Source organism: Quercus robur, chromosome 9 (genome assembly GCF_932294415.1).
Source record: "Quercus robur chromosome 9, dhQueRobu3.1, whole genome shotgun sequence".
Taxonomy (NCBI): Eukaryota; Viridiplantae; Streptophyta; class Magnoliopsida; order Fagales; family Fagaceae; genus Quercus; species Quercus robur.
Window position 1 is genome coordinate 9,668,470 of NC_065542.1, and position 52,702 is coordinate 9,721,171.

General features: G+C 31.3%; 2 protein-coding genes across 10 annotated transcripts; both read left to right on the forward strand.

Moving 5' to 3' along the window:
- The first annotated feature begins 20,404 nt into the window (after positions 1-20,404).
- LOC126698408 (calcineurin B-like protein 4) lies at positions 20,405-26,953 on the forward strand. 5 transcript variants are annotated; one of them, XM_050395611.1, is made up of 10 exons: positions 20,405-20,610; positions 20,815-20,993; positions 23,141-23,250; positions 23,655-23,807; positions 24,993-25,052; positions 25,390-25,498; positions 25,675-25,727; positions 26,080-26,160; positions 26,244-26,356; positions 26,531-26,953. In XM_050395611.1, exons 4-10 carry the CDS (start codon positions 23,772-23,774, stop codon positions 26,592-26,594), a joined length of 516 nt encoding a protein of 171 aa, XP_050251568.1. In that variant the 5' UTR covers positions 20,405-20,610; positions 20,815-20,993; positions 23,141-23,250; positions 23,655-23,771; the 3' UTR covers positions 26,595-26,953. The 5 variants fall into 5 exon arrangements, with proteins under 5 accessions (XP_050251568.1, XP_050251567.1, XP_050251566.1 ...); XM_050395610.1 differs by lacking the exon at positions 20,815-20,993 and adding an exon at positions 24,753-24,835 and having other exon boundaries at positions 20,406-20,610; positions 23,655-23,829; XM_050395607.1 differs by lacking the exon at positions 20,815-20,993 and adding an exon at positions 24,753-24,835 and having other exon boundaries at positions 20,410-20,610.
- A 15,223-nt stretch (positions 26,954-42,176) lies between these two features.
- LOC126698411 (calcineurin B-like protein 4) lies at positions 42,177-48,726 on the forward strand. Of its 5 annotated transcripts, none has more exons than XM_050395612.1 (9): positions 42,178-42,345; positions 45,402-45,559; positions 46,550-46,632; positions 46,782-46,841; positions 47,164-47,272; positions 47,449-47,501; positions 47,843-47,923; positions 48,007-48,119; positions 48,326-48,726. In XM_050395612.1, the coding sequence occupies exons 2-9, from the start codon at positions 45,484-45,486 to the stop codon at positions 48,387-48,389; spliced, it is 639 nt and encodes a 212-aa protein (XP_050251569.1). In that variant the 5' UTR covers positions 42,178-42,345; positions 45,402-45,483; the 3' UTR covers positions 48,390-48,726. The 5 variants fall into 5 exon arrangements, with proteins under 5 accessions (XP_050251572.1, XP_050251569.1, XP_050251570.1 ...); XM_050395613.1 differs by lacking the exon at positions 42,178-42,345 and adding an exon at positions 43,903-44,935; XM_050395615.1 differs by lacking the exon at positions 48,326-48,726 and having other exon boundaries at positions 42,177-42,345; positions 48,007-48,123.
- Positions 48,727-52,702: the final 3,976 nt, after the last annotated feature.

The window sequence follows — 52,702 nt, forward strand, 5'->3', positions numbered from 1 at the left end:
GGCAGAATGAGTCTAGGTAAAGCTTTTGTCTGACCCAAACTTGGAAAAAGTTGTATAACTATATACAGTCTATACTTATTCTTTGATTTTTTTTTTTTTTTTTGGTGATCTATTCTTTGTTTATTAGAAATAGAAGGAAGAATTCAAATTAACATGTTTTGGACAACGTAAATTCGCAACATCTGTACCATTAGAATATGTGTATTACAATTAATAATTTAATATCAATGTAGGGTATATACGTTGCTTAATCCTTTTACCAAACCTGGGGTTGTAGCATGGGGCAACAAAATTTTAAAATTTTCTTTTATTTTATGTATAATTATTAAAAACTTAAAAAGATTTAGCTATTAGAATAGGAGTTGGACCTCAAATATTTGAGTTAGTCCAATGATACACTTTAAAAAGGTAGAATTTGTTAATTGGTTGAACAATTATAGTCTTATAGATACAAGGTAACTTTTGTTTTCTCAATTTCATTTTGTTGTACATTTCTAATATCAAATTAGACAACTTTTATATACTCATTGGAATTTAAAATATGATAAATTTTCCTAAATATTTCTCTCTTAAATTAATATACATGTCAAAGTTAATAATTTTGTATACAATATATCTATAAATTATAACTTCCTCTAATATTAAAATATTAAGTTTATATATGTGTAAGTGTTTTTACATGTGTCATAATTTGTTTTGACTAATATATTAGTACAGAAATTTTTGACTCCTCCCCTGAGTAATTGTATTATAAGCAAGATTATGATCACTTAACTTACTCAACAAGTACATAGACATCTTTATAATTAAAGAAGAAAATAAGAACCCTTCCTATCGATAACAAACACAATGCAAATTTGACCTATTAAAGTCTGTCAATAACCACACCAAAAAAAAAAAAAGAAAGCCCAAATCAGCACACTGGCTTTTCTATTAGCTACTACGCTTATGAAAATAAACCATGCATTTGTCAATCATGGTCCAATTCCAAGCTGGTTTTTGTCAAAAATGGCTAAAATAGTAGTTTTTGAGAAAAAAATGGCCCATTGACGGTTCAAACACACTTACTAACTGGTATGGTTCGAGTTTTGAAGCCTAGGGTAGAATATATGATTAATATATAAATTTGTAGTATACCCTCAAATCAAATTAATTTTGACACTGATTAGTCTTATATAGTTCCATACATATTGGTGATTATTGTAAATTACAAACGTTACAGAAGGAGATACAGGTCGAGATAGAGAAATGGGAGATAATTTAGGTTTTAACTTTTAAGAGAGCAATATACTTCAGGTAAATGGACCAGCTTATTGTAGGGAAGCTTGGATTTTTGGAGATCTAACCGGTCTCAAGAAAAGGCCGACCTTGTGTTGTTCGTTGTTGTTTTTCCTTTTCTTTTTCTGTTAGACAAAATCAAAGCTTTAATTACTCAACGAAAACAAAATTCCATTGGTGCATAAGGATAAAACCCATTTCCCAAGCTAATGGACTGGACCACCATTTGCAGATCTTCCAACCCAAAGTCTAGCGCTACATCTCTACAGAATCGAGAGTCCTTATACATATATAATCAAACACGCTGGTCTCTGGACACCTCTAGGCTCTAGCTTGTTAGAGATATATTGCACACAAACACAAGAATACGAGAGTTACGTAATTCAGTCTGACATATATTGCACACAAACACAAGGATTAGAAGGTTTTGATAGCCTCATCCACAGAAAAAACTCCTAATAGCTATATCTTTATTATATGAGAGTGTAGTACAAATCTTCCATTAAAATTAACTATAACATGGATATATATAATAGACTAAGCCCTAAACTAATGGACTAAACTAATAGACTTTTAGTATAAGTAAAAGACTTAGCTTGCACACAAAATAGTGTTGGGCTTGAGCTTATTACATTGGGCTAATATATCTCTAATACCTCCTCATAGAGATTTTATGCAAATGTTAGAGACTTAGAGTATGTGATTTATTATTGGTCCGTACATTTTTTTTTTCCTTTTGTTAGTTTTGTAAGATTGATTGCGCACATATGCATAACATCATATCTCTCTTAAATTGTCTATGATATTTGTTTGGCTAACATTATTTTTGCATACAAAGTAGGATTGTACTTGAGCTTATTATATTGGGCTAATATATCTCTAACACCTCACGATCAGAGATTTTATGCAAATGTTAGAGATTTAGAGTACGTGATTTGTTATTAGTCCACACATTTTTTTTTTCTTTTGTTAGTTTTGTAAGATTGATTGCACACATATGCATAATACATCATATCTCTCTTAAATTGTTTATGATATTTGTTCGTGCTAACGTCCTTTTTGCATATTTTTCATAAATAGGAGGAAATATCTAAAACAAAAACAGTTGACGTACACGCCAAAATTTACAATCAATTTTACAAGTGAAGTTTAATTTACAATTACAAGCAAAACAAATTTTCCTAGACTCCAAAGCAAAACCATTTCCCAAAAGCTCATCTCTGTATATGGTGTTGGGTGCAAGCACCGTGTGGGTCTAGCTCACTTGCTTGCCACTCTTGTCAAAGCTCATTTATGAGCTTGTCTTCTCAAGCGCCACAAAGTCAGTTTTTTCACTTTTTTGGTTTAATGCAAAGCTGAGCATGCATGGAAGGTCTGACTTCTCTTACTGAGAAGTGATGCAAAGCTGAGCAGGCGTGTCTAACACGCTGAAGGAAGAAAAAGAAAAGAAACAAGCAAAGGCCATATGGCCTTGAACAGAGAGCTGACACAGATAGCTGAAAGAGAGAGCCATATTCGGCCATTTGTGGTGAGTTCCAGAGAGAGCAAGACACACAGGAAGAGAGAGCTTAAGCTTAGTCCGTGTGAAGAGATAGAGAGAAACAATTTGAGAGTGTAAGAGAGTGAAAAAGAAAAAGAGACATTTTTCTTTGTTCAAGATATACATAAAGAAGATAAATCGATGAAGTTTTCATGGATTTTTTGAATGCTACAACTATGGAGGGTTGGAGTATTCAGAGAAAGATTTTGGTATTGAATTTGTGGTGAGATTGTATTTACTCCTTAAGATTTATTTGTTGTATATCCAATTTATTATGGACTCAAGTTTATGCTAAACTTGATAGTTGCAATCTCTATTTTATAGTAGATATTTTTTGGAATTACCCTCAACACTATAGGGTTTTTCATGTAAGATTTGGTGTTTTTGTATAATTGTGTTTATGTAGTGCTTACTATAATTTTTTTGTTTCCATAATATTGCTATTGCTTGGTAGTTATATATTGCTTGGTAGTTATATATTTTAATTCACACGTAAACATTGAGTTTCCCCAACATATAGTCCTTATGTCATCGAATAGAGATTCCATGCAGCTTCGGAGTATGTGGGTTTATTATTGTAATGTAACATTAATAGTGTTAAATATTAGCATTGATACACCATGTTAAATATACTAGTATGGATACAGAAGCGAGTATAGAACACAGTAACACATGACAGTTACGTGGTTCAGCCTAACGGCCTACATCTACGGAGGAAACCCTAAAGGGCTACATCAATAATATATTAGAGTGTAGTACAAATCCTGTGTTACAATGAATCATAATATGTGTATATATAGTAGACTAAACCCTAGACTAATAGACTTCTAGTACAAGTAGGAGACTTGACTTGCACACAAGGTAGAATTAGACTTGGGCCTATGCTAATGGGCTAATATATCTCTGACACCCCCTCTCAAACTCAAGATGGAAGTTTGATGAAATCTTGAGATTTGATAAGGTTGAGAAGATCCCTTAAATGAAGTTTGGCTCTGTGACGGTAGTTTGAGGAAGGCAATGGTCTTGCAGTGTTGATGCGACTTCTAACGGTGGCTTGACTATACCGGAGAGTTTTGACGGCAATAGTAGGAAGCCAAAGAAGATGAACGCAGCGAAGAAAAACAACGAGAAAGACAAAGATTGCTCTTAAATATATCGTAAGGACAGAAAACCATGGCCACAAGAAGGTGGCTCTGATACCATGTTAAATATTAGCATTGATACACCATATTGAATATACTAGTATGGATGCGGAAGCGAGTATAGAACACAATAACACATGATAATTACGTGGTTCAGCCTAACGGCCTACATCCACGGAGGAAACCCTAAAGGGCTACATCAATAATATATTAGAGTGTAGTACAAATCCTGTGTTACAATGAATCATAACATGTGCATATATAGTAGACTAAACCTTAGACTAATAGACTTCTAGTACAAGTAGGAGACTTGACTTGCACACAAAGTAGAATTAGACTTGGGCCTATGCTAATGGGCTAATATATCTCTAACAAATAGATTGCCCAAGTACGCATGTAATGTATCACATATTTACATAGACGATGAGTATGAGATCTCACACAAGAGCGAATAGAGTAGTATTATGGTCACACTCAGATAAGAAACACTAATAGCTCTCTTCTACCAATTTTTTTCTAAATAAATAAATGTATCACATATTCACATCTCTTGTAATTGTCTATATCATCACTCATCACTATATTGCTAATGTTTGCACATATTTTTCTGAAACAGAAGGAAAAAAAAAAAAAAAAATTCACTTTCCAAAACGATCTGAAGAAAAAAAGTTGTGAACTTTTTCCTTTTCTGTTCTTTTCTTTTTTTAACGTCAGTGCGTTTTTGTCGAAAAGTGCTGGCTTCAATTTTCTTCCTTTTTATGTTGAAAAGCTATACATAGTACATACCACTGCTACTATAACGGTAGAATGAGCTTGTCATTGCATGCGTAGCCTAAAGAAATCAAAGCATAAGCTGCGTGGATCCCGGCCTAACTAAGCAGAAATACTATTTTTAATTTTCTGGGGGTCCAAAGAGTCTAGTATAGTCTAAATTGATATAATTTTTAAGAGTTCATGATTTATTTTAAACTTAACAAAATTATATGATTTAATTTGTCACCCATAAAATAATTTAAAATGTAATCTATTCTTTTTACAAGTAGTATATTAATCCTGAAAATTATAATATTGACTTTTGCTATATATAGTATACACTACTGTAAGGACTCAATTTGTAACGATTCCAAACTGGTATTGGGTCTGTACGTTAAAGGCCCAAACAATAAAATTTGTAGAGAGTGGGCTGAAAGGCTAGGCCTTGGTCACCAGATAGTGATTAGTCATGGTATATATGGTGAACGCACAGAGGTAAACCATGTTTACCCAAAAAGTCTTTCTCTTCGGCACGACCTGGGAGGCTCTGGTTCTTGGCCTTTTTTCTCAGCCCCCTTTCTGGATTGCTTACTTCTCTTTTTATACTAGCCTTTACCCTCCCTCCAACGTCCACGTGTAGGTTCAGTCTTCTAGGGCTTATACTTGTTCTATCAGCCCATACCCAAAGTGGTTGGGGGTGGTTGTAAAAGCTGAAATGTATTGCTCTGTCAGGTGCAAAGTATTTAATTGCAGTAATGGCAGCCTTTCTCTTGTCCTTTGTCACCATACTGTTCAAGGGTCCTTTCTCCATCAATGCGGAGGTGTTCAACTTTTCCTCAAACTGTTCTTATACCGTACTTGCCCTTTCTTTCAGGAGCGCTTTAGGATGTCGAGGACAACATCGTCCTCGGCTTTATCTCTAGGCCATTTGGACTTTCGTTGCATATCCTCTGCAATGTCTTTCCTCTGTTCGGGCCTTGAACCCTAATGTAAAGCAAGCCGGGGTCACAAATTCTCTGGCCCCACAACTACTTTTTATATAACTTTTTTTTTTTTTTAGAATAAGTTCCTCATGGTATTATTATGGTACTGATAAATCAGAAACAACACATTATTTAAGTTAAGTAGAACGGACTTCATCCAGACTGAAAGTGGAAAAGAAAGTTTTGCTCTCTGAGGTAAGGAATGAGCAACAGCATTACCTTACCTAATAAAATGAGAGAGAAAATAACCCCCAAGAGAGCTAGCAAAAGACAAAATGTCTCTTAGTTAATTGCCAAAAGAAGATGAGAACATATTTCCATCCTTTAAAGCCTTAACAACAATCTCAAAATCTCATTCAAAACATGAGAGAGAGAGAGAGAGAGGTCTGTTGGGCTTATTTAGTTAAAATTGAAAACTTTTTGCTAAAAGTGTAAAAATAAAAAAGTTAAAAATTAGCTGAATAATACAATGAGACCTACGAATAATACCAAAAAGTGCAATGAAACTCATGAATAGTACCAAAAATAAATTAAAAACTAAATAAGTTGAAACAAATAAGCTCTTCCTAATATTCATGATCTCGAGAAAAATTTATTGGTCTCTCTATCAATTGTCATAAAAGAAATTATATAGGTTATATATATATATATATATATGATATTTCCCACATCAAGTCACATTATGTTGAATTCTATCTATCTATGTTTAAATACTTTTTTTTTTTTTTAAAGAGTCACGTTATTTTCTATAATTTTTATAGGACGGTAGATTTTGTATATTAATATTGCGGGAAAGTGACACATATGTCCCATTTTTATGCTTAAGTCAATTTCTGTCCCATTATTAGTCTATTATCCTTCGTCACTAGTTAGGACCAGCAAAATAGCCATTATGGGAGTTTGACTTGTCATGAAGATAACGTTTGCTAGTCTGCTAGAGATGGCAAATTTTGTCATCAGGTTTGACTTGTCATAAGTAAATAAGATTCAATTGGGAATTTCAACGGACTGTTTGAGAAACTAGGCAGTATAGAGTTTTCTATTGCCGAAATGTACAGTACAGGTTCAATTAATTCGAAGGTTAACATTTTATTTTGTGAATCAAAATAGTGTACAAACTACAAAGTGTCATGTCATTCCAATATTTAATTCTCCTACTTTGATGTATAACAGGCATCTCTGTATATACTTACCTAACGCAATTATATTTTGAAATGTCACATTTATATACATTAAATATAATTTTCCATTAAAAAATTAAATATAATTTTGGCGTCCACAATTTTATATATATCGGAGAAACAAATACACGCATACAAGAGAGAAGAAATAGGGTTTTAACACAAAAACATATCACAAACTCCACTCAAAATGCATGGTATTTTTTATATATAGATGTCACATTTCATGTTTTTCATTTTCATTAATTATTATTATTTGAATTTAACATTTCATAAAAGGGTAGAGGCTTTTGTCTAGTGCACTAAAACACACAAGGCCAGCTCTAGCCCTAGCCCAAGGCCCCCTCCCCCAAAAGTTTGAAAATGATCCCAAAGCCATGACTCTCCATTAAAAAACAAAATACTTTGTACAAAAAAAACTCAAAAAATTGTAACATATTTTACATTCTCCGAATCTCCCCCACCCCCTCTTTTTCCTTTTCAAGAAGGCCCTAAAATATTGAGCCAATAATCCCAATTGAAGCCTTAAATTGTTTCAAAAAAAAATTGTTATGAGTGTGTTGAATAAGATTGATTGTGTCACAAGGAGGTTAAGTTGATTAAATATTATTATCAATTGTAAGAGATATGTTAATAATACCTTAAAAAAATAGTAATTGATTAGTAATTTCGAATCTTCAAAAACAAGAACAATCTTTATATAAAGATAATAATAACATAAAAAGTTAAAAAAACAATATTTAATTGATATTTAAATATTTAAAAAAGCACATTAAAATTTATTGCCTTTTACCTCAAAATGTATTGAATTAGTAGAGAGAGAGAGTAAACAAATGGATAGTTTTTAAAGTTGAAACTTTAAATTGATGGGAAGGTGTTTGTCACTTAATGTTAATCTATAAGACAAGGTAAAGTAATGTCCTGCCCATCAATTCCGAAACAAATTGAAGAAAACAATGTATGACATATATGCAAGTCCCTTGTAGGGTCACGTTTTTTCAGGTCAAGCCCAAGATGCATGGGACCTTAGACCAGTGAGCCCGATACAATGAATTTGTAGAGAGTGGGCCAAAGAGCTGGGTTTTAGTGTATGGACAACGATCATCACAGTGTTCCTCATGGGCTGTGTTTATCAAAGGAAATTGATCCTCGGCATGATCCGAGGAGCTTTTCCTCGCCTCCCTAGTACGTTGGGAGGGGAGGATCCCCTTTCTGTTTCTCTTTATCCCTTTTTTATAGTCGTTTCCTTTCTCCTGAATGGGGTCCCCAGGGTGGGTACTTGTCCCATCAACCTCTCCCTTCAGTTGTTGGGAATGGTTGTAAGGTCAGAGAAGTATGGCTCTGTCAGGCACAAGGCACTGAATGCAATAGTGGCAGCCTTTCCCTTAGATGTTTCTGTTTTCTCTATTATCTTTTTTGCTTTAGTGCTTTTCCTGCCTTGTGAGACGATCTGGAGTGTCACTACTGGTGGTCTGTTGCCTCTTTTACCCTAGGTTATATTCTAGCCGAGGAGGATTCTCCCATGGCCGAGGAGGGGTCTTCCTTGGGCCGGGCCCCTGGCCCAATGTAGACATCTACGTGGACCTATTAGTCTTTTATACCCCCCCCCCCCACATCCCTAAAATAAAAAAAATAAAAACAAAAGGGAAGTCAATTTCTACTCTATTCTACAGACATACTTATCAAAACTAGTTTTTCACTTCGTTGTACTTTTTATTTTTATTTTCTTTTAAAAAATTGTTGGATTTCTTTTTTATTTTCTTTAAAAAAAAAAAATGAAGTATGTAATGCTTTCTCAAAAAAATTGAAGTATGCAATGCAAGTGGAAAGAAAGACTTTCATAATTAATTGCAGCATGATGCCTAAGGCCTGCGTGTTAGAGCATTCACAGCTGGCCTTGTATATCCTATATATTGATATATTTTACCATGAAATCCTTAAATGATGCTCCAGTAGGACTGTCAAATTGTGCCAATTGTAAAAAATTTTACAATGTTATTACAATACCATCCTATTTCTAGAATGTTACTATAGCAAGATTGTATGATTAAAAATTATTATTTTATTATCTGACTGATTCTTCTCTCTCTTCCTTTCTCATTATTTCATTTCCCTCTCTTATCTTCTTCCCTCTTGTTTGCTTTCTCCTCTTCAGACCCAAAACCATGGTAGACATGAACGCCATCACCAAGCCACCATGGCCGAACCCACTATCACAGGCCCCACTGCAAGCCACCGTCACAGGCCACCATAAGCCACCTAACCAAGCCTAGTTGTTCTTCTCGTCTTCTCTGTGGATCATGGCTCCGTCACGATTCATGGGTGCATTAAGTCTGGCGTGGGTCGTGGCTCTCTCAAGTTCGGTGTGGGACGTGGGTTGTGGGTCTTTCAAGTCCGGCATGGGTTTGATGAGTTTGTGGGTCTCTCAAGTCCATTGTGGCTCTCTCTAGTCCAATGGCGTTGGTTGGGTTTTGAATCGGTGTGGATCATGGTGGGTTGTGGTGGCTCTGGGGCTAAGGATCGTGGTGGATCGGCGTGCAAACCGCTGTAGTGGATGCGTGGAGATTGGTTTTTTGTGTGTGTGTGTGTGTGTGTGTGTGTGATTATGTGGTGGCTATTTCTTGTGGATGTAGCTATTGTTGTGGTTGTGGTTGGTGGTGGATTTGGTGATCTGAGTTGTGGGTTTTCTTGTGGATCTGGTTTGCTCGGTTTGATTTGAGTTGTGGGTTTGGTGTTTTTTTTGCAGGTTTTTTCCGTGGGTGCAGCAGTGGTGGGGTGGTGGGGTTTGGATGGTGGCTGTGTGGGGTATTGGGTTTGTTCATGGTGGTGAGAGAGAGGGGAGGAGACAGAAATTAGAGAAAGGAAATATATTTTATTGTATAGATATATTATTTTAATGAGTAGAATAGGAAAATAAAAGTTGGGATGTTAGGTGTGTTGTAAAATAGTATGGTATAATTAATAAAATAACTTTTTGAGATGGTAAAATAGAATAGAATTGCATTTCCAATTGTGAATGCTCTTATGAAACATGCATGTGCTACAACATCATGCATAATTATCTAGAATTAATTATATATACTTGCAAAAAAATATATACACACACTAAATTAACCTATTTGGACCACCCTAATAAAAATATTGACTACCCTAACTTGAAAATTATAAGAATTTTGGTTCAATAAAAATAAGAGTGGTGTTACATTCACAACCTTTTAGCAATAATTTCACAATAAATCTTATATAATAAGTGGAAAGCGATTACTAATTCTAATTTTGGCTCAATATTGACACCAGTTTTTAACCCACTAATCAAAAATTATTGCATAAGATTTGTTTTAAAAATGTTGTAGATGTAGCATTACTCCGAAAATAATTATGTCCCCACAAACATAATCCTTAACCCCTTAAACCGCGCCCCCCCCCCCCCCCCCCAAAAAAACCCTTAAATAAAAAAATAAAATAAAAAAACACAAATAACAACAAAAATAACCCAAAAAAAAAAAAAAAGACTAGACCAAACAAAAATGAGTTAACAAATCATTCAACAAAAAACCTATTAAAAAAGAAAAAGAAAAATAATTATTCAAATTTGTAACTTTTTCAACCTATTACATAAAAATAATCTCTAATTTCATTTTTCCTTGAAAAATGGACTCAAAAATAATATTGTAGTTTATGAGTTTTCCTTGATAGTACTGGTTATTATGCTCTTTTTGACTTCATAGTTGCAAAAATTATCTTTCTTTAATGCCTTAGCTCGTAGTTCAACTCATAGTTACAGTAAATATCATTAATTTTTCTTTATCTTTTCTATTATCATTTCAATTCTCTTACTTTATTATTCTCATCTCAGTATTCTCAATTCTCACTTTATCTCTTATCAGTCCATTTTTTTTCTTTTTCTCTTTGTTAGTAGAAAAAACTTGTAATACTTCATTTTTTTTTACGTCAATATATTCAAGTTATCTTTATTAAATTTTATATAATTTAAGTTTCTTAGTGACCAACCTAAAAAATATTTCTAGAGCCACCACTGATATTCTTGAGTTTGTTCTTTGATGTTTTACCATTTTTCTATAATTAAGGTGAATAAATTATAATTTAAATATATTATTTTGAAGCACATATATTATATGTACATATAATATGTATTTTAAATATGTACTTTATTTAATTAAAATGAAAACTAAGCTATTGTAAGATAATATAATATAATATATATAGTTTCCCTTTTAGTCCCAAATTTCTTATTTTAATCGAGAGTATAATGTACCAATGTTTTTTTCACCTTCTATTTATGCCGAATATTTAATGATTTTCATAATTTTGGACTATTTTATGCCGAATCTTTTTTTCCCCTACGATATATGCCGAATGCTTCATCACATACATCCATGTATCCGAATGGGTTACAAATTGGATGAGAGACTTTGCCAAAAGTATTCATGATTCTGGTATATATACAAGAAAACATGAAGTTGTGTTGCGAAAATATTCAATAAAATCATGTCTTTTTTCTTCTTAATTTCTTCTTATAATTTGTCAATTTCTCATGCCAATCAATCTAAAGTCAATTTACAATTTAATAATGTTATGGATACGTTGAGGCAGGTTTGGCTTTATTCAATGCTTTTGTATACTAATTACTAAAGGTGACACAACACATTTTTTTAAATGGTTACACGTCTAACTCAAGTCCCATGCCCCGTTCATGATTCTAGTATACAAGAAACCCAAAAATATATATTTAATAACATCATATCTTTTTTATTTTATTTTTTTATTACTTTTTATAATTTGTCAAATTTTCACACCAATCAATCTAATGTCAATGCACAATGTAATAAGTTATATATGAATACATTGAAGCAAGGTTTGAATTTATTCAATACTTTTGTATACTGAAGGCGACACAAAACTAACACATTTTTTAAAATGATTACACGTTAATCAGATATCTCGTTTGTGTCATGTACACATCATTTTCATTTTTATTTTTTCCATTTCTTATTCAATTGGAATCCAACGGAGAATGCACAATACATAGTCAATAGTAAACGTGTCGCAACCAAATACGGAATATCTTCATTACTTATGTGCTAAAAAGCACATTTTAATCCCCTTATATTAATTATTGGAGTGATATTTGGCTTATTTTGGTGCAGGAAGCTTTAGGAGTTCTTTTTTTTTTTTTTTTTTTTGGAAAGCGAAGCTTTAGGAGGTTTAGGCCAAAACAGTTTCGACATGAGGTAGCTCTATTCTAGTTTGTCTACTATAGCAAGTTCCACTTGGTGACAGAAATCTATTCATTATGTAATTAAAAAAATAAATGCTCAAATCATTTATGTCAAAACCCTAAATAGTACTACAGTCAAGAACTAATTAAGTTTGTCCTATATTTAAGACAATTTCTTAGTAGGTGAATAACAATGACACTGGCTTTTTGAAAAGTTATTGGTGGGTGAGTTACCTTGTTGGGCTAAATCTTTGACTTCCTCTTTCGTTTTCCTTTTCTTTTGTTGTTTTGAGGAAAATAAATCATCTACTTGACAATCACTCACTTAAGTCCTTTTTAGTTTTTACTCAGACAATAACGTAGCATTACTTAATTCTTAGTTTTTACAGTTTTATCAAAGTCAATGATCTTATCTTAAGAAGACTTTTTTTTAATCCGTCTTACATTTCATGATGGATTTTGAACCCACCTGCAGGTCACAATTCAATCCTTCATATTTTGCTCATCATACTAGAAGAAGATGTGTCATTTAAAGTTCAGCCCATTAATAAATAAAATGATTATTGATTACTCTTTAACAAATATCTTATACACCACATGATATTAGATCCTGTTAAAAAAAGTAGATTATGTAGCTAAGTTTATGTTTGAGAAAAAAAAATAGTATATCCTATGTTTAAAGGATTTCATTAGTTGTTAAATGCATCACATTTCAATTAGATTTAGTAATATTAACTAGCATTCCAATATATGACATTGCAACTTGCAGTTGTAAAGAGGGATTGAAAAGAAGTGGAGAAAATAATTTAATCCAATTCTTTTCACAAATACTTTCTTTTCCAAGAAAATAGTGTACAAAATAAGTGCACACTCATGCAATGAAATTTAGGTCTTCTTTGCAAGATTGAAATTCAAAATTTAAACTGTAATCTACTGCTTTATTATTATTATTATTATTATTCATACATGCTACGTACATAAAAATGTGGACTTAGAGCATCTGCATTAGTAGATACAAAATTTCTGTCTATTTTGCAAAAAAAAAAAAAAAAAACATGTTTTTTCTATTTTACACACTTACTTTTACAAAACACCCACATCAGCTTGTCTATTCTATACATTTATTCAATAAAATATTCATTCTTGACTCAATTCCCAACCATCATCGATCAAACAAAGAAAAAAGATAGCAACAATGATCATCAACCCAACCTCCATCATCAATCCACTCAACCACCATCATCAAGCCAGCCTCCATCATCAACCCACTCATCAAAATCCCAAAACCACTAATCAAAATCATCAAAACCCACTAATCAAAATCATTAAAACCACTGATCAAAACCATCAAAACCCACTGATCAAAATCATCAAAACCATCAAATAAAGAAAAAAGATAGCAACGGTGATCAACAAGAGTTTCAACAAGTGAGGTGATTGGCAGTGGCATAGCTGTGGAGAGAGAGCAACGGATATCAGTGGAGGAAAAGAGAGAGTGAGGTAAGAGTTAGACCATAGAAAAAAAGAGAGAGTGAAGTCAAGGAGAGAGAAAAAAATAGTAAAATATTAAATGCAAATACACAATTACTGTAGCATTTTTACATTTACACAAATTTATGCAAGCACTAATATAAGTAATTTTTTAGTTAAAACGGGTGAAATTAAGCACTTTATATATTTTGCAAACTATCAGCTGTTGCTCTTAAGAGGATAAATAAAGAGAATATTTATACATACAACATGTGGAAAAGGAAGACCCATGTCCAATCACTAGCCTACATAGCCAGCTCAACTACGTACGAATGACATATAAGGTCAGATTTTCATCACAAAAGATTGTATTTATTTTATTAAATACGTTTTAAAATAAAAATATACTCCATAAATATTATAAAGGGCATACGTAATTACCTTGCGTTTGTGAGCACCTACAAATTCGTCGTTTGACAAATTTTCGAAACACGTGTATCGTGATTCACAATTAAAGCCTAGAAAGATATGGCTAAGGATAATAGAGAAAAGAAAATCAAAGTGATAAGGAGGAAACCCAAGCAGCCAATGACTCTTTTTGTTTCATTGTTTGTGATGTACTAAAAAATAAAATATAAGTGTGAAGTATAAACCCGAACCCCAACATTCACAACCAAAAGAGTCCAAAAAAAAAATAAATAAATAAAGCAAAAAGGACCTTTTCCATTCCCATCACATGGGATGAGCTTGCTATGTGTATGATTACTTTCCATTCAAAACTTTAGTTATTCTATAAATAAAGTAAAATGAAAACATGGTAAATAATAATTTGTAGAACATAAAGTGATATATAAAAAGTAGTATAGAGGATTTAGATAATAAAAAAAAAAAAAAAAAAAAAAAAAACAAAAAGGATCTTATCCATTCCCATCACATGAGATGAGATGGTCTTCTTGTGTTTTAAATGTCATTGAAACCATGCATGTGTGATACAGATGGTGTTCGGTAAAAAACTGAAAATATTTTTATTAAAAATATTTTACTGCAAAATAACTGGAGCATTAATTTTAAAATATTTTAATAAATACTTACATAAAAGAGTTATTATGAAACTGACATAAATAATTTTTCTCCAAGATTGTTGTTTATTCTATGTTTTTTCTTTCTAAGTGTAAACTTTGTGTTCAAAAAATTTCTCAAGGTACCATTAAAACCCTGAGTTCTCAATCACAATTATTCTAAAAGAGTTTTACTAACATATACTTTTAGTAAAGTCGTTTTAAGAAAAACTGTTATGAAAAAAAAAAAAAAAAATGATAGACTTTTTTGACAGGTTTTCATAAATTTTTTTTTAAAATAATTAATTAATATATACCTTAAGAACAAACATTAACTGGACCCATCATAGAATGATCAATGACAATCTATCTCCTCTCCAAAAAAAAAAAAAAAAATGACAATCTATCTAAAATTCTTATCATAGTGATCAAAAAAATTATGTTAGTGTCACAAGTTGTGGTATAATTTGCTTATGTGGTGAGCTGTGAATGGTGGAGGGGTGTAATAACATAACTCTGATCAAAATAGTAATACTTTGGACACATAAAAATGCATAACTTTATTTCATAACTCATTACGTGATGAGTTGTGATTGGTGTATGTATAATTGTGGATCATGTGAAATCACACTTTCACCATTCACAACTTAACATATAACAAATTGTGGCATAAAATTGTACATTTTTACGTGTGCATGACTCGGATCAAAAACATTACCGATGCCAATCCATGATTGATGCAATTTGGTGTTAACTTTTTTTAAATTTTCAGAACCTTGCAGACACGTCGAGGGAAATGACGTGATCAGAATAAGGGCCTATGGGACTAAATCATAGCCATTGAAAACAATTTCAACGGTGATGATGTATCTCCTTTTCATACCTTACGTCATGAGTGACATATTAAAAAACAGCACCTGTTGGCGGCGTACACATGTCAGATTCAACAACGTAAACTCAGAAAGATCCTGTCTCCACGACAGACTACATAAACACCATCTCCACGTAGGGAACAATACTGTTATCTTTTCTTTCTTTAATTACTTGGACTTTTTAAAAAATAAATAAATAAAGATTTCTTTTTCAATTTTTCTTTTTAGGTAAATGAACTAAGTGGTTCATTAAACTTGATAAAAGATTTTATTTTTACATATTTATTTCTTTATAAATAAACGGAACTTTTTTTTTTGGAGAATAAAAAATAAACGGAACTTAAGTCTTAATTTTAGATTAATTTAATAAACAAACTGAGTCTAAGCAGAAATAAAATTAAGAATAAAACGATTTCACGAACAAACTCGTGAACATTAAGATTTGAAACAAAACAACTTGAGTCTAGCCAGCTCACTTATAGGTTTGATAATAAACTTGATATGAACTTAACAAATTAATTCATATTTTACTATAACTTTAATTGATTGGGAGTTGAGACTACTCGTTTCAACCAAATTAGCTTAATAATAAACTTAATATGTACTTGATAATATACTTATATTAAATTCCAAACTCAAAAGCATGATATTGGGCTTGATCCGAGTCATGTTGAGCTCATAACTTTTAGAATTTTTGACGAGCTGGAGTCGAGCTTAAACATTTTAGAGTTAAGCTTAAATATTCATTATTTGACAAAATTCGGTTCGTTTACAATCGTACTCAATTAAGATACCCCTTTTTTATAAATTCAACTTTCACATCATTAAAACATGGACGGCTCTAGGTACAGTCCAAGGGGTTCAAATGAACCCCCTGAACTGGGCCAAAAAAAATATTATATATAATTTTTTTATTTTTTTATTTAGCCCTCCTAAAATAAATTTTGAACCCCCTAGACCAAAATTTTTTTTAAGTCTAGCTGAAATGAATTTGAATATAATCATCTTGACAATATCTTGGTCTTTTTAAACACACACACCAAAACAAAAAAAAAAAAAAAAAAAAAAAAAAAAAAAAAAAACCAATTTGATCTAAAATATGGGGGAAGAAACAGTAAAGCCTAACAACAAAAGTATAATTAAATCTAAAAAAAATAATTTAGATCTTAACAAATTTGAAATAAAATAATAAATAAAAGTTTATTGTATTTAGATGTCACTTAGAGTTCACTTAACAACAATAATTCATATGTTGATTGTATTTAAAAACAATAGATGATTTCGAAAATTTAATTTTAGCAACAATAATTATTATCTTCATTGTATTAACAAACAATATGCAATGAACTTATAGTTTATCTTATATGAGAAACGTTATGTTCACAATACACTTATAATAAAGCCTAAGTGACAGATTATTACTAGCTGTTATTGATGAGAAAAAAAGTATTTCAGTAGTGAGTTTAAATTATAACTAATAATAACTTATAACCTAAAATTTGTTGGAAAAATATTATGAAAATGTTGTAAATGTAGCACTTCTCATCTTTTATTCTCTTACTAATACGTACTATAAAAAAAATTGTAATAAAGAAATCACGTAGCTAAACAACAAGATTCACATTTTTTTTATACCCAAAATGCATCTTTTTACTGACCTCCTTAGCCACCGTATTAAAAGAAAAACAAAATAGATATAGAGTCTCTATTCCCTAATTCCCAAATAACTAGGACACGATTTAAATCAGAAGAACATTTTGCCAAACTATGGGCCATACCATAGAATTCAAATACCTTTTAACTCAAGTAAATGAGTAGACAAAGAAACACTTCCTCAATCAGAAGAATATTCATCAGAAAACTTATTTCTAAACATATAAACGATTGTATTTAAAAAAAAAAAAAAAGAATACATAAGTATAAAAAATAAATTCATCCGTACCAATCCTCTCTCTTTTGCTTAAATAATCTATTAATCATCCGTTATGGCAGCTCATATGATTTCACCACAACAGCTTCAAAACTCTAAACTTCTTCTGTATGGATCCCTTCCCAAATGGCATGTTTGCTTCACTAGCTAACTAGAACATCTAGTACACTTTAAGGAACCTCCTTTAACATTTAAGAGAGTTTTATAGTCAACTAGTTTAAGAGTGGTGCTATTGAATTAGACAAATCGAGTGTGTAAAGTGTACACACTTTGTTAGTTCTCTTTATTATGGTCAATTCATCCTCTATTGCTCGTAGATGTCGTAGGCTTTTATTAAACCACATAAATACGGGGTACTCTTTTACTATTTTTTTTTTTTTTTTTGATAACCTTTTACTATTTCTTAGTGAAATATTTCAAAAGGCCCCTAATAATGTGTTCACAATTAATCTTGTGTAGGAATGCTATGCAACTATAATAGCGTCTTTGAATTGAGAGGAAGGAGGGAGAAATAGAGGAGAGTATAATAAAGTTAACTGGAATGTGCTTTATTCTACGTCTTAAACTATGTTTATTTTATCTATTTTTTTTTAACTTTTATTTTTTATTTTTATACAAGATAAAAATTCTATTATAGCCTAATCTAAGTGTATATATGTATGAAACTCCCTCCTGAAAACTTGAATCTCAGCCCTTACCTCTCACACCCTACAAACACTTATATTTGTAAAGTAACCATCACACCAAAAATGTGCAATAGTAAGATTTTTATTTTGTTAACTAAATCGGGTTGGGTTCTCTATTTATTGTCTTTTTTATAAGTTTTGTTTAATTTTGGGTTTTTTTTTTTTTTTTTTTTTTTAATTATTAAAGCAAGTAATAGTGTAATACGACAAGGGAGAGTTTGGTATATCCGATGTTTGATACAAGAAAGAAAATCTTGCCTTAGGAATTAGGATTGGCAATATCTATTGACATTGTATTCGTCAAAAGGGTTTGTAACACTTGTGTATGTGTAAAGAAAAAGACAGGTCTTTAGTATTCTACTTCGTTAACAAATCTCTTTATTCCTTCCTTTTTATTTCTTTATTATTACTGTGATAAATTTGGTATCAGTAATTAGTTTTTCTATTTGTTACTTAAACCTTCAAATAAAATTGGTGAAATTATGTTGTTTATTCAATTTGGGGTCCAAAGAGTCTCAATTGGTATCTAATCAATTAGAACACACAGGGGTCAAAATCAAGTATTTACATCTTGAATCCTACTACTAGAAAATATCTAATACTTAGAGCATTGTAATTTTATTGCGGAAAGATAGATTTTCGGGTTTGAAGATTGTTTAAGAAGTCAAACTATTTGCCAACATTAGATCAATTGACACCTCCTTAACATTAACAACAATGTCTAGGGTTTAACCACTCCCCCACCCCTATATAGCAAAAAAGGAGTAAAAAACATTTAATATTTCATTTTTAAAATGAGAAATTTAAGTTCGGGGATTTAAGTACACCTATAAAGTCATCACTCAACCTTGCAAGAAAATAATGGGCTCTCAAAGTTTAGTTCTAGGGCTTCTAGCGTACTATACTCATTGTGATGATTACACATGGCTAAAATTGGTCACTTGTTATTATCATGACGAGTCTAGTACATTAGAGAACTGGACCCAAACCAAATTTGAGAATAAAACAGAGAAAGCTTAAATTTGAAAATTTAAACTAAAATTAGACTCCTCATGTAAATTATTTTTTCCTAATCATATATCATATAGCACAAATAAAATACAAATTCAATTAAATTAGCTTCTAATTGTAGTCTAATTTTATACCAATTATCTATTTTATTTTATTTATTATTATTATTATTATTATTATTATTATTTTTTACATTTGGTGCATTCAACTCAAAAGCCAGAGATTACAATAATAACAGTGATAGGCTTACTTAACTAAGTAAGTTTCAATACAACATTTATTATCTATAATTATTTAGATCATTACAAATGCCTATTTTTTACATCTCACTTTTTTCCTTACTCTTTGATCATGAAAATTATAATATATTGTCAGATAAAAAAAATTTGTCATTTAAAAATTTAAGTGCTTTTTTTCATTCATCACATACAATGGAGATTTTCTTTTTCTTTTGGTAAAAAAGGATTATGAAGTTCAAGCAAATTTATATATATATATATATATATATATAAAAGGTATGCCCTTGATCATTTTTTAAAATAATTTATAAATAAAAAAATTGTCAAAGAAGTTAGTCACATTATCATTTTCCCATAATTTTTTTAAATAGTTTATTAATGAATGCTCATATACACCCGTAAACCTATATATATATATAAATATGTATATAGGGTTCAATTAATTATTTTTTATGGAGAATGAAAAAAGTTATCAAAATGGTTAATTATTTTTTCATTTTTTTATAAATTCTTTTTAAAATAATTTACTAATATATATCCTAAATGAAACTTATATAGAAAAATGTTAACAACCACCGTTTCGTTTTTGTCCAAAAAATACTGCCAAAAAAATATTAAAAAAAATTGTTATTAATGGTCACCTTACCTGTTAACACAACCCACACATATATATATATATATATATATATATATAATTTTATGTGCATCACACGAGTGACAGGCTAATTTTCCCTCTTTATAACAAAACATCATAAAAGTGGAATCCTCGTAAAATCTTTCTTTCCCATGGGATGATTGGACTTGTCTCCCCGCTTTGGATGATTGGACTTGCAGCAAGTTGCGGTCCAGAGTGACAATGTCTTTTAATCTTTATGCAGTGCACCGACTCTCAGGTCAATTATACACCACACACGCCATGGTCCTGTAACAACAGTGCCCACTGCCCTATGTCTCATAGCTTAAAGTGGGGTCACCTGAGGCTGAAAGGAACTGAATCAAAATTAAATACTTCTACTTCAAACTTCAAACCCCTTCTCTTTTTCTTCTTCTTTTTCTCTTTCTATTTATAACATGCAATATGCATTGCATTTTTCATGTTATGGGAGTTATATGAGAGAGAGGAGAGAAAGTGAACTTTGACAAACACTCTCAATAAACAAAACACATAAATTAAGAGAAAAGTAACCAAACCAATCTCAACCTTCTCCTACTTAATCCATACTCCCAGGTAAAGACTCTCTCTCTCTCTCTCTCTCATACACGTGCACACCTTTGTCAGTGATCTTTTTATAGTGTCTCTATTCTTCTTCTTATATAAATTATCTTCCTTTTTTTCTTTTTTTTAAGGCGTTTGTTTGTTTGACTGAGAATTGGGTTGTGTTGGGTTCTCTTTTTTATTGTCTTTTCTTCTGGGTTTTCTTGCTGAAAACAGGTCTGTTCTTGAGTCCCAGCATTGGAAAATCTCTAAGGTTTCAAAAAAATTGCTAATTTCATTCTGGGCATATAGATTTCTGGGTTTCGAGATTGTTTCAGAAGTCAAGCTACTTATTCTTTCACCTTCATTCTTTTTTTGTTGATGATTGATCAATTTTCTTGTTCGGCTACTGGATGGTAATTCTGAATATTATGATCATAAGCAAAGTTCTTATTTTTTTCAACAACATCAAAAACAACTTAGTTCCACAATTTTGGATTGGCTATGGATCTTCAACAGAATCACGTGTCAGTAGTGGATTTATTCATGATAAAGTAATTAAATTTTACCCAGACCATCAACCGACCATAATGTCTTTTTCTTTTATAAAATATGACATTTATGATTTCCTTATAAGAGCTATATTACTCTAAAATTTCTGACTATCTCAAAAACAAAAGGTAGGTAGCAATGTAGCATTACAAAATAGAGATTTGCTGTTTATGCGGTTCTACATCTAGCATGAACTATTGTGATAATTTTGGAGACATCGCTTAACCGAAAAACTTAAGCCTATGGCTTAGGAAGTTCTTTATTTTTTCTTAATAGAGGACTTCGTCTTAACCATGTATAATCACATGTGAGTCTTTAATTTAGCATATAAGGACACACTTAACCTAAAGTTTAAGTTTATGAGTTTGTATCCAATTATATTATATTAATTCTTCAATTTCTATATTTCGCGTCCATGTCAGACTTCCACTTTTGTATATTTCTATTTGTTATATGTGGGCGTGTGTGTATCTTGAGGGTGGTGGTGGGGTTAGAAGGGGCTGTTCAATTAAGTTTCTTTATTTGTTAAATTGGTAGTTGTGTGGTAGACAGCTTGTTGAATTTGACTGCCTTGAATATTTCTTATGTACGTTGGGATTGTTATGGGGAGGTCAGCTTTGCTTACACTGGCTTTGCTGATTCCAAGGAATCAATTACTTGAGAAAAAAAATATTTGTGTTCATTCATTTTAATATCTAATGCAAGTGGTTTGATGCATGGTTGTTGCTCAGTCCCACATGGATGTATGGCTGTCAACATTACATGAGGCCATAAAAACTGTCTCCTTTCTTTGTTGACTAGGCCATTGAGTTCTATGAATTTTCTTTCTTTGCCACTTGATATCATTATAAAATTTGTGGTTATTCTCGCCCAATACATAGTCATATATATAATTGTTTAACAACAAGAGATCATATTTTACATCTCCAAGTTATGGGGATTTGATGAATAAGCTTTCAAAACTGATCAGGAAGCCAATTTGTCTCTATCTCTGCATGTTTTGGGTGTTTGATGAATATGCTTTCAAATCTGATTAGGAAGCTAATTTATCTTTATCTCTGCATTTGAAACAATATGAACTCCTCCTGCACTTTATGGACTGAATCATAAATCTATTCAATTCAAACTGGATATTTCTGAAGCAAGACTGATCGTATATGTGCGCTATATAATGCAACATTTACAATGTCAAGTGCTACTTAATGCAGTGACAAATAGCTTCTATGTAGAGTTAACTTCTTGTGTGATAGAGCTGGTTTATGGGATGTGTCATATATAAAGGGACAATTTTGTCTTCCTTTTAACTCAACATTCCGTTCTCTGAATCATCTGAATAGTTTGTTTCTTTCTAGTTAATTATTAGTTATTATTGTTGTTGTTGTTGCTGTTATATTTATATTATTATTCTTACTATAATAATTATTATTGTTTAGGGACTAACGTTTTTTTGTTGTCGAATAATTATTATTATGTTCTCATCATCTCATAATCTAAACCGCCCACCATTACCAAATAGTCTTTAATATGGTCTTGCTGCCCAAATTGCAAACAATGCATGACCGACCCTGATGCAAGAAGCACAATAGAATTTCAGAATTTATTATTTTTCCAGATTTCATTTTTGAATTTTGAACTTTTACTTATTGAATTTTAATTTTAATTTGTTATTTAATGTTGTTGAGGATTTTATGGGATGTAAATGTAATCCTTGAAGCCAATTAAAAAGAGGCTCTAGAAGTAGCTTGGGATATTCTAATAAGGGAAAAGAAAATGAAACAAGACAAATCCTAAGCTTCACAACCTATAATTTTCCTGAAAACCTTAGGTTTCACCACCTAAGGGTGCTTGGAATCACCACCTAAGGTTTTTGGGTAGATACTAGGGGGTGAAGCTTAGAATTTGTCATGTTTTATCTTCTTTTCCCTTACTTCTATTTTGCTAATTATTTTTTCTTGCATTAGACTCTGACCTATATTACTCATCCAATTTCATTTCCCTCTCTCTCAAACAGTAACCTGCAAGCTGTTGACTCGTGACACAGTTGTTCATCTTAGGCATGGCTCACTGGGACCAAGTTAATTAGCTTGTGCACTGATCATCAATGGATTGACTGTTCTGAAAGTAATTGAACATTCATTGTATACACTGGTTTAGTGTGCAGTTTACATATGTTGCTCTGTGAAGTCATTTCACCAAATCTAGGACACGTAGCACACTATCACCAGAATTGTGCACTGCTTTAAGCATTGAGTAGATGCATTCTTCTTGGTCAAAAGAAGATATGTCTCATCCACTTCTCTTCCTTATTACTGATGGTTTGGGTTCAATTGTTATACTGTTTGTCATTATGCCAATGGCAATGGCAACCCTGGCCCATTATGGTTTGGTGATCAGAGGACACAAATTATATTATCTAGCACTTCTCAGCATAGAAATCAGCAACATGTTTCATAGAATTTTGGTTCACTTTTTTTTAAGTGGTGGTTCATGATTGGCTTGTTCTTTATTCTTTTGTATGTTGGCAGGTGGGGCTTTTCCCAGTGGTATCACTGGCATGAAACTGTGGATTTTCAACATATTTGATAGTGTACTAGTTTGTTTAATGGGCTGCTTTTGCTCAAAGAAAGCTCAGCCACAAGGGTATGAGGATCCTATCGTTCTTGCTGCTGAAACACCTTGTGAGTATGCTTCTTGACCCTGGTATACTCTTGCAACTTGCTGTTTGCATCTGCTTGATTTCAGTAATGAACCATTTTAATAAGTAAATAAATTCATTAAAAACAGAGAAAAAGTTGGTGGAACCCAGTGCACGGGCAGTATAAAAAGGATGGGACAGAAAAAAGAAAAAAAAAAAATCTAAAATCAACTTATCCATAAATTCTAAGAAATCTGTTGAAGTAGATGAACTGGCAGCCTGCTCCCACTTGAGTAAACATCATAAGAACAAGAAATTCAAGTTCACCATTGAGAGCTCATTTCCTTCAAAAGTGTGTGCATTCCTTTCTTCCAAATACTCCACATCAATAATTGGAACCAATCCTGGTCATTTTTCAGATAATTTTGCTTAAGAACCTGTATCTGGCCTCAACACCTTTTTCTAGGCATTCGTCACTGTGTTTCAAAACTATTATCAGATTGTAAGCTCTAGCCATTTAATGTTTTGTGTTACTAGTTAAAGGTCAATACATAGATACAAGGTTTGGCATACCTCATGTGCCGGAAATCTCATGTACTGAAAATTGACTTAGATAATTGATACAATGAAAAGGCACTACACTGTAGTTTCACTCAAATTCAGAGGGAAATGTCAGGTTAAACAATCAAAATGCCCAAATCAGATCCAATATAATTATAAGGAGTTACGCATTACATGGTGAAAAAAGGAGCATTTGAGTCATTTATGGTATGATTAGGAGCATTGGGTTAGAAAGACAAGGGAGTTCCAGGTCTGGTTTCAGCTATATGAAGTTGTTTCAGTTTCAATCCATCATGCATGCTGCTAAGGATATGACCATACCTGCTGACCCCTCACCGTCATGAGTTGCATATCACCCAAAATTAATAGTTAGATTTCTGGATTTTTTTTTTTTTTTATAATGATTTTATAATTTTTATCTTTGCAGTTACTGTCAATGAAGTAGAGGCTTTATATGAACTTTTTAAGAAATTGAGCAGTTCAATAATTGATGATGGGCTCATTCACAAGGTGGGTTTGCTAGGTTTGCAAAGGAAACTTGTAACAATCCAATTTGTGTTAGGAATAGAATGTTATAGCTCCAACAAATTTAATATCTAGTTACTCTGATGGTTCTTAGTTGTTAAGTTTCTTCAAAATAATAATTTCTAAGTTATCTTGTCTGCAGGAAGAATTCCAGCTTGCACTCTTCAAGAACAGAAATAAAAAAAATCTCTTCGCGGACAGGGTATGTGATCCTCATTCCTCATCTCTAGTTTCGTGATCTTTGATTTCATCCCTGTGCTGCTGATATGACGAGCTATTACTAGTGCTGAGAAAATAATATTATGTACTGAATTATTTGTAACTAACATATCGCTGCTTGGTAGATGTTGACATTATAAGGAAGTAGCAAAGGCTGATATAATTGTGATTTTAAATTGTTATTGGTGCTACAACATTGTAGCATCCTCACCCTTTTTGTCACCCATATATGAAAATTCAACTTTATTTTGGACAAATGTAATAGTCTGCACTTGTTATTGTCTTCTTTCTAAATATATCAACCTGGTGTTTTCTTGTAGGTTTTCGATTTATTTGACATAAAGCGCAATGGGGTTATTGAGTTTGGAGAATTTGTTAGATCATTGGGTGTCTTTCATCCAAATGCACCTGTAGAAGACAAAATTGCATGTAAGATTAGTTTTTCAATAAAATATATACAATCACGTTTTTTCAATTCTCAGATTTCTGCTGTAAGTTAAACTGGAATAGTTATACCAAGTTATTTATCTCTTTTCACCACAATATTGTTCAGACATTCTACAAAGCACATTAGCATCTACTAAAAAGGTGGAATCTTTTTGCAGTTGCTTTTAAATTATATGACCTGAGGCAAACCGGATATATTGAGAGAGAGGAGGTGAGTATTGCCAATTGATTTCCTTCTCATCACATATCAATCCTGCAAATTCCAGTTTCTATAAATTTACTTCATTTTTTACAGATTACTGAAATTTCTTCTACACTGTGAGGCTTATACAAGTTATACATATTTCTATTAATTTGAGCTAACAAACCTACTTAAAAGGACTTGTATCACAAACTGCCATTATTTAGATTTAGTCTTTGGCCATTGTTTCATTGACGGTTACCTTTTGAATGTCATTGATAAAGGAATATGGCAGTGAAAATTTCAAGGTTGATGGTGGTAAAGATGTGTTTCTAAATCTACCTTGAGCAACCTAAGCTTACAATACTAAATTATTTGACAGTTGAAGGAAATGGTCTTGGCCCTTATGCATGAATCAGAATTGGTACTTTCAGATGATGTTATTGAAGTAATTGTGGATAAGGTGCAGATTTCTCTTACCTTTTCATCTCCACTTTTTCATGCTCATTCAAAGTATATATTCTAAACTCTCTTCTATTCCTATAGACTTATAATGAAGCAGATGCAAAAGGTGATGGAAGAATTGATCAAGAAGAGTGGAAGGAATTTGTTTTGAAAAATCCTTCTCTGTTAAAGAACATGACTCTACCGTATTTAAAGTGAGTAATAAGTTCATAATATTTCTCAATATCCAGATCACCCCAGAACTTGCATGTTCTTTTTATGACTACCAAGTTAACTTTGCTTGCCTCAGCCATTTGTTTGGATTTATATACAGTTTGCTTACTGGTGTTAAATCCTTGACACGCCAATATTTTTTTCCTACTTTCCAGGGATATAACACTAGCATTTCCCAGCTTTGTTGTAACTTCTGAAGTTGAAGAATCAGAAATATGACTTGGAATTCCATAAAGAGGTATATATCAACTATTTCATGTCCCATGATGGTGAAATATTTTGAACTACCTTTTATATGATGGAATGTGGACTTTGGAGGATATAATATCTAACTACAGTCAAAGAACTGAAGAGTTTGCAACTCCATGAAGCATAGCCAACAAACTAAGACTCGCTCCCCAGGCTGCACATTATCTTTGCTATCTTCAAATACATGTTCACGGAATGCGGCTGGTACCAATAATTTGTATATAGGTTTCATTTCTAATTCTATACCGAAGTTTTTAAATAAACTGTAAACTGAATAGAGATAAATGTATTTCATATTGTATATATTCCATGCTGCAAATTACTGGCTATGACTAATGAGAGGTTAATGCAAGGAGTTAAATCAAGTTTCTTAAAGGGACATAAATAATTCATTAACTTCATTCAAAATTATTTAGAATGGTATACAAAACATAGCAGCACAAAACTACCACTCATTTCATCCATATAATAAGAACTCACATATTTACCATGCATAACTCTATTCCTTTTCACAGAGAGAGAGAGAGAGAGAGAGAGAGAGAGAGATCCCTCATTGTGTTATTTCAGCTGGTTTGGCTGGACATAGAGAGTGTAAGATTTGTAATGCTCTTAATCTAAAATAGGTTTTGCTGTCTGTACGCAGAAGGGAGATCTAAAAGTGATTCAAAGCTAAACCATATAAGAATAAAAGTAGGAACTAAGAAGTTAGAGAGCTCCATGTTCTTTAACTTTGTCTGTGATTAAGTGTTGGAAATTGACTTGCGATTAAGGAGCCAACAATTTCATCAAACTTTGAGAGTATAATTAAAATTATATTTTTATAACAAAGTGTGAAAACATAATTTCAATTAAAAATAGAATCCTAAAACATGCTCTTTAATAAAAAGTATGTGAGTCCACAAACACAATTTCCATTAGACTATAAAATTTGTAAATAGTTTTGAGATTATAGTATTTGCTAAATGGAAAAGTTAACGATTTTCCTAAGGATGTTGGTTTAATAAATATTTTTATGGAAAAAGAAAAAAATTGCAAATTTTTATATTTCCCATGAAAATTGTGCTAAAATTTTTTTAAAATAATTTATTAATAATTTCCTTATACCATTTGGAAAAAAAGTTAAAAGATAAATTTTTGAGGAAAAATATCTCGAATAATGTAAGAGGTAATAGAAAAAGAGATAATGAAAAATAAAATAAAATAAAGTGAGACTTACACCGACCTTTTATACTTATCCAACTATCAGCTAAATAAAAGAAGGGTCATATTAACGTGTGTCTTTAGGGTAATAGTTAACAATCAATTTTAGGAAAATTTTAACACCACTTTAATAGGAAATGAAAAAAACTATCAAAATATTAATTACTTTTTTTTTTCTTTTCTCATAAAAATTTTCTTTAAATAAATTATTAATCATTATTCTAAGGTATTCATTAACTTTTTCATAAATAAAAGAAAAAATTGCCTTAAAAAAAAAAAAAAAAGTAAAGTGAACCATTCAAATGCGAGTGAGTCAAATTCTTGCACATTGATCAATAAACTTGGCAGCTCTTTATTGGCCATTGGATGAACAATCTCGATCAATGGACCATGTGAAGGGACAAAAAGTCATGTAGCTTTTATAGTAAACACGTGGCGTACGGACAGTGAAACAGCTTAGGAACCTTGGTCGCTTGTGAGGATTCTGCTCCTTTGTCTTCTATTGTACTTTATTTATTTTATTTTTCTGATTCCTCTGTGGGATTTTTTCTGTTCAAAAAAACAAAAGTTACTGAATAGTCACAGCTCACACGAGTAAATCATACAATTTTACTAAAGGTGCATCCTTCAACGAAAACAGGCTAAACAGCAATCATACAAAGCAAAGCACACAATTTGACAAGGATTTTCATAACTAGTCGAGGTGGCGGATTCGGACTGTTTGAGTTCTATTGCCGAAATGTACAGTACAGGTTCAATTTCGAAGGGTTAACATTTTATTTTATGAATCAAAATAGTGTACAAACTACAAAGTGTTAATTATGTCATTCCAATCTTTAATTCTTCTACTTTGATGTATAATAGACATCTCTATATATACTTACCTAATGCAATTATATTTTGAAATGTCACATCTATATTAATCTATATATATATATATAAAATCGAAACTTTTGCAACTCCCACAATTTTTCACGTTACCACTATTTTTTTATTTTTTAGATTCTTTTTATTTTAGGTTGTTATTATAATAGTTTAGTTTAAGTAAAACTCTATTAAATATATGTTTCAACCCAAACCCAACTAGAAATTTCATCTATGAATTCATAAACTATAAACCCTATAGACGCATAGCCATCCAAAACTGCAGACTCTCTTTCACCGGAGTAGTCTCCTTGCTTGCCTAAGATTCTTCTAATCAGAGCAACTGTTAATGTTAGGGGTGTTCGCGGTGCAGTGCGATTTTAGGTCATTTTTAGCACCGTACTTTGCGGTGCGGTTTAGCTAAAATCATAACTGCACTGCACCATATTTTTGCGGTTACATGTGCGGTGCGGTGCAGTGTGGTGCGATTCAAAGTTTAGTCAAAATCATAACCGCACCGCACCTTATTTTTACTGTCACATGTGCGATACGATGTATAAGATACAGTTTAAAGTCGGTATATTTTTCAAATTTTTTGGGCTTTTCCTACTTAGCCCAAAACTAATTTTTTCCTTTTTTTGGGCCAAGTTTTAAATTATTGAGCTAGTTTTTCTTTATTTTGGGTTGGCTTTTCTAGTCAACACTTGCTAGGGTTATTAAACTCTTTTATTTTTTTTGAAAACTAGAGTTATTAAACTATTAATAATATATTCAATATTAAAAATAAATAAATATATTAATATATAAAGAGGGTGCGGTGCAATGCGGTTTTCTTATTATAAAACCACAAACCGCCCTGCACCATGTGGTGTGGTGTGGTGTGGTGCGGTTATGCCATTTTGCGGGCAGTTTTGGTGTGGTTTGTGCGGTTTAGTGAACACCCCTAGTTAATGTTGTAGAGTCTTTCTTGTGGTATTCTACCGTTTTCCTTAAACTCAGATGAGAGGTGTGGCAACATATGCGTACTGTATTGAATTAGAATAGACGTGGGAAATACTTTGTAAGACATTTTATTATCAATCAATTTTTTTTAACCTTTTTCCTTAAGTCGTTGCTTCTGCTAAGCATTGTTGTTACATTGAACTTTTTTGTTATATTGAACTTTTTTTGTTTTATATAGATTACATCAATTACGATTGCACTATTATTCTTATTTTGAGCTTTCATTAAAAGAAAATACCTGTGAAAGTGTTTGTGAAAGGGACAAAGGTTTTTAGTGGTCACAGGTAAGGGAAGATTTTAGTGATTGAATATATTGGTCTTAAAGAGTGATTTGGGAGGGCAAAGAGTATTTGGCAAAACTTTTGTATAGCAATAGTTGTTTGATGAAAATTGATTTTGTTGCTCAAAAAAAAAAAATTTGATTTTGCTTAGAGGCATAAAATTCATCTTTGCAGAGGATTCACTTTGATCTTGTGATATAGCTGATATGGTTTAGATTTTAGCTTATCCTTGGATCACATTCAAAATGTAAGAGAAAGTTTCTAAGCCAAATTGGAAAGGGGCTAGGACTAAATTTTATTTTCCAATCTACTTCTTTGCCTTTGGAACTAAATCAAAACTAGATAGTATCTATGCCCTATACATATACTAAGATGATATGATTTACTAAGATGGATTCTTTTGTTTTATATTTGCTAGATAATCTTTAATCCATGGACTATGTGAATATAAGTTTGATTTGTATTAAAATTGGTAGAATTTTTTGTGTTGTGGTAGAATTTTACTAATGGAATTTGTAGAATTATTGATTTTTTTTCTTTATTAACACAGCTTGAATTTTTTTAGAAATAACATTAGTTAGATAAGAATCGAAGAAAAGTAATATCTGAGTTGGAAGATATTAATTACATTTTCTTTTCTAGCTTTGCTTTTAGAATTACAAGAGCTTCATTTTAAATACAATAAGTGTGAATGTTTCATGGCTAAGGAAACTCTTTAATTGTTGCATATTTAATGCATGTTCTTGAAAAAAATTTGTAAGTTTTTCAATAAGTGAGTCTTGAAAAAAATGTCTCAGTTATACTAGAATTGTGTATAGAGAGGCCATGGCATTAGTTGAGTTTCAATTGATCACATTTTATTTATTTATTTATAAATATTCATGTTTGAACGGTATCTTGTATAATTGCTACATATACTATATCATTAATGTCATCTCCTATTTATAAACATTTAAGCTACCACAATATTCATGTTTGAACGGTATCTTGAATATTTGAAATAATTTTTTAAACTACCACAATTAAAAAAAAAAATTGTCAATGGCAAAAAAATTAACAAAAATATTTTAAAACTCATATTTAATAGCTTTCCTGTGCATCATACGGTTTAGCGACTAGTTAAATATAATGTTCTTATAAAAAAATTAAATATAATTTTGGTGTCCACAATTTTATATAAATTGGAGAAACAAATATACACACATACAAGAGAGAGGGAAAAAGATTCTAAGTTTCTAACACAAAAGCATACTACAAATTTCACTCAAAAGACATGGTATTTTTTATATATAGATGTCATATTTCATGTTTTTCATTTTCATTAATTATTATTATTTGAATTTAACATTTCATTGAAGGCCTTTTGTCTAGTGCACCAAAACAAACACAAGGCCAGCCAGCTTTAGTCTAGGCCGAAGGCCCCCTCCCCGAAAAGTTTGAAAATGGTCCCAAAACCAAGACCCTCCATTAAAAAATAAATGGTCATGCTAACGAGTATCTTAGGGCAATGGTTAACAATTCATTTTAAGAAAGTTTTGACGTCACTTTTATGGAAAATGAAAAAATCTGTCATAACATTAATTTTTTTTTTTTTTTTTCCATAAAAACTTTATTTAAATGGATTGTTAACCATTACCCTAAAGGGCATCCGTTAGCATTTCCAAAAGAAAAAAAAAATACTTTGTACAAAAAAAATAAAAAAATTGTAACATATTTTACATTCTCCACCCCCCCCCCCCTCCTTTTTCCTTTCCAAGAAGGCCGTAAAATATTGAGCCAATAGTCCCAATTGAAGCCTTAAATTGTTTCAAAAAAATTGTTATGAGTGTGTTGAATAAGATTGATTGTGTCACAAGGAGGTTAAGTCGATTAAATATTATTATCAATTGTAAGAGATATGTTAATAATACCTAAAAAATAGTAATTAATTAGTAATTTTGAATCTTCAAAAACAAGAACAATCTTTATACAAAGATAACAATAATATGAAAAGTTAAATAAACAATATTTAATTGATATTTAAATATTTAAAAAAATACATTAAAATTTATTGCCGTAAACCTCAAAATGTATTGAATTAGTAGAAAGAGAGAGAGAGAGATTAAAGAAATGGATAGTTTTCAAAGTTGAAACTTTAAATCGATGGGAAGGCGTTTGTCACTAGTACTTAATGTTAATCAGTAAGACAAGGTAAAGTAATGACCTGCCCATCAATTCCGAAACAAATTGAAGAAAACAATGTATGACATAGATGCAAGTCCCTTAAATCAAAAAAACAAAAGGGAAGTCAATTTCTACTCTATTCTACAGACATATATACTTATCAAAACGGGTTTGTCACTTTGTTGTACTTTTTTTTTTCTTTTCAAAAATTGTTGGATTTCTTTCTTATTATTATATTCTTGAGTTTGTTCTTTGATGTTTTCCCGTTTTTCTATAATTTTGGTGATTAAATTATAATTTAAATATATTATTTTGAAGCAAATATAATATGTATTTTAAATATGTGTATTTTATTTCATTAAAATGAAAAATAAGCTATTGTAAGATAATCTAATATATATATATATATAGTTTCCCTTTTAGTCCCAAATTTCTTATTTAAATCGAGAATATAATGTACCAATGTTTTTTTCACCTTCTATTTATGCCGAATATTTAATGATTTTCATAATTTTGGACTATTATATGCCGAATCCTTTTTTCCCCTACAATATATTCCGAATGCTTCATCCCATGCATCCATGTATGTATCCGAATGGGGTACAGATTCATAAACTTTCAAATTTTGGATAAGAGCTTTGCCAAAAGTATTCATGATTCTGGTATATATACAAGAAACCATGAAGTTGTGTTGCAAAAATATTCAATAAAATCATGTCTTTTTTCTTTTTAATTTCTTCTTATAATTTGTCAACTTCTCGTGCCAATCAATCTAATGTCAATTTACAATTTAATTATGTTATGGATATGTTGAAATACGTTTGGCTTTATTCAATACTTTTGTATACTGTAGGTGATACAAAACACATATTTTTAAATGGTTACACGTTAATCTTGTGTTCCGTGCCCCATTCATGATTCTAGTATACAAGAAACCCAAAAATATTTAATAACATCATATCTTTTTTATCTTCATTTTTTATTACTTTTTATAATTTATCAAATTTTTACGCTAATCGATCTAATGTCAATTCACAATCTAATAAAGTTATGGATATGTACGTTGAAGTAAGGTTTGGCTTTATTCAATGTTTTTGTATACTGAAAGCGACATAGAATTAACACATATTTTAAAATGATTACACATTAATCACATATCTCGTTTGTGTCATACACACTTCATTTTCATTTTTAATTTTTTCCATTTCTTATTCAATTGGAATCCAACGGAAAATGCACAATACATAGTTAATAGTAAACGTGTTGCAACCAAATACCAAATATCTTCATTACCTATGTGCTAAAAAAACACATTTTCTTCCCCTAATATTAATTATTGGTGCAGGAAGCTTTAGGAGGTTTAGGCCAAGACAGTTTCAATATGAGGTAGTCTTATTCTAGTTTGGCTACTAGCTAGTTCCACTTGGTGACAGAAATCTATACATTATGTGTAACCAAACAAAAATGCTCAAATCATTTATGTCAAAATCGAGAAAGGATATTTGTAAATACCCTAAATAGCCATGGCACCAAGGTTTCTCAACATAATGACACCGCCCTTTTTCTTTTTTTTTCTTTTGGTATGAAAGGATGAAATTATATCATAAAAGCATAAAGTACTACAGTCAAGAACTAATTAAGCTAGTTCTAGAGGAAAAGAAGCAGGTTTATTTGTTATATATCCATGAACGTTCACCTCCAGCTAGAGAAAAAAAAAATTCTACTAATATCATACGGAAGCCTTAAACATTCCAAAAGAGTTGAAGTCCAAATCTGATAGCCCTAGTATTGATGCTGATTGGATTTCCTAAATTTAAGACAATTTCTTAGTAGGTGAATAACAATGACACCGGCTTTTTGAACTTTTATTGGTGGGTGAGTTACTTTGTTGGGCTAAATCTTTAACTTCCTCTTTCGTTTACCTTTCCTTTGTTGTTTTTGAGATAAGTAAATCATCTACTTTGAAAATTACAATCACTCATTTAAGTCCTTTTTACTCTTTTGATTTTATTAAAGTCAAAGATCTTCATCTTAAGAAAATACATTTGCTCTTTACCAGCTAATCTTACACTATATATCATCTACTTTTTTTTTTTTTTTTATGAAAATATATCATCTACTTAATCTGTTAACCATCACTGACAAAAGCGTAGCATTACTTTTTACAGTTTTATTATAAAGTCAATGATCTTATCTTAAGAAGAATTTTTTTATATTTTTTAACTCACCTGCTGGTCACAATTTAATCCTCCATATATTTTGCTCATCATATACTAGAAGAAGATGTGCCATTTAAAGTTCAGCCCATTAATAAATAAGATGATTACTCTTTAGCAAATATCTTATATATATATAATATTAGATCCTATAAAAAAAATAGATAGTTTATTTTCTTATTTCTTTTAATCCCTTTTTCCGTAAAGCTTTGAAGAATTAATGATGTAGCTAAGTTTATGTTTGAGAAAATAAAAATAGTATATCCTATGTTAAAGGATTTCATTAGTTGTTAAATGCATCACATTTCAATTAGATTTAGTAATATTAATTAGCATTCCAATATCTGCAGACAATGCAACTTGCTGTTGTAAAGACGTATTGAAAAGAAATAGAGAAAATAATTTAAGCCAATTCTTTTCACAAATACTTTATTTTTCAAGAAAATAGAGTACAAATTAAGTGCACATTCTTGCAATGAAATTTAGGTCTTCTTCTTTGCAAGATTGAAATTCAAAATATAAACTGTAATATACTGCTTTATTATTATTATTATTATTTTGGTAATAGGGAATATATAACAAACAGAAACTACATAGCCCAAGGGCCAGTATCAGTACGAAGCCTATTACATCTGAGACCAGTGAGGTCATATAATAAAAGCAAAGACATCTCCACAGGTGGAGTGTCTAAAAGAACAAAAGGCTGCTAGAGGCGAAGTGCCATTCTTGCAAGTTGGTCGACATGCATTTGCTTCTCTAAAACAGTGTTACAACTTCCACCTAGGACTTTTTTTATTATTATTAATTTATACAAGCAACATAAAAATGTAGACTTTTTTTTTTTGAAAATAAATTTAGACTTAATTAATAGGATAAATTAAGAGATTATTTTATACATACAACATAAAAATGTGGAAAATGAAGAGCCACGATTAATCACAAGACTATAGCTAGACAGGTCAACTACAAAGGATATGGTCAGATTTTTATCACAAAAATATGCTATATATCATTTTCATGATTCATACCAATTTCAAAAGAATTGTCATCAATATTGCAAAGATTGCGGCGGCCCTTTTGGATTTTGTCATAGGGTGTTAAGATTTGGTCGGATTAATTTCCATCACAAAATATTGTATTATTTTATTAAATACTTTTTAAAATATACATAAATATTATAAAGGGCATACGTCATTTGACAAGTTTTCAACACATGTACGTGTATTATAATTCATAATTTAAGCCTCGAAAGATATGGCTAAGGAGTAATTAATAAGATAATAGAGAAAAGAATCAAAGTGATAAAAGGGACGTGTTAGCAAGGAGAGAATTAATCCACGTAGCCAATGAATCTGTGTTTCAATTTATTTATGGATGATCTTTGTTTCATTGTTTTTGTTGTACTAAAAATAATGTGTAAAGTTTAAAGTGTAAACCATTTACCAAAAAAAATAAAAATGTGTAAACCCGATCCCCACCATTTCAAACAAAAAAAAAAAAAAAGGATCTTATCTAAAATCTTTTCTTTGTGTTTTATATCTTGTCATGTCATTGAAGCGATGCATGTGGATCTTCAAATATACATAAATTTTAAAATATTTAATAAAGGGATAACTTAACTAGCGTTTTTATAAAATTCGTTAATAGTTTCTTTTATAAAAAAAAAATAAAAATTATTTCTATGAAAAATATAAAAACAATTATCAGAAAATCAATTTTTTTTATAAAAATATATCCATTAATCTTCCCTTTAATAAATACATATATAAAAATATTATTATGAAATTGGCACAAATAACTTTCTCCAACATTTTTCTAAGTTTTTTTTTTCTTTCAAAGTGGAAAAACTTTCAACATTGTGTGCAAAAACTTTCTAAAAGTAATGCCTCCACAGCCACAGTTATCATAACACGATCAATCACAATCAGCTTATAATTAATCCTTATCACCGACAGAGATCAAAACATTATTGATGATGGGCATGAATCATGCAATTTGGGGTTAACTTTTTTTTTTTTTTTTTTTAAATTTAGAAACTTTGCAGACACGTAGAGTGAAATGACCTCCAACACGTGATGTTTCCTTTCAACGGTGATGTCCATATTCTACTACCCTATCCCTTACGTCATGAATGACCATAGAAAAAGAAAAAATTTATAAAAAAGGAAACAACACGTGTTGGAGGTCCTGTTTCCTTGACAGACAACATAAATGTCACCTCCAACGTGAGGATCAGAACTGTTTATCTTTGCTTTTATTTAAGGGTTTTACCCCTGAGTTGTGCTAGTCCAACATAAAGCTGCTCATATGAGTTAGTGTCACGTGAGAAGTTGTGATTAATAGAAAAGTGATAGTAGGTCCATGTAAGGATATTTCTCTATCTCTCACAATTCATCGTATAGATAAGTTATGGTACTAATATAAATCTTTTTTACTGTAAATTATTTTATAAAATATTTTATTAGGAATTAAAAAAAATATCAAATTTTTTTATAGCTTTTTCAATTTTCAATTTTTTTTTTCTAAAATGGATTATGAGCAGTAGCGGAGCCAGAATTTTAGTTCAGAGGGGGGCAAAATTAAAAGATATTATTTAAAGTGAAATTGATCTAAAAAATATTAATCGAAAATAATAACAAAATAAATAAACAATTGTAAGAAAATAAATATATTTCATATTATTAAAATAAATTTTAAAAAATAATTAATTCATACTACAAGATTTACAAATAAATGTTTACAAACTGATGTGGTAAAAATGTTATTAGTATTACTTAAACAATATATAATGAATAAATGTTTGAAATTATTTTTTGTAGTTGGTGACATATCAATTCTTAAGATATAAGTAGTAGCATCAATCGACAATAAAATACTGTAAAGAGTATATTAATAGTTAAAATGGTGAAAAAAAATAATAGAAAGGAAAAAAATTATGAAACAAGTGTCAAACTTGGGACAAGACAAAAGCTACCTACAAGAACAGTAAAATAGGTGACAAGGTGGTAGATTTGATGTTTGAGAAAACTTTTTTTTTGTTTCAGAGCTACTTTGTTTCAACCAAGTGGGAGTCCTTATTTTTGTTTTTTTCTCTATGCGTGGAACTCCTTAAGAATTAAGGTCGAGGGGCACCCCCCCCCCCCCTCGCCCCTCTCTGCCTCCGCCCCTGATTATAAGCATAGATCAACTAGCCTTTTTATTTAAAAGTGCTTTCAATGTGAAATCATCGACCCCACGCCACGTGCCGATAATGATTACTTCCCCACACCACATGCCAATAATGAATAATACCACATATACTATCGTGACCTTACTGGGGCTATCTTTGCTTTTACTTGGACTTCTTTTTTCTTCTCTTTTTATAAAATAAAGATTTTTTTTTAATGCATTGTAAATTAATCAAGTCGTTTTTGAACAATTTATATTTGATTCGATTTATAAATATTAAGGATAGTTTTAAGCATATTTAATAAATGAGCCAAGCCCAAGCAAAAAAAAAAAAAAAAAATTGGGCTTAATATAAAACTACCTAAACGTAAGCTTATTTATGGGCTTGATAATGAATTTGGTATGAGTTTGACAAATTAGCTCATATTTTACTAAAACTTTAATTAATTGGGAGTTGGGACCACTTGTCCAATGAAATTAACTTAATAATAAACTTGATATGAACTTGATAGTTGGACTCGTTTACGGTCTTGCTCATCTTTTAAAATAAAAACAAAATAGAAATAGAGTGAGTCTATCTTCCATGATTCCCAATCAGCTAAGGGAAGGTTTGAAATATTACAAAATAGCACACAATTTAAATCAAAAGAACATTTAGCCAAACTATGGGCCATAGAATTCAAATATCCCTTACTAACCTAACTAAATGAGCAAATAGAGAAACACTTGCTCAATCAGAAGAACAGTTAGAAAACTTATTTCTAACCGTATAAACGATTGTATATATATATATATATATATATATATATATATATATATATATATATATAATTACATGTTTTATTTAAATATTACACGATTTGCTAAATTATTAATAGATTATTTAAACAAAAGAGAGAAGATTGGTTTAAATAATCTATTAATAACTTAGCAAATCATGTAATATTTAAATAAAACATGTAATTATATATATATGAGAGAGAGAGAGAGAAAGAGAATACCTATTTGACTCAACGTGTAACATTTTTTTCAGAGGAAACTCTATCCTTCTTTCATGCTCCAAAGGGACAGGAACCCCTTGTTGTCTTTGCTCTTCATGGGTTGGCTTTGAACTCAACCAAACACGTCCTTTTTTCTTTTTCTTTTTTTCTGAAGTGAATTTACTTTCATTATTAATCAAAAATAAATAAATAAAAACTGCAAGGCTCAACCAAACGTGTGATTACAAACTTTTAACATATATATAAGAAGATCAGTATCAAATATGTTATTACAGATTGGAAATAAATAAGAAATTAAGACTTAACCATCATGATCCATAAGTCAGCTCTATCTTAACCCCTTTTTATAATTGTTAGGAGAGGTTATAAAGATACACATAATTAAACAAATAAAAGAAACTTGCAGATTTCATAAAAATAAAATAAAACAAAAACAAAAAGAGAAACTGCATACGTTCCTAACCTAATTTTGGACTACTAGAATTTATAAGGTGTGATAATAGATATTGTAGGGTCACAATTTGGGACCCAAGCCTAAAAGGTATGGAGTCTTGGTCCAATGAGTTCAAGACAATAAATTTGTAGAGAATGGGTCAAAGAACTAGGTCCTAACGAGTTGGACAACCGCTAGTATGGAATTGCATGACGATCAAATACAAATAAAGGATACTGATATCAATAAACTTTCAGTCCGAAAAGGTTAAACCCGTATAAAATGATCACTCTTAGATATCAGAATGATTTAGATTGCTATCACATTTTCATGGAAGGTCTCTTACATTATATAGCTCCTTTTGGATCATCTTGATCCTACACTTGTTGATCATCTTGATCCTACACTTGTTGATCATCTGAGTTCCTACTTAAGTGTCTGTCCCATCAGATACCCTTTTCAGCCTTCTGTGAGTTGTGGTAGCTAAGGTAGCACTGATTAGAGGTCTTCTCCACATAAATGCGGTCAGAAAAGTAGCTACAATGCATTTAATGCGGTGGTAGCAACTTTCCTTTTAGATATTTTGAGTTTCCTTCATTCTCGTATGTTCATGGGGCACATTAATTGCTAGAGTACACACTTGGACTACATTCGTCGCATCCAAAGAGGTATCCTCCTCGGATTACCTTCAATTCATCCCCCATTTATGAGACTTTAATTGGGAACCCTTTAATAACTATTCGCTCCTCCTCAAACTTCTTAATGTCCTCAAATAAGACCCAAGGCCCAATACACTATTTTGAGCTCTAATCCCTACAAATATGTATATAATATATTGGAAAACTATTGATTTGGACCTTCCTTCCTCTCCCTCGCCCGCTATTTCAACAAAATATTGTCCTTTATTACTTTTTTATAGGAGAGAAAAACAAAAATGATGTCCACAAATACATTTGTTTTATATTTTTATTATTGACTTTCAAACTTATTTTACAGTTGGGTATTTTTTAAATCCGACTCTGGGTCCTTTGATAAGCAAGATTGTGTGTGGATAGATACGTATCTCATTGATGATAAGTGACTTTGGAAAGTTCTAGTTTAGACCCACGTAATTAAATATGATGCAGAATTATTAATTAATTATGAATGTATCTCAATTGTATGGTCCACAAAATAATTATTATTCACCATAAATCAACATCTTGCCAAATTTTAAAGTAAGAGATATAAAATAAAATATGCATGATTTGGTGACGAAGTTAAAAAAAAAAGGATAAAAACATTATCAAATAAATAACCAGAGGGAACAAACTCCAATTACGCAATTCTACTATAAAAGAAGGACTTTACATACTAGAAACAAAACCTTTGTGATTAGACTCTACATGTGCATTTGATTCAGTGTTGCGTTTGTGTTTTTGTTTTGGTTGGGTCTCATGGCACTGTTCATAACCCAGCCAAAAACACAAAAACACGCATATCCATATATTTTTGGGTCCCATGGTATTATCCACATTTTTAAAAATTATTTTACTACAGTATTTTCAGTAATAAATTTTCAGTTTTTAGCAAATAAACGGTATCTAAACAGACCTACGATTCAGATAACTCACTTGATCTCACCACAATAGCTTCATGTTAGAAGTATGTGATTAAATGATTAAATTTATCATTTTTTAATAGTTTAAACTTTTTTGACAATCGGTAATTTAATATGATATCAAAGTAAGAGATATAAGTTTTTGGGACAATCGATAATTTAACACTTCAAACCCCTAAACTTATTCTATATGGTTCTCTTCACGAACAACATGCATGCTTCACAAACTAGAACCTTTAGCGCACTCCAAAGTCCAAACTACTTCCTTAAATATTTAATAGAGTTTCATAGTAAACTAATTTAAGCAAGGTGCTACCAAATTAGTTTAAGAAAGTTCTAGATAAATTGGGTGTGTAAACACCTGATAAATTCTTTCTAAAATTCATCCTCTATTACTCGTGGACATATAGCTATTATCGAAACACGTAAGTATGTGGTGCTCTTCTACTATTTATATTTGTGAAATCTTTCAAATGCTCCTAATAATGTTCATAACCAATCTTGTGTAGGAATGCTATCTGACTATAAGCAACATGGAAGATTGTTTGGACATATATAAAAAATGTTGATGAAATTCAATGGCGGCTTCACGAATTTTTCTCAAGGTGTTTCTTAAGAAGTATAAATTATACAATCTAATAAAATGAGAAATTCATATATTGATAACAACAACAATAAAAAAAAAAATACACAAATACATAAAATTTACAATTACTTTCTACGAGTTTTCATATTTTGAAATTGTTGTATGGTAGTCTCATTATCAATGCTACAGGCTACATCTCTTTTAATGTACACAACCAAGAGATTATTCATTCATTGAATGTAGAACAAATTATGGAGTAAAATTTAATTTTATTGGCATAAAAAAATTGAGGGTGTTCTCAAAATTTTTTTGAAGGATAGACAAATAAAAATTTTAAAATTATTATATATAAATTTTTTACCACTCTGTCCTTAATGAACGCCGCCTCTGATGAAATTAATAAATAAAAAACTAAAATAAAGATGGGGTCAGCTGTGACATTTTGTTGGCATCGAGTCATGAACTTTTAGGCCCAATAGTCATACATGTGGGTAGCTCACCATCAGGAAAAAAAAACAAAAAAACTTAACCTATGTGCTAATTTTTGCGTGCATCATAAATTTAATCTTTCTTTCCCAGAGTCTTCACTTGTCTCTCCTCTTTGAATGGCTGTACTCAGCAAGTTGCGGCCCAGAGTGACAGCGTTTTTTAAGCTTTAAGCAGTGGTCCGACTCTCAGGTCAATTATATATACATACGTCGCAGTCCTATCTATGCAACTATGCAAAAAAAAGGCACCCAATTGTACGTTTGCTGCATCTTCACCCTAAATTAAAGATCTAAGTTGTTATTAATTGTCCAAAAACCAAAATTGTTATTAATTTTAAAATTATTATAAAAAAAAAATTGATTATAATTTATTATAAAAAGTGTTATAAAAATGTTACGAAAGTATTATATATTAATAGAAAAAAGTATAGATGAAAATTAATCAACATCAGTGTGCCCCCGCAGCCTCATAGCTAAAGTGGGGTCAGCAGTCAGCTGAAAGAAACTGAATCAATAATTAAATACTACTCGTTCAAACTTCAAACCCCTTCTCTGTCTTTCTCTCCCTGTTTTTCTGTGTCTTTATAACATGCATTGTATTTTCCATGTTCTGAGAGAGACGAGAAAGTGAACTTTGACAAGCACTCTCTACACACAGAAACACATAAATTATAATCCAGACTAATCTCAGCCTTCCCCTACTTCATCTATACTCCCAGGTAAAAACTCTCTCTCTCTCTCTCATACACAGGCACACATTTGTCTGTGTAGATGTGTTTGGAGGTGTGCTCTGTTCTTCTTCTTGTGTAAATTATCTTCCTTTTTTCCTTTTTTTGAGGCATTTGTTTGGTTGACTGAAATGGGTTCTCTTTTTTATTGTCTTTTCTTCTGGATTTTGTTGCTTAGGTTTGTTCTTGAGTCCAGCATTGGAAAATCTCCAAGGTTTCCAAAAATTGCTAAATTTCATTCTGTGCATATAGATTTCTGGATTGTATCAGGAGTCAAACTACTTAATCTTTCACCTTCATTCTTTGTTTTTTAATGATTGATCAATTTTCTTGTTCGGCTCCTGGATGGTAATTCTGAATATTATGATCATAAGCAAAGTTCTTATTTAGTTTCAACAACAACAACAACATCTTAGTTCCACAATTTCGGATTGGCTATGGATCTTCAACGGAATCAGGTGTCAGTAGTTGATTCATTCATGATAAAGTAATTAAATTTTACCCAGGCCATCAACCGACCATAATTTCTTTTTCTTTTATAACATTTATGATTTCCTTAAAGAGCTATATTACTCTAAAATTTCTGATATTTTCATTGAATATCTCAAAAACAAAAGGTAGGTAGCAATGTAGCATTACAGAATTGAGCTTTGCTGTTTCTGGGGTTTTACATCTAGCATGAACTATTGTGATTTTCTATTGTCTGGGACATTGTTTAACCGAAAAGATTAAGCCTATGGCTTTGGACGTTCTTTACTTTTCCTTAATGTTGGACTGCGGCTTAAACTTGTATACTCACATGTGAGTCCTTAATTTAGCATAAAAGGACACACCTAACCGAAAAAATTTAAGCTTATGAGTTCAAGTCCAAATATGTTATATTAATTCCTCAAGTTCTATATTTTGCGTCCATCTGAGACTTCTACTTACACATGTTTATACCCAACATATTATAAGTTGTAACTCAAGTTTGATCCTTTATTAATGACTCCTTATGTATATTTCTATTTGTTATATGTGGGTGCGTGTGTGTCTATCTTGAGGGTGGTGGTGGGGTTGTGAAGGGGGCGTTCAATTGTATTTCTTTATTTGTTAAATTTGTAGTTGTGTGGTAGACAGCTTGTAGAACTTGATTGCTTTGAATATCTCTTATATATACTGGGATTGATCGGGGAAGGTCAGCTCTGCTTACATAGGCTTTACTGGTTTTGAGGGATTAATTACTTGAGAAAAAAAAAAAAAAATTGTTTTCATTCATTTTAATATCTTATGTAAGTGGTTTGAGGCATGATTGTTGCTCAGTCCCACATGGATGTGTGGCTGAGCTTGAGAAAATATTTTATTTGCTTATGGTTGTCAACATTACATGAGGCCATAAAAACTGTCTCTTTTCTTTGTTGACTAGGCCATTGAGTTCTATAAAATTTTTTTTCTTTGCCACTTGATATCATTATAAAATTTGTGGTTATTCTCGCCCAATACATAGTTTAATATATATATATATATATATATATATATAAACTGCAATTGTTTAACAACCAGAGGACACATTTTTCATCTCCAAGTTATGGGTATTTGATGAATTTGCTTTCAAAACTGATCAGGAAGTCAATTTGTCTCCATCTCTGCATTTGAAACAATATGAACTACTCCTGCAGTCATGGACTGAATGATAAATTTATTCAATTCAAACTGGATATTTCAGAAGCAAGATTGATCATATATGTGTGGTATATAATGCAACATTTACAATGTCAATTGCTACTTAATAAAGTGACAAATAGCTTTTATGTAGAGTAAACTTCTTGTGTGATAGAGCTGGTTTATGGGATGTGTCATATGAAGGGACAATTTTGTCTTCCTTTTAACTCAACATTCTGTTCCCTGAATCATCTGAATAGTTTGTCTTTCTAGTTAATTGTTAGTTATTATTGCTGTTGCTGTTATATTTATATTATTATTCTTACTATAATAATTATTATTTTTTTGGGACTGACTTTTTTTGTTGTTGAATAATTATTATTATGTTCTCATCATCTCATAATCTAAACCACCCACCATTACCAAATAGTCTTTAATGTGGCCTTGCTGCCAGAATTGCAAACAATGCATGATCGACCCTTATGCAAGAAGCACAATAGAATTTCAGAATTTATTATTTTTCCAGATTTCATTTTTGAATTTTGAACTTTTACTTATTGAATTTGGTATTTAATGCTGTTGAGAATTTTATAGGATGTAAATGTAATCCTTGAAGCCAAATTGAAAAGAGGCTCTAGAAATAGCTTGGGATATTCTAATTAGAGAAAAGAAGATGAAACAAGACAAATCCTAAGCTTCACAACCTAAGGGTGCTTGGAATCACCTCCAAGCAGTGGTGAAGCCTAAGGTTTTCGGGTAGATTTGAGGTGGTGAAGCTTAGAATTTGTCATGTTTCATCTTCTTTTCCCTTTTTTCTATTTGCTACTTATTCTGTCCTGCTTTAGACTCTGACCTATATTACTCATCCAATTGCATCTCCCTCTCTCTCAAACTGTAACCTGCAAGCTGTTGATTCATGTGACACAGTTGTTCATCTTAGGTATGGCTCACTGGGACCAAGTTAATTAGCTTGTGCACTGATCATCAATGGATTGACTGTTCTGAAAGTAATTGAACATTCATTGTATACACTGGTTTAGTGCAGTTTACATATGTTTCTCTGTAAAGTCATTTCACCAAATCTTGGACACTTAGCACACTATCACCAGAATTGTGCACTGCTTCAAGCATCAAGTGGATGCATTCTTATTGGTCAAAAGTAGATGTGTCTCATCCACTTCTCTAACTTATTACTGATGGTTTGAGTTCAATTGTTATAGTGTTTGCCATTATGCTAATGGCAATGGCAACCCTGGACCATTATGGTTTGGTGATCAAAGGCCACAAATTACATTATCTAGCACTTCTCAGCATAGAAATCAGCAAAATGTTTCATAGAATTTTGGTTCACTGTTTAAGTGGTGGTTCATGATTGGCTGGTTCTTTCTTCTTTTGAATGTTGGCAGGTGGGGCTTTTTCTAGTGGTATCATTGGCATGAATCTGTGGATTTTCAACATATTTGAAAGTGAACTATACTAAATTGTCTAATGGGCTGCTTTTGCTCAAAGAAAGCTCAACCACAAGGGTATGAGGATCCTATTGTTCTTGCTGCTGAAACACCTTGTGAGTATGCTTCTTGACCCTGGTATTCTCTTGCAACTTGCTGTTTGCATCTGCTTAGTTTCAGTAATGAACCATTTTTATAAGTAAATAAATTCATTAAAAACAGAGAAAAAAAGTGGTGGAATCCAGTGCATGGGCAGTATAAAAAGGATGCGCCAGGAAAAAAAAAAAAAAATCCATAAATTCAAAGAAATCTGTCGAAGTAGATGAACTGGCAGCCTGCTCCCACTTGCGTAAACATCATAAGAACAAGAAATTCAAGTTCACCATTGAGAGCTCATTTCCTTCAAAAGTGCGTGCATTCCTTTCTTCCAAATTCTCCACATCAAATAATTGGAACCAATCCTGGTCATTTTTCAGATAATTTTGCTTAAGAACCTGTATCTGGCCTCAGCACCTTTTTCTAGGCATTCGTCACTGTGTTTCAAAAATATTATCAGATTGTAAGCTCTAGCCATTTAATGTTTTGTGTTACTAGTTAAAGGTCAATAAATCCATACATTTAACTTAGTTTTTTTTTTTTTTTTTTTTTTAAAGGTAGAGAGTTAATACGTAGAAATGGTACAAGGTTTGGCATACCTCATGTGCTGGAAATCTCATGTACTGAAAATTGACTTAGATAATTGATACAATGAAAAGGCGCTACACTGTAGTTTTGCTCAAAGTCAGAGAGAAATGTCAGGTTAGACAATCAAAATGCCCAAATCAGATCCAATATAATTATAAGGAGTTACGCATTACATGGTGAAAAAAGGAGCATTCGAGTCATTTATGGTATGATTAGGAGCATTGGGTTAGAAAGACAAGGGAGTTCCAGGTCTGGTTTCAGCTATATGAAGTTGTTTCAGTTTCAATCCATCATGCATGCTGCTAAAGATATGACCATACCTGCTGACCCCTCACTGTCATGATTTGCATATCACCCAAAATTAATGTTGGATTTCTGGATTTTTTTTTTTTTTAATAATTTTATAATTTTTATCTTTGCAGTTACTGTCAATGAAGTAGAGGCCTTATATGAACTTTTTAAGAAATTGAGCAGTTCAATATCTGATGATGGGCTCATTCACAAGGTGGGGGTTTGCAAAGGCAACTTGTAACAATCCAATTTGTGTTAGGAATATATTGTTATAGCTCCTACAAATTCAATATCTAGTTACTCTGATGGTTTTAGTTGTTAACTTTCTCCAAAATATTAATTACTAAGTTATCTTGTCTGCAGGAAGAATTCCAGCTTGCACTGTTCAGGAACAGAAATAAAAGAAATCTCTTCGCGGACAGGGTATGTGATGCTCACTCCTCATCTCTAGTTTCATGATCTTTGATTTCATCCCTGTGCTGCTGATATGACAAGCTATTACTAGTGCTATTACTGAATTATTTGGAACTAAAATATCGCTGCTTGGTAGATGTTAACTTTATAAGGAAGTAGCAAAGGCTGATATTATTGTGATTTTAAATTGCTATTGGTGCTATAACATTGTAGCTTCTTCACCCTTTTTGTCATCCGTATATGAAAATTCAACTTTATTTTGAACGAATGTAAAAGTCTGCACTTGTTATTGTCTTCTTTCTAAATATATCAACCTGGTGTTTTCTTGTAGGTTTTCGATTTATTTGACATAAAGCGCAATGGGGTTATTGAGTTTGGAGAATTTGTTAGATCATTGGGTGTCTTTCATCCAAATGCATCTGTAGAAGACAAAATTGCATGTAAGACTAGTTTTTCAATAAAATATATATAATCATGATTTTTCAATTCTCAAAATTCTGCTGTAAGTTAAACAGGAATAGTTATACCAAGTAATTTATATCTTTTCACCACAATATTGTTCAGACATTCTACAAAGCACATTAGCATCTACTAAAAAGGTGGAATCTTTTTGCAGTTGCTTTTAAATTATATGACCTGAGGCAAACCGGATATATTGAGAGAGATGAGGTGAGTATTGCCAATTGATTTCCTTCTCATCACATAGATTCTGCAAATTCCAGTTTCTATAAATTTACTTCATTTTTCACAGATTACTGAAATTTCTTCTACACTGTGAGGCTTATACATATTCCTATTAATTTGAGCTAACAAACCTACTTAAAAGGACTTGTATTACGAACTGCCACTATTTAGATTTAGTCTTTGGCCATTGTTTCATTGCCTGTTACCTTTTGAATGTCATTGATTAATGAATATGGCAGTGAAAATTTCAAGGTTGATGGTGGTAAAGATGTGTTTCTAAATCTAACTTGAGCAACCTAAGCTTACAATACTAAATTATTTGACAGTTGAAGGAAATGGTCTTGGCACTTTTGCATGAATCAGATTTGTTACTTTCAGATGATGTTATTGAAGTAATTGTGGATAAGGTACAGATTTCTCTTACCTTTTCATCCAGTTTTTCAAGCTCATTCAAAACTTTGAAGTATATATTCTAAATTCTTTCCTATAGACTTATAATGAAGCAGATGCAAAAGGTGATGGAAGAATTGATCAAGAAGAGTGGAAGGAGTTTGTTTTGAAAAATCCTTCTCTGATAAAGAACATGACTCTACCGTATTTAAAGTGAGTAATAAGTTCATAATATTTCTCAATATCCAGATCACCCCAGAACTCGCATGTTCTTGTTATGACTACCAAGTTAACTTTGCTTGCCTCAGCCATTTGGTTGGGATTTCTAAATTTATACTAGTGTTATTAATTTATTATATACAATCAGCTTACTGGCGTTAAATCCTTGACACGCCAATATTTTTTTTCCTACTTTCCAGGGATATAACACTCGCATTTCCCAGCTTTGTTGTTACTTCTGAAGTCGAAGAATCAGAAATATGACTTGGAATTCCATAAAGAGGAATATATCAACTATCTCATGACCCATGACCGAGAAATCTTTTGAACCTCATTTTATGTGATGGAATGTGGACTTTGGAGGATATAATATCTAACCACAGTTGAAGAACTGAAGAGTTTGCAACTCCATGAAGCGTAGCCAACAAATGAAGACTCGCTCCCTAGGCTGCACAGTATCTTTGCTATCTTCAAATACATGTTCACGGAATGCGGGCTGGTACCAATAATTTGTATATAGGTTTCATTTTTGATTCTATATCGAAAGTTTTTAAATAAACTGTAAACTGAATAGAGATAAATGTATTTCATATTGTATGTATTCCATGCTGCAGATTACTAACTATGACTAGTGAGAGGTTAATGCAAGGAGTTAAATCAAGTTTCTTAAAGGGACATAAATAATTCAATAAAGTTCTTCAAAATTATTTAGAATGGTATACAAAACGTATTAACACAAAACTACCTCTCATTGAATCCATATAATAAGAAGTTAAGAACTCACATATTCACCATGCATAACTCTATTCCTTTTCAGAGATCTAGAGAACCCTTATTGTGTTATTTCAGCTGGTTTGGCTGGACATAAAGAGTGTAAGATTTGTAATGCAGCATTGTAATGCTCTTAATCTAAAATAGGTTTTGCTGTCTGGAGGCAGAAAGGGAGATCTAAAAGTGATTCAAAACTAAACTATATAAAAGTAAGAACTAAGAAGTTAGAGAGCTCCATGTTCTTTAACGTTGTCTGTGGTAAGTGTTGGAAATTGACATGGGATTAAGGAACCAACAATTTCATCAAACTTTGAGAGAATAATTAAAATTATATTTTTAAAACCTCGTGTGAAAACACAATTTCAATTAAAAATAGTATCCTAAAACATGCTCTTTAAAAAAAAAAAAATGAGTCCACAAACAAAATTTCCGTTAGACTATAAAATTTGTAAATAGTTTTGAAATTATAGTATTTGTTAAATGGAAAAGTTAACGATTGTTTCAAAGATGTTGGTTTAATAAATATTTTTATAAACTTTTTATGGAAAAAGAAAAAAAATTAATTTTTTTTACAATTTTTATATTTCTCATTAAAATTGTGCTAAAATTTTTTTAAAATAATTTATTAATAATTTCCTTAAAGCATTTGGGACCAAAAAAAAAAATTAAAAGATAATTTTTTGAGGAAAAAAAAATCTTGAATAATGTAAGAGGTAATAGAAAAAGAGAGATAATGACAAAAAAATAAAAAAGTAATAATAATAAAGTGAGACTTACCGACCTTTTTTATACTTATCCAACTATCAGCTAAATAAAAGAAAAAGATGCTTTTGAAAAAAAGAAGATGTGAACCAATCAATTGCGAGTCAGTCAATTTCTTGTATATTGATCAATAAACTTGGCAGCTTTTTATTGGCCATTGGATGAACAATCTCAATCAATGGACCATGTGAAGGAGAAGACAAAAAGCCATGTAGCTTATATAGTAAACACGTGGCGTACGGACAGCGAATCAGCTTAGGAACCTTGGTTGCTTCTGAGGTATTGAGGATTCTGCTCTTTTGTCTTCTATTGTACTTTTTTATTATTATTATTATATTTTTTTCAGATTCCTCTGTGGGAATTTTTCTGTTCAGAAAAACAAAGGGTTATTGAAGTCACAACAACTCACACGAGTAAATTATACTCCCTCCGTCCCACTTTGTTTGTCCTCTATTCTATTTTGAAATGTCTCAAAATATTGTCCTGTTTCTAAAAATAAAAGTCATTAATTTACTAATGTTTCTATTATACCCCTATTAATTTACTAATTTAATTTTTTGATAAATTTATTTAAGGGTAGTTTTGGAAACTTGTACATTTTTAAAAGATAGACAAGAAAATAAATGATGTTCCCTTAAAAAGTTTGACTTTTCAAACAGGACAAACGAAGTGGGACGGAGGGAGTACAATTTTACTAAATTGCATCCTTCAACGAAAACACCAATCATACAAGCACACAATTTTACAAGTTTTTTCATAACTAGTCGAGGTGGCGGATCGTAATTTTGTAATACATCATTTTTACACAAAATTATCATTAATATCATTTCTATTGTATACCAATTACAAGCAAGGTTATTGATTTCGTACCGTACCGGTCGGTACGACCAGAATATACCATACCGGCCAGCAATCCGGTACGCTCGACCCCCTGTTTCATACCGGAAAAAATTCCAACCGTACCGGAAAAATCCGGCTGTACCAGCCGGTAATTGGATACTGGACCAAAACATGAAATATACCTTCTTTTTTTTTTTTTTTTTTTTTTTAGTTGATGTTAAAGTTTAAAACTATGAATTATTTGTTCTTAATTGAAGTAATGTTTTATGGTAAACATGAATTTTTGAGGTATTGTTTTATGGTAAATAGAGATTTTGTGTGTGTATATATACATATATTAAATATATAAAATAGCGGTAAACCCGAAACGATACACTGGTATTGACCTGTATTCGAAATATATCGTACCGGTGGCCAAACCGGTACGGCCTCCGGTACGGTATTGACATCCTTGATTACAAGTTACATCTTAGTAATTGTGAAATTGATTGCATTCTTCAATTTATTGAAATGTTGGCTAGAAGCTTTGGGCCAAAATGGCGTCATCAATTTTTTTTTTTTAATTTACTAAATTTTGAATTACATATTTGAAATGGTAATTTTAGATATTGTCCTTTTATTTTCTCCAAAAAAAAAAAAGGTATTTTAAAGTTTTAAAATTTGTGTACGTTATATAATCCTTCGATTAAGGCATTTTGTCAATACAGTGTTGAGGGATCGTTAAGTACTACCTCAGTTAAGCGACGAAATTTCAATTTGTCAAAGCATTCCATACTGAGGGGAAAAAAAATATTTAACTCTTTTATTATTTTTTTAATATGTTTTTCTTTTTCTTTTTTCCATATTTTCCTTTTTTACTACCACCGATGATGATGTTCCTAATGGCTTTGTTGGTCCCCAAATCTCCATTCCCTTCTCTCCCTTTGAATGAACCAAACTCTCTCATCATCATTTGTCAACACTCGTTACTACCATCATCGATGGTGGTTTTTGTGTTCCCATGAAAGTGTCTATTAAAAAAATAGTAAGGAATTGTTCGATAATTTGTATATCCAAGTAAAGTTGTAATACAAGTATGTTATGTTGGTCGCAATGGAATGGATGGTAATCCCGTTAGAGTGGAAATCACCAACATGACAATAGAGATAGAATAATCTAATGTACCGAATGAATGAGGAATTCTTGTATTTATAGACTCTTTCATGTCCTTTGGTAACACATTTTTTTGTGAAAAGATAAGTTTATCCAAAAGACACTTAATAACTAACTTAACATTAAATTTATTCCCTATTACAGATTGGTGAAAGAACACCATCCACCAAGTGGGGATTATTATACGAGTATGTGCACCATTTTATGGTGTGATCGCCGGTTACTTTTATACACTAGGATGTTACCACTTAAAAAGTGGAAGAGTATTATTATTTCTTTATAAGAGATAGAGTAAAAGAAACGATAGAAAAGCAAGTGGAAAAATATATTTGTTGTGTTTTCGTTTGATTTTTGTTAGTAATTTAGTTGACCAAGTTTCTAACTAAAGTTTCTATCTAACGGTTTTAGTGTTCTTGTTAGAAATTCAGACAACAAAATTTCAAGCGAGATTATGCAAAATTTATTGCCAAGAGTTGCACCATTTGATATTTAAAATGTTTGTAAACGTTGTTTCAACTGTTTTGTAATGGTTATATACGCTTTATTTATGACTTTTCATGGTTTATGTATGTTTTTTAAACTCTTTTTTATAATATATTTTGATTTTCCTTAGAAACATAAGAAATCACGTGAGTTTTTCCAAAATTGTCACTTATAGAACTCAAAAGACTTGATTGTGTCATGGGGACAAATTTGCAATAATCATTTAGCAACTCTAGTGTGGGGGTAACTATTATCTAGAGATAGCAATTTTTATCATGTCTTTAAGCCATTAAAGTTTTTTTGTTTGTTCATTAAACTTTCACTTATTTCTCTTATTGTTTACCCCTTTGATCTCCAGCAAGAAGCCCTTCAAGTGGATCAAGATGTTGGTTAAAGGTTTCATAAACAAGTTATCATGAATCTCATGAAACCTTAAGAATCACTAGGGCAACCCCTTGGAATTTAATGCATGAGACACAAAATAATGAGAAAGGCAAAGAACAAATGGACACATAGGATTGACACTTTTTTTTTTTTTTTTTAAGAGTGCCAACTTATGACGTCCGCTT

What these genes read in the sequence shown, in the direction of transcription:
- LOC126698408 (XM_050395609.1), top strand. Translation starts at nt 23,684, where the DNA reads ATGAAACTGTGGATTTTCAACATATTTGATAGTGTACTAGTTTGTTTA. An exon ending in TGTAGAAGACAAAATTGCAT is followed by an intron (nt 25,499 to 25,674) that starts GTAAGATTAGTT and finishes ATCTTTTTGCAG; the next exon opens with TTGCTTTTAAATTATATGAC. An exon ending in TTGAAGTAATTGTGGATAAG is followed by an intron (nt 26,161 to 26,243) that starts GTGCAGATTTCT and finishes CTATTCCTATAG; the next exon opens with ACTTATAATGAAGCAGATGC.
- LOC126698411 (XM_050395612.1), top strand. Translation starts at nt 45,484, where the DNA reads ATGGGCTGCTTTTGCTCAAAGAAAGCTCAACCACAAGGGTATGAGGAT. An exon ending in TCTTGCTGCTGAAACACCTT is followed by an intron (nt 45,560 to 46,549) that starts GTGAGTATGCTT and finishes TTATCTTTGCAG; the next exon opens with TTACTGTCAATGAAGTAGAG. An exon ending in TGTAGAAGACAAAATTGCAT is followed by an intron (nt 47,273 to 47,448) that starts GTAAGACTAGTT and finishes ATCTTTTTGCAG; the next exon opens with TTGCTTTTAAATTATATGAC.